The sequence below is a fragment of the Crinia signifera genome, chromosome 7, assembly GCF_055691185.1.
Source record: "Crinia signifera chromosome 7, ASM5569118v1, whole genome shotgun sequence".
Lineage (NCBI taxonomy): Eukaryota > Metazoa > Chordata > Amphibia > Anura > Myobatrachidae > Crinia > Crinia signifera.
The window spans coordinates 156,404,130-156,476,218 of record NC_139223.1 but is presented as its reverse complement, the minus strand read 5'-3'; the positions used below and the strand labels follow the sequence as shown (position 1 = coordinate 156,476,218).

The 72,089-nt window shown below is 44.3% G+C and overlaps 1 long non-coding RNA gene across 1 annotated transcript; it reads right to left on the bottom strand.

The window, feature by feature from the left end:
* Nucleotides 1–25,960: 25,960 nt before the first annotated feature.
* LOC146019573 (uncharacterized) lies at nucleotides 25,961–44,515 on the bottom strand. The gene is made up of 3 exons (XR_014450609.1): nucleotides 44,471–44,515; nucleotides 31,549–31,748; nucleotides 25,961–26,552 (listed from the first exon to the last, which is right to left on the bottom strand). It is a non-coding gene; the product is annotated as an uncharacterized LOC146019573 (long non-coding RNA).
* Between the last annotated feature and the right edge of the window lie 27,574 nt (nucleotides 44,516–72,089).

Here is a 72,089-nt window from a genome sequence, read left to right as displayed (position 1 = left end):
CAACAGTAACATCAATATCATAACCTGGGGAGACATCCTGCAATACCTGCAAATTAGCCTGTGCATCTTCCACAACACATGGGGCCCATCCTGCTGGCTTACAATTGCACCGTGGCAAAAACGCTATATCTGGATCCCATTGTCTCTGAGCAGGAATGGGGTTATCTGAGCATGTTGTCACCAGTAACTTATTGGCAGGTACATGCTCTGCCTGCAACCAACTCAGATCTGTCCCATTTGTGCAGTTAGCGACCCCTGGCACGATGTCACAACCAGACATCACTGGAAGAACAGGGTTAACGTCTGGCACAGCAACCTTAATGACATCACCATCAGCACTCCTACCACTGATGAGTGAGGGTGTCTCATTCCCAACCAGATTAGGGCATTCGTTTAACCCCACAAACTGGCAAGGATTACCCACTATACCTGTCTCTAACTCACCCTCCACCTCCACCGAAGGTACGGCACTATCACCGATCATCCCAGGGGCTTCACACAAAATAACAACATTGCAATGTTCAGCATGGTTACATACTACCTGAGATGCATCATATGGTTCAGAAGGGTTAGCGACATTGACAGATATGTGTGGAGTTAATAAAAGTCCCACATCAGTAGTCCCACACATACTTGTGTGCATACAGTCAGAAAGTCCCATTCCTATTTCCGACATAGGCCCTTATTCTGGTTGGTGCGGTCAGAGCCGCACACGGGGCTCCGACCGCACAAACCAAGGGCCGCCCACCAGACGGATCGCCACGGCCGTCCATACACGGACGGCTGGCGATCCGCTCAAAAATGGTGGAGGCTACGCCTCCACCATGGTGGGAGCTGCCCCCTGCCTTCGATGGTCGACGACCATCGAAGGCAGGCCCGCACGCCGCGGCAGCTCCCGCAAGCTAAGACCACACGGACAATCGTCCGTGTGGTAGCTTGTATGGGGGCTGAAAGCTGACATCCGGCGACGTCAGCTTTCCGCCCCCATGTCATGGTAATGAGGGCGTCATGCCCTCATTACCATGCATACGCCCCGCGTTTGCATGGGAACGCCCATGAAACGCGGGGCGTACACATAGGGAAATGAGGGCATGATGCCTCTCACGCCCCTATCCGCCCCCTTTGCGGCGGACGAAATCCGTCTGCGGCGAAGGGGGCTGCACATGCGCAGAATGACCTCTGCGCATGTGCAGACCACAAACATCGGCGGTACGGCCGCACGCGGGCCGTACCGTGCCGATAAGAATAAGGGCCATAGTCTCTTCCCTGCATACTTTCACTATGCAGTCAGAATACTCACTGGGCTCTTCTGGTGCTGTAGGGGATTTGTACTCTGCAGTCTCCCTGACTGCCACACATCCTACAGTCTCCCTGGTGCTAGCAGAGATGTCAGCTCTCTGAGCATCGGTGGTAGTGTCCAGGGCCAGCTCTTTACTCACAACCAAGCTGACACTCACTTGGCTTCCTCTGTCTGCTTCCAAGACAGGGAACTGTGCATGACGCGGTCCGGTGAAATTCGCGTCAGCGGTCATTTGGGACCTCTGTCCCTTGTTAGGCTCCCCATGATTGATAACAGAGTCCACATCATGATCCAACACATCATGATGTGCGATCAGGCCTCTGAGCCTCCCCAGCACCAACTGGTGTTCACGCTCAGCCTGACGCTCTGCAGCCTCTCGTACGGCTTTGCGCTCCTCAGCCTCTCATACGGCTTTGCGCTCCGCAGCCTCTCTGTCCACAGTGGCTTTGCGCTCCGCAGCCTCTCTGTCCACAGTGGCTTTGCGCTCCGCAGCCTCTCTGTCGACAATGCCTTGGCAGAACTGCACCAGCTGCAAAGCGAATACGGGGTTCACATTCTTAATTTGCCTGATAACAGCTAGAAGGTCGCTCGGCAGTGTAGACTTGCTGGGTCCAGCAGAAGTGTTTGACCCTGGCGCGGAATCGTTTGTACTGTCCAGTGCTGACTGAGCCCCTGGGGTAGGATTGTCCATGGACTGGTTTCCTCCAGCAGCTAGAGTCCGATCGGCATCCACTAGTGCCTGAATCATATGTTTTCTACTCTGGCCAGACCAAGGGATATTCCTCTGCACACACACGACCGCCAGGTCATCTCTCCTCATCTGCTGGTAATCAGCCATCCGGAGTCTCACACTTGTCAAATAAAATGATAGGAAAGAAAAACAAGAGAAGGAAGGGGAACAGAAATTGCACTCACTGTGTGACTTTTAAAACTATAGTAAAGCTCTGAGTTCTGATTCTGGTGATGTGGGTATTTTGCACAAAATTCTACCCACACTCACTTAAGTTCTTAAAGAGAAAAATTAATTCTCCACCCCACCGCTTGCCACCAAATGTCACGGACCCACCGGTCGCCTGCTCCGATACGTCAATCTGAGCAGCGCCGGCCGTGACTGGGGTTCACTCAGGACACTCGGGTCCTTTCCTTGAGGTACACTGCCACCAGCCAAAACCTGATTTTAGCGCCTGAAACTGCGCAAGGGGCGGCTTGGCTCGCCCCTGACCACACAATACAAGATAACAATGGTAACGTTTTCCAGCCTTTCTCTCCTGAGGCTAATGAGTCTTAGGAACACAGAACCAGAACTGGGAATATGTATTATTTATTCCTAGAAATACTACAGAGCTTTAAACAAAATGGTTACAAGACATTACAATGATTTTAAAAGTACACACAAGTTTTAAATGCAAATTTCAGAAATAAAATAAAAAGGGAAAAAAGACAGAACCGTATCTTACAATCCTGAAGTGGGGGGGTTCTCCACAAGAAATCTCTCGTCGCCTACAGCCTGCTTGCTAGACCCCCAGGTAGTGACATTGACTATAGGGAGAAGAGTCTTAGTTATACCTTGCAGACTCCCTCATCCCTCCCACCCTTGGGATTCCACTCTTTCCATGCTGAAGGAGTGTGGAAGGTCCCTGGCAATCTACAGTCTGCTGCTTTCAAAGTGATTGATCCTCTTTCCTTGCATAGCAGACCCACTGATAAGAGATGTTAAGGAAGGGGACAAACTCTAACCTCTTCTTCTGGACCATGGTTTATGAGGGGCTCAGATCTTATCTTACATCCTAACTCCGGAGGAGTCCACAGATGTCACACTGAGGGAATACAGGCCTCAAACTCAAACCAGGGTCACCTACAGTTTACATACAAGACATGTCCTGATTCCAATACTCACAGGAGACATAACTATTACACCAATATCAGACATACATTGACCGGACAGATAATCCTAACAGGTGGCATACGTTAATTTGATCGATCACCTGATCTGATCGTTACATATAGATATCTGGAAAGACCGCACTCTCACCCAACAAAGCAACAATTGGGGTGCCCGGCAAAGGTGCATGCAAACGCATGAACCGAACAAATAGTCCAGGATCCACACTCAGTGTGGAAGCAGAGCACTCTCCAAAATCACAAATCAGCCTTGTGATTTATATAAAAAGATGATTTAATCCAATAGGTGCAGTTAGGCAATATACTTAAGAGTATGTATGCTCCGACGTTTCGGTCCCAACATGGCCTATAGCATACAAAGGTTACAGTCAGTAAATGCATGTAAAAGCTGAAAAGAAAAAACATACATTTAAACTGGAAAAAATGACATAGTTACGTTTTGCATCAAACTAGCATTCAGTCAACGGCGTGGGTATCAGCCTGGTGCAGGATAGGGTCAGCAGGCTAATCCAACTGCCCTCCTGTCCGGCTATTTATACCTGAGTGTGGGGTTAAGTGCTGGAAAGCGCCACAGACACAGGTCTGTGTAGCGCTATACGACTTCCGGTGAAACCGGAAGTTCAGCGGCCGAGAGCCGGCTGCTGGAACGCACATTTGGAACGCACAGCTTCCGGGTTAGCCGGAGCTGTGCGCGATCACTGTAACTGGGGTTAATTGCGCATGGTATATGGTAATGCGGTATTTGGGGCTATTGTCGATATAGGATAAGCCCCGTGGAGTTACATGCTGTTGATGAGACTGTATTTATAAACCATGCAGCGCTATCAGTAGCGCGAGGTATAAAGCCGGACAGATGGGTTGTATTTACCAGGGGAACAAGGGTTAACGTGGTGAAGTGATAGGTGATGATTCAATAAGTGTGTGTGATTATGTGATTAAAGGGGATAAATGATGGTGACAGCGCGGTGGTAACGGTGCATGGACACAGATACATCCACACACACACTCATATACACAAACGGATGGATGCGCACATGAAGTGATGTGGATGCATATGCACACACGCAATCGTGGGGTCTGGGAGTTCAGTGATTTATGAGGGTCATACTATCCGGTGCAGGGGATATTTATATATAGGTGCAGTCGTGTCAGTGTTTGCTGGGTGCGTGGGGACAGATGCACACTAACACACATGCGCAAACACAAAGATGTGCACATGAAGTTAAGTATGCATCTGTGTGCCTGCGCTCGTGGGCCCGGTGGGTGCTATGTTTTATGAGGCTACTAGGTGATGGCGAGTGATATTAGGTGCTTCGGATGAATAGGGGTGCATCAAGTGCTTTATATTAGTGGGGTGATGCGTTCTTTATAGTGGCTATAATGATATTAACATTAAATATTAATTTTAGATAGATGGGCTGTAGGTCCTGATGCGTCACTAGATTGTACACAACAAGGGGGGATAATCCATGCAGAAACTGCAGTGAAATAAGATGTAAAAGGTACACAACCAAAGTTACAAAAACAATAGCAGAAAAGCAAAAAAAGTGAAAGAGAACTAAAAAGAAGAAGGGGGAGGCATGTACATAGGTTATTTGACAAAAAATCGCTCAAGTACAGGTGAGTTCAGGTATTGTTCATCTCAGGAAAATGGAAAGGGGATTGTTCTCGTTAAGTCCCTTGGGGGCCAAGGTGTCCAACCTGTGGATCCACCTACTTTCCAATTTTCTCAGGGTCAATCCTCGGTCTCCTCCACGTGGGGGTGGAGGTACCCAGTCAATGATGCGACAACGTAGACTTGAGTTTTGGTGTCCTGCAGACAAAAAGTGGCGTGGTATGGGTAGTTCTGCTTTTTTCAGTTCAAGTGCGGCCCTGATAGAATTGCGATGATTTGCCATCCTTTCCCGGAATTTCCTGGTTGTCATGCCTACGTAGGCTAGGCCGCAAGGACAGTTTAAAAGGTAGATTACGTGGTCCATATTGCAGTGTAGAAGGTATTTGATTTTTATTGGTCGACCGGTTTGGGGATGTGGGAAGGATGGGCCCGGTATGAGACTGTTGCAGGTTGTGCAGCCGGTGCATCTGAAGCAGCCCGGTCTTTTTGAGTATAACCAGGTGGTATTGGTGTCAGTCTGGGGGCTCATAGTGGGGCGCATGAGAAGCTCCTTCAAGTTTGGTCCTTTCTTGAAGGCCACCATGGGGGGCCCAAAGTTATGCATCTTAAGGGTGTGGTCTGAAGCTACAATCGGCCAGTGCTTTCTGAGGCTTTGTTGAATGGTAGCAGAGGCATGGTCATATTTGTTTACAAAGACCATCCTTTTGGGTTTGGGCGTCTGTGTAGTCATTCGGGGTTCACTCATGTTATTTCTGGCCTTGATCAGGCATCGGTCGAGTGTGGTTCTTGAGTATCCTCGTTGCTTGAATCTTTCAGTCATTTCGTTCAATTGAGGTTCCATGTTGGTGATGTCCGTATTGTTCCGCATGACTCGCATGTATTGCGAAATCGGGAGGTGTTCTTTTAAAGCTGGTGGGTGCTGGCTTGAGGTGTGAAGAAGCGTATTTCTGTCCATATCCTTGAGATACAGGCTTGTTTGTAATTTGCCATCGATTATTTGAACCTTGATATCGAGAAAGTTAATCGATTCGCTATCGATGAGGTGTGTAAATTTTATGGGGTGGTCTTTGGAGTTCAGGGATTTGACCATGTCGGAGAATTCATCTGTTGTGCCTGCCCATAGCAGGAAGACGTCATCTATAAATCTCCTGTAGAATCTGATCTGTTCACGATACTGGGGTAAGATGTGTTCATTCTCGTAGTCGAGCATATACAGGCCTGCATATGAGGGTGCCAGGTTCGACCCCATTGCGGTGCCGGACACCTGGATGTATATATATATATTTTTTTTTTTTTTTGTTAGGACTCCACGATCCAACCCTAACTCTGTTAATCCCTCCAGAGGTAATAGGCACCTGCAGAGCTAAGGCAGCCACGTTCAAAGGGGTAAATTACGTTCACCACAACCCCGGTGCCACCCGGAATTTGCAAGGAAACAAGGTGCCCACCACCTCCAGAGCAGACAAGAGGATTGCTAACTAAAGAACCTGAAAACATGGAACACAACTGAAATGTGGCACAACTGTCCTCCACGGGAGAGAGTCCTCCAGCAGTCCAACAAACACTAATTTACACAAATGATCCCTAGCTGGATCATTTAGGAAGTGGGGAGCAACGATACAGCTACTCACCACACTACCCCAACTGCAACAATACACGAAGGTGGTAATAATCCAACAGCTAGACCTATACATGCAGTTCTGCAGAAAGATGTTATAACACGGAGCTGGCTCCCACCATAACACTGATGATAGCTTGTGGGAATACCAGAAAGACACTGTATAACTTTATACATAGATTATACTGCACTGCAAATAACAGAGTATACAATTTCCTAGATGATACAAGGACAGGTCTGTGTCAGGACATCAGGAGCCGGTACCAGGGAACAGGAAGAAACTTGGACTCATCTGTGGTACAATCCCAGATGCACAGCAAGGACACAGACTTCAGGCTTGCACAGGCAAAACAGACTAGGACTGGCTGCACAAGGAAAATCACTGGCAGGGTCTGCATGCTGGGAGCCTAACTAAATAACCTAGAATGCAGCCACACCCAAGGAGCAGGGTATGCATGAAACCAAGGCAAGATGGATCCGCAAAACCCGGAGTACTGATCCAGGGGAAACATACAAACTACATACAGAATATATTACAGCAGATATACACTGACTTGCTGGAGGCGGATTGTAACAGTTATATTACTATGCAACGTTATAAAAATCTGTTGCACTACTGCTGAGCACAGTGGCCATAATATCACCTGAGCTATGATATTACATTTCATAGTAAATATTTAATTATGCGAGGGGTTATAATTAATAATTACCTGCTCATAAATGAGACCAAGTGAGTGACAGCACTTTCACACTGTCACTGTTACCAATGCACATCCTTGGTACCGCCTGTGCTGCTATCCAGTCCACACTGCCTGTTTCTGCTCCACTTAGGTGGATAGACCATTGCCATTGTGGGCACAGGGGAGGGCAGATGGGAGGGTGCAGCATTGTTAATCCTATGGTAATGAGCGAAACTCATTATCAATGTTAGCTGGACATGTAAACAGACCCAGGGGGGTTACCAGAGTGGGGTCTGAATTAGTTTCCTTCCAAACATCTGACAGGCAGGCAGCCGGCGCCTTTATAGACCATTGCTCGGCGCTGCACTGCCCCAACCATGCTTGCAGAATTGTGGGGACCCTTACAAGTTTGGGGCACGGTACGGGTGTCCCCTTAGACTGCACTTGGCAACACTGCTGGGTGTGACATATTAGGTTGACACCAAAAGGTCGACATTGACAAAAGGTTGAAACGGAAATGGTGACACATAAAAAAGGTTGACATGGGTTTTTCATGCTTTTGTGTGTCAATGTCAACACCTGAGCATGTGTAACCTAAGAGTTTCAGACAGTTGCTAGCATACAGTACTTACATATATTTAATGTTTCCTCTTCAGTAAGGAGATATACAGTAGGTAAGCGAGATGAGAATGGTCTGGATGAGATGTGTCATTAAACCCCGCCCCCTCACTGTTAAATGCTTAATTTCCCGTATATTTACATAGGAGTTGGGCTAAAATGATGTGAGTACCACATACTTGCCGACTTTTGCTGGCTGCCTTCCGGGAGAGGGCAGCCAGCTCTGTTATACAGGGGGGCGGGGCTATCGCCGGGAGCTTAAAAGAGGCATATTGGGGGCGGAGCCACAGACAGGCTTCCCTGTTGGGGGGCGTGCCTACAGGGATCGCGACATTTTAGCCACCCCCCCCCCAGTGCAATGCCGGTATTTCAGGCATTGCACGGCGGGGGGCGGGGTTAAAATTACGCGATTGCGTAATTTTACTCACGGACCTCCCCGCCGAGGGGCGGATCGCGGGGGATTGGGGTTAATGCGGGAGGGTTGCCCCCCTTTCCGGGGGGCCGGGAGGGGGACCCGATTTCCGGGACCCTCCCGGCCATTCCGGGAGGGTAGGCAACCCTGGATTACCATAAAGTTAAATAGACTTTAATGCCAGTACCACTGGACCTTAATGGCAGTACCACTGGACTTTAAAGGCAGTACCACTGAACTGGACTTCTGCAGCAGCACCAATGGACTTTAACCCCTTAAGTGGTAGGATTTTGCTGGGGCAGGACAAACCTACCAGGGCAGATTTGTCCTGCCTCAGCAATACTCACCGCTCAAGGGCAGCAGCCAGTCCCAACTCCCCCCTCCTGTCGCCACCCCCCTGTTCCTGCCCTCTGCCATTGTGCGATCTTACACCAGAGCTCCCCACCGCCATTCGCACTGCAGCAGTGACCAGGCGGCAGGCCACGCTTGGGGAGGTTCAGGGTGGCTCGGGGGTACTCGGGTGCCCCAAACTGCCCACCCCTTTAAAGGGTTTGAATCTCGTGAAATCCGACGGCGGGCTCTTGTGAGGTCCCGAGACCCGTGCTCCGAGTCTTTGAATTTCTCGAACAGGCTCGGAAAGCGGTTCGGATTGGGGGGTGTCCGTATTCGAATGGAGGGCTGTCTAGATTCACAGCTTTGTGGGTCACGTAAACGCTGCCTGCACAGCGAATTCCTATGGGCACTACCCGTCCAAACCACCCCACGCCCGCACTGCTCTGTGCGACCAGGCCTGCGAACAATCAATTTGCCACGCCCACTCGAAAATGGAGCCTGCACATGCAGATAACTGCGCATGCGCAGTCCCAAACCATCGCTCCCTGGGGGAGTGTATGGATCAGAATGAGGCCCTCGATGGGGCAGGTAAAAAGTCACATGGGTTAAAAAATCACGTACAACATATACACAAATACATATAGTGTGTTTAAAGAGAAGAAATGTGTGTGTTTAAAATTTACACAGGTGTCTGTGTGTTTAAAATTGTAAAAATTATAAATTTTAAACACACAAATTTCTTCTCTTTAAACACACTATGGGCCTTATTCTGGTTTGGTCGGTGAAACGGACGTACGGTCCGTTTCACCGTAAGTTTCCCGTACGCTCGCGGTGAGCAAAAGTCCGCCCACAGAACAGCTGCACACCAACGGTCACAAACACCGACAATGGAGAGTGGCGTACACTTGAGCGTACGCCACTGTGCAAGGACAGATCTCCCTCAGTCACCGATACATGGCGTACATCAGAGCGTACGCCACCATGTACGGACGGATGTTGTCCGTTTTTACACCGACACCTTCCGTATATATGAGCGTACGCCACAGTGCAAGTAGAAATTGAGTCCAAAAACATCCTTTTTGCTCTTAGATGTAGTTTATGTGTCTTTTTCCTAATAAAAAACTGTTATGTTTGTGTTACAGTGAAAAAGTTGACACATGTCGACTTCTGTGAATTGAGTGTAGATGGTTATAAAATAACTACCTTGACATATATAAGCAGGTCTTACCTGAATTAATGAATCTTACCTAAAATTAAACCAACCTTTACATGTTGAAGTGTAGAAAGATAAGCTTCCAATGTGTTTGAGGGCTGTGTGTGGCTTGCAGGTAGTGAAATCATGGTTTTCACTTAATAGCCTGCAGCATTGCTTATTACATTCAGGTGTATGTGTTTTAGTAATCAGCGTTAATTAGCAGACCTAGGCGTCCGCTCTCATGCGGTATCTCTAGGGGTGGTCATGAGCACTCTTTGGCATCCGCCTGTTTTTGGGCCAAAATGCATGGCACGTTTACTGATCGAGGCGGTTGTAGCACCGTACATTTTTGGTGCACACCCCCGTGTACGCCCAGTTTTCCTCATTATTCCGGCCGCTCCCCTAAAAACGCCCCCATGCCGCCCACAATGACCGTGTTCTTGCGGACAGGTTTTTTCACATGGAGAGACCCATCCGTGAGCGGTGTGCGGTCGCCGGACATGCGCATTGCAAAAGCTACGCATGCGCAGATGAAAAAATACCCCGATCCGCCCATATACGGTCCCACCGTACCAAGCAGAATAACCCCCTATATGTATTTGTGTATATGCTGTACATGATTTTAACCCTTATAAAAATTTTCTGCTGTTTACATGAATTCCCCATCTCTGATATAGGGAATATTAAAACAAATACTAATAAAAGTTAAATTTTAAATGATTAGTGCGTTTCCCCCCAAACAGTTCCTTTCTTCTTCTTTTTGTAAAATGTACATACCCATGCTGTAGGGAACAGCACCCCCAACACAAATCAAAAAAGTTCTTCTGGGGTCTCTCTATCCTGTAAAAATCAGTGATTAATCAACTTATAAGGTTGTGTGGATACACATCATACTCCTTACGGAAATTTTCACATGGGCCAGTTCCAATCATTATTTACTAATTACTTCTTATTTATAGTATTTTGATTACATATAACCCAGATTCTCCTGACCTGCTATTGTTCTTAATCACGTCTGCGTGTCATAAAAGCTGAACATTTCTGTTATCGTGGAATTGTCTCAGCATGTGAAGCACATAATTTTGAATGAGTACATCTCCTGGGGCCCATTAGTGCGGCAGAAAGATGACAGCCAGCACAGTATCTTAACCATTAGAAGCCCGTACGTCTAGAAATAATATCCAAACAAATTCTAACTGTTCATTATGATTATTCTTTGCTAGATTTCCATTAGATGCTCCAGTTTCGCCCCACTTACTGAAATCATACTGGTGGTCCAATAGTGGAAAGGTGGCCATACCCTACTGCGAGAAGTCATCCGATCCGCCTTGAGCTGCCCAGAACCTTACCGGGAGGCAGGATCACATGCGATATATAGCAAGCTGTCCTTTCGCATTAAATGTATCAAATGCGACCCCATTCCCCACCGATGGGATGCAGACAGGTCCAACTTCTGACTCCGATCTGATGCACACAGGACCATCAAGCACATGCGATTTTAACCGATTTTATCCGATCTGTCGGAATCAAGTGAAATCGCATATATTTGTGAGGGAGAAGAGTGTGGTATATGTTGTCAACATTCATCAGGTTAACATTTATAACATCGACATATTCGTGAAGTTGACAAGCTTCTGGTGGTCTAGTGGTGACTTACCTGGGACGATGGGGCTGGCGACTCCAACAGTGACTTCAGGGTCTGGTAGTGACATTAAAATGACTTCTATCAGATTCTTCATTGTTTCCGACATGAAGTATAAGTAACCCCAATCCCTAACCATCCTCCCCTTAGTGCCTTACAAACCCTCCCCTTCCACAGCCTAACCCTTTGGTATTGGACCGTGAAGATGGTGACATTTTGAAAATCAACATTTCAACAATGCTGACAACACAACTGTGAACATCATCGAGTCATCATTATGACTATATCCATGGTAAAGAATTTAGACTGACAGCTCCAAGGTTGCAAGGTTTACAATGTCGATAGCTAAAATGTTGATAGTTTCAGGATTCTGATGATCAGGGATAGGTTTCGGGCAGGAGGGGTAGACTGCGGGGGGGAAGGGGAGGATAGGGTTAGGCTACAGGGGGACAGGTTTAGAGTAAAGCACTAGAGGGAGGAATTAGGTTTCCTGCAACCTGCAACATTGAAGGTTTGCAATGGGTGCAGGGCCAATGGGACTGCTGCCACCAGGGGAAGGCTAGGACTTACCGGACAACCAAAAATGCTTTGTTGACAGTTAATTATGTCAATATTTTATTCCAGGTAGACATGATGGATGTCATCATGGTCAATGTTGACATGCTGAGAATGTTTTCAAATAAGATACAATAAAGTATAGTTTGCGCTCAAAGGAAGCTGCTTTTGTTAAATAGACGCAGTTTTAAAGTTAAAATAAAAGCACTTGTATAATGGACATGTTATGTTTAATACGTAAATAAAATATGGGCTTTGCCGCTCAAAAGTAAAGGTAAAAGTAAAAACAATGTTTACAGACCTTTTCTGGTGGGTGGGGTTGCGGGTCTGTGCTGTGGTAATGATAGGCACTAGTTGTGGAGACCTGGTAGCCCTGTATGTCCCTAAGCTTACCTAGGTCTTCTGGTCTTCCTCCACGCCATGTTCCGGACCTCCGCGAGTGTGCCGCGCTTGGCCAGAAGTTCGGGTTTGGTGACTTCCGGTATCGGCGGTGTGCGGACTTGCGTCTCCCCAGGCTACCAATGCGTTTCGAGAGTCAAGCTCTCTTTGTCCTTGACAGGGCTACCAGGTCTCCACAACTAGTGCCTATCATTACCACAGCACGGACCTGCAACCCCACCCACCAGAAAAGGGCTGTAAACATTGGTGTTTCTTTTACTTTTACTTTTGAGCGGCAAAGCACATATTTTATTTCCGTATTAAACATAACATGTCCATTATACAAGCGCTTTTATTTGATATTTTAATGCTGAGAATGTTGGATGTTGACAGTGGTACCAGGTCAGCAAATTATACCATACCCACTGCAGACAGTGTTAAGAAATCCAGAGATGCATTTTGAGATGTATACAACTTTGCATCAGGTCCAAGGTGATAAAATGCCTTTGCTAAGACTTTTGCACAGAACAGCAGACTCTCCTGATCTTTATTACCAGTGAATTACTAAAGCTTCTTTGCTGGTGCATAATACACGTATTACTTTTACATTTTATTTCGGATGCATTTGGCAGTTTTATAGTTGGAAGCAAATAGTAGCCTATTTTAATATACAATTAACATATCTGGAATATCAAATGTCTTTTACCCATATTGAAATAACACAGCATATGGTATCCAAACAGCGTGAGATATATTTGCCATATGTATTTTTTAACATGACAAGTAAAGCTAATCAATATTCCTAAATAAACATACTGTTTCATGGCTCAGTGCACGTGTGACCTTCAGGTCTATTCAATGGAGTGCCAATGTGTGACCTTGTCATAAATAAAGGCTTCCAAGTAGCATCACAAAGGACACAAAAACCTCTCACATCAGCATGCTCCGAAAATCCCATTTCTCAACCAATAAGCTCTGCTAATTAGATACCATGCATTGTTATTATTATAAATCAATCCTTCTTAAGACAAACACAGTTAATACAAGAAAATAAACCATGAATAATATATGGGTATAAATATTCTGCAACAGAACATGAATTACAGATGTGTCCTCATACACCAAGACAGTCAGCATGACAGTGGGGTAGATGTATGAAGCAGTGATAAGGGAGGAGAAGTTGCCAATTACAACCAATCAGCTGCTTTGTATAATTTTATATTATGCAAACTATAGACGTTACTTCAGTGCTCATAGACCTCTAGCATCTTGTCAGGGAAAGGCAGCGCTACCCGGAATGGTGGATTCTGGGAGCACTGGTGCATTCTGAGCATGTAATCCCCTGGCAACGAGCAAGAAACCTCCTGGCAATGAGTACGGAACCTCAGGCAACGAGCATATGTGACCACAGGCAATGAGCAAGTAACCCCTGGCAACGAGCATGTAACCCAAGGCAACAAGCATATGTAACACCAGGCAATGAGAAAGTAATCCCTGAGCTAATTTGAAACTTTGCAGGGTTGGTAAGAGTCTAATAAGAAAGTTAAGAAAAAGAATAATTATTGTAAGGGGGGTGAGCAGCCACTTCTGTATTAGCCTAGGGAGGCTGGAAAACCTTAATCAAACCCTGGTTGCCATTGTACTAGGTTATGCGGAAGAGCACGCTTTCATGGACAGGTGGGTTTTCAGTGCCTGTTTGAAGCTTTGTAAGATCGGGATGAGTCTAATAAAGTGAAGGAGCTTGTTCCAGGGAAGGGGGGCAGCACGGGTAGAATTTTGGATACGTGCATGGGACAGAGTGACGAGGATGGAGGAGAAAAGGTGGTCATTGGCAGACCAGAGGGGGATGCAGGGAGAGGAGTCTGGACTTGGAGATGTAGGGAGCATTGGGGTTCGAGAGGGTTTTGTATGTGGGGGTGAGGTGTTTGAAGAGGATTCTGAAGGGAAATGGGAGCCTCTGCAGATTATATTGAAGAGGGTTGGCAGAAGTCTAACTGCAGAGTTGAGAATAGACTATGGGAACTGAGTACTAGTGTCACTAGGGGACCCTAGCGCTGTCCCAGTGTCTACTGTGCATGAAGTGCCCTGCCATTTTCAGTGATTTTTGCAGGGCCGCTGCTGCTGACTATGGACTCTTGGGGGCAGGGACACGTAATCCCTTTCCCATTAGGCAGAACCAGGGCCAGTGGTAGGGTTTTAGGCAAACCCCCCTCTGAAAACTACTTACTGTACCATTGCTTTTCTGTCAGAATTGCTGTGCAGGACCAAGGTGGAGGTTGAACTAGTTCCACCTCACCACTACAGGAGGTGGAACTCAGTTCCAACCCTCCCACCCCACACACACATTTTAACCCCCATCGGAGGCTAAGTATTAAAAAAAATTATAAATATGCAGTGGTTACCATAGTAAATTACCTCATTATCATGAAGTACCATATACATTCAGTCACTTACAGGTACCATGTCGCTTGGTCATAACGGCAATATACGCTGGCGTTCATAAATCTAATTGTACTTACAATAGTAAAAATGTCAAAGGAAAAAAAATACTGTATTTCATATTTTAGTTGTGATTAAACAGTACATGAACCCCACAATGCATTAGATTCAGTCTATAAAGGGTGCAAACAACAAAGGTTATTGTGAGTGTTGGACGCTAGGCAACTACTGTACACCAAGCAAACAGCCCCACCTGCTGGCCAATAACAGTTTCTGCATTTACTTCAGCAAGGGAGGTTTTCATTTCTGAGAGGAACTTAATAAAATAATGAATAATTGCACCTGTCGACAACATTTTTTTTATCTTTATTTTAATGACTATTTTCTGATTCTCTATATTGAAAAATAACCAAAACTTTTGTTTATTTTTGTAACAAATGTGCTTTTGTCCCTTTAACAATGATTATTACATTTATTCATAAGTTACAGTTGTACCAGTTGGACCAATTTAAAGATAACATGGGTGCCTAATCGGAAGAGTAAAATGAACGTTTTCATGAAGATGTGATGGACTTGAACATCGTTATCAGGGAAAATACAATGAGTATGATGGGGGATGACATTTAGGAGCTAATATGAGAAAGTCCCTTCCAATCACAGAAGAATACGAAAAAGATTCATTTTTATACTTTTTTTTATGTATTCTGTTACAGTAGTTGTTTGTTTTAAATTAGTTTTTTATAAATAAATGTAATTCAAAAATTCATAACAAAAGTTTGTTTTATTTTACATACAATAAAGCTATGAAAATAGGGAAATTTCTTAAATTTAATTCTGATACTACAAAAAGCTAACTTTTTCATTAAAAAAAAACCCATCTTTTTTTTAAAATTAGTAATATTGAAGAAATAAAAATCAGACATGCAGAACCCAGATTTAAAATTTGTGGTGACCGGTGTTATATGTTTGATATTCCCGAGCTGTGAAAAATATCGATATTGGAATTTAGTGAGCATACCAATGTTTCCTTTTATGTAGGGTGCACATTATTTCTTACAATATATAAGTGGCTACGTGTGATGTCATGTAGCCATAATGATCCGCCCTACAACCGGTCTGGACACTCCTCCGCTGTCCGTACTTCACCCTTTGCCAAATGTCGCATTGCTGCCCCCCCCCCCCCCCTCCCGCTGTTGCATTTTTCCAGTTATTTTTGCTATTCAGCATATGATGCTGAATAACCCCCCTAGTGTTCACCTCACCCACTTGCTTGGGTTTGCCTAACGGAGCACTATAATTGCCGATGCGGTTTGGTATTTACAGGTCTGTAAATGGGAAATGTTGATTTAGAGTTTGGTTCATTAGGTTTACAGTAAAAAAGTTTCTAGGACGACCCCAAAAGGTCAACATGCACAAGTTTGACATTCAAAAAAGGCCAACACAAGCAAAAGGTCGATATGAAAATGATTGGCACATGAAATGTCCACATAAGGATTTTGAGGTGCTTTTTTTTATATCACATGGGTCACACAAAAGTGTACCGTGTCCCCTCACATGGCTCACTTAGCTCCACACTTCACCGTTTCTAATCTTAGTCCATAGTCCACAAGGATGGCAAAGTATAAAAAAGTTTAAAATAAAAAATCATGAAAATTTCATGCCAACCATGTTTTGTCGACCATTATCATGTTAAACTACTTACTATGTCAGCCAATAGTGATCGACCTATTGCTACTGTTGACGTGAAGTACGGATACTCTGATTTCTATAGAAATCATGGGTACTTGTTTCCTAGCACGGCCACAGCGATTTGGATCTCAGGCATCGCAGGTAAAAAAATCGCGTCGGTCGCATCGCATGCGGGCTAAAAAATCGCATGCGATGCGACCGACGCGATGCCCGCGATTTCCCATAGGGAACAATGTAAAATGCCTCAATTTACCCAAATCAACATAGGGAACAATGTTAAATGGGCCAGAGACCCCCCAAAAAAACCCTGAACAGTGAAATGGTCCCCCCAAAAATAGTTAATGCCACCCCACGATAAACGTGAACATGAAGCGTGGCGAGCGGCGGCGGTACGCATCCTCCGACCTTTTCATACCCCCACTATCTACGTCGGCGTGGAGCTGAGAATAGATAGTGTGGCGAGCGCAGCGAGCCACCGAGCCCGAAGCGTGGCGAGCGCAGCGAGCCCCGCGAGGGGACGCGGATACCTTCACAGGTAAACGCGTCCCTTCGCGGGCTTCACAGGTATCCGTCCGCTCGCCACGCTTCGGGCTCGGTGGCACGCTGCGCTCGCCACACTATCTATTCTCAACTCCACGCCGACGTGGATAGTGGGGGTATGAAAAGGTCGGAGGACGCGTACCGCCGCCCCTCGCGGGCTCGCTACGCTCGCCACGCTTCGGGTTCACGTTTATCGTGGGGTGGCGTTAACTATTTTGGGGGGGGCCATTTCACTGTTCAGGGTTTTTTTGGGGGGTCTCTGGCCCAATTAACATTGTTCCCTATGTTGATTTGGGTAAATTGAGGCATTTTACATTGTTCCCTATGGGAAATCGCGGGCATCGCGTCGGTACCATTGAATGTTTTTTTTTGGCCGCATGCGATGCGACCGACACGATTTTGACTTTTTCAATGCATTTCAATGGGAAATCGCGGGCATCGCGTCGGTCGCATCGCAGACCATTAAAAATTACCCGCGATTGTGGCCGTGCTAGGAAACAAGTACCAAATCATGTGCCTTTTATCATGCACCTACAGCGAAAGTCCATATTTTCTTAAAATGATTAATTTTCTGTGGGTTTTAGTCCCGTTAGCAGTGATGTCACTTACCCAACCCACTTCCAGTGCAGCAGCCACTAAAAAGTGAGCATGGCTTTTCGGTACATGGGCATGGCTGTGCTGGGGGCATGACTAAGTATGCCAACCCCTGTTTCTATTTCTCTGGGAGATACAAGCTGACCCTGGGGATTGCCTTGTCTGCAGTACGATCTTGTACATGATGACAGGAGCTGGCACTTCGTCCCGTGCCCCCATTGTGACGCCACTGGGATATGTTGCTCCATATAAAAATGAAAGAAGGTGGTAGATTTAGCAACATTCTAGTAGTATGAAAATAAATATGTCTTCTGTTGCATTGCTTAGGGAAGAAGACAGAAAAAACAATTACAGATATTATAGACAAATATTTAGTTAAAGCTTTAAAGATATCATTATATCTGTATTTGTACAGTCAAAATGGAAGCATACGGCACAACATAAAAGAGATCTAGACATCTCTCTGCCAGAAACGACACACTCTGAAAATGATAATTAGCAACGGTAGCTCAAACAAACATTAATCTGTAAAATATACCCAGGTCCTTTCTAAACAGTTCTTGCTTGATGCTAAACTAAAAAGGGAAATCCGATCTCGTTATCCTTTACCACAAATATTTACATTTCCAAAGATGCGTTCGAATCCCGTTTTAATGTTCCAGGCCATAAAACAAAGAAGTGAAAGCAAACTCATTTATTATGTATGTAATAAAAAGAGATAGAGCAAATAGTCACTTTCCAAATTACTCATCATAAACTGCATACTAATGTACTATCATTAACAGCAGATTAAGACATGAAAGCAGCCATCACAGTGAATGCTCAGACAAATATTACTGAGACTATAATATACTCTACAAACCCACGTGCTTTACTATAGGGAAAGCCACTTATTGTTCACCAATAAAACCAATAGCTAAATAAGAGAACTGTTGCATGGAAATACTGTTAAGGTGCCCACACATAGATAGATATCAGATCCAATCTGATGTCTATCCTATTTCCCTTGAAACTGAGGTCACCCCTGATCATGGCCACACACAGAACAATGATCAGAGGGTTTGCTCAATCGTTCTGTGTGGCCATGATGTGCCGGCGGAGAGAGAGGCCGGTGATTGGCAGGAGATTTAAAAACTCCTATTCATTGCAATAGGGCAGCCGCTGTATTTTATATTATTTGTAATATATGCATAGTGTCTTTAACCCCTTCCCGACATTTGACGCACATTTACGTCATGGCCGGGATGTACTTCCCGACACATGGCATAAATGTACGTCATGACTTTAAAGTGCCACCGCGTCTAGAGACGCGGTGACAGAGGGACGATGTCTGCTGTCCCTGACAGCAGACATCTTCCCTCATTGCCCAGGGGGGGCAGCGATGCCCCCCCGTTCGGCGATCGCTGTGATTGGCTGTTCAATGTGAACAGCCAATTACAGCGTTTTCTGTGTACCGGCGAATAACGTTCGCCGGTGACACAGGGATCGGTGGTGATTGGTGCTGTAAAGTACAGCACCAATCACCACCGGGTGTAAGGGTGACACTGGTGTCACCCCACCTGCCCCCAAAAGGCTGTGATTGGTCCGTCGGACCGACGGACCAATCACAGCCATTTCACCTCAGATGAAATAACGGAGACAGCCCTGCAGCCGCCATTCCGGTCAGGAACAGCGTGCAGAGCGGTCTCCGTGCCCATCTGTGCCCTATACTGACCTGATCAGCGTTGGTGGCATCCGTGCTGCCAGCTCCTGGTGTGACTTCCTTGTGTTGCTGCTGCAGCAGCGTCATTGTGTCAGACATTTAAATTGTGTGCTATAATTTTGTATCTGCTCCCCCCTGCTGCCCCCCTTTTGTGCTGATCACTATAAACTAAGTGATCAGCACCTTTTTTGGGGTGCAGGGTTTATATATACCCTGTCAGGTTGCACCCACAGTTGTGTGCCTGCTGCCCCTCACTGCTAATCAGTGTTGCATCACTGATTAGCAGTTTTTTTTTTTGGAGAGTGCTGTGGGGTTAAATTGTTTTTACACCCACGGTGCTTTTGTGGGTGTCCTGTGGCCGCTGAGCGCTGATCAGTGACGTACATCACTGAACAGCATTTTTGGCACAGGGTTGATATAATTTTTTTTCAGCAGTTTTTTTTTATTTTATTTTTTATGGAGAGTGCTGTGTTTTTTTTTTTTTATTGTTTTTACACCCACGGTGCTTTTGTGGGTGTCCTGTGCCCGCTGAGCGCTGATCAGTGACGGACGTTACTGACCAACATCTGTGCTCAATTTTTGGCGCAGGAGCTTTTTTTTTTTTCTTTTAAACTTACACGTGTTAAAGCACTACATACACACTACATACCCCCCGTGTTGAAATAAAGTTTGTACCCCCCCCTACACTATACACTACACTTAAAAATAATAAAAATGTCCCAATCATCGCAAAGACTGTTTTCAGCCGAGGAGGCATATGCCCTTCTTGCCTCTGACACTGACACAGACAGTGAAGTAAGCGATGAATTGGCATTTGTCTTAAGCTCCTCTTCCTCCTCTAGTGATGAGGGACCCCCTCAAAGACGCCCCCGTAGAGCAGCTGAGACCCCCCAATGATTGATCTCGTATGGACCCCACCACCAGACAATTTTGAGCCCCAGGTTCCTGAGTTTTTGGCCAACCCAGGAATCCAATTTGATAGTACAGGCCTCAAAGAAATTGACTTTTTCAAAGTCTTTTTCTCTGATGATTTTATAAATTTAATGGTGGACCAAAGTAATTTATATGCCCAGCAGTTTATTGCCCAAAACCCCACGTCATCATTTGCTAGGTGGACCCCTGTAGATGCAGTAGAGATGATGACGTTTTGGGGTCTGGCGTCACATATGGGCATAGTTAAAAAGCCAGAAATTAGGCAATATTGGAGTACAGATGTTCTGTACAGCACCCCACTTCATCGTATGGCCATGACCCGGACTCGTTTTGAGACAATCCTTAAATTTTTGCATTACAACGATAATGCACAGTGCCCACCCAGAGATGATCCCACCTTTGACCGGCTATTCAAAGTCAGGCCGGTCATTGATCATTTCAGCGTCAAATTTGCTGAGATGTACATCCCCCAAAAATTCATTTGTGTAGACGAGTCACTTATACATTTTAAAGGAAGGGTTAAATTCCGCCAGTACCTTCCCAATAAGAGGGCAAGGTATGGCATAAAAATGTATAAGCTGTGCGAAAGTACCTCAGGGTACACCCACAGGTTTAGGGTATATGAAGGGAAGGACACAAGAGTTGAACCGTCAGAATGCCCCCCCTCCCTCGTAGGTGTTAGTGGAAAGATTGTCTGGGATTTAGTGCACCCCTTCCTGGATAAGGGTTATCACCTCTATGTGGATAACTTTTACACCAGCATCCCCCTGTTTAAGGCCCTTGGTTCAAGAGGTACAGCAGCTTGCGGTACTGTACGCAAGAACCAAAGAGGCCTCCCAAAAACGCACGTTGCCCAATTACTGAGAAAGGGTGAAAGCAGGGGAATATGCACCGAAAATATGTTGTTGGTCAAATATAAGGACAAGAGGGATGTCCTTATATTGACAACAATTCACGGAGACAGTACCACCTCCGTCCCTGTACGAGGTACCAGTACCCACACCTCAAAACCTATTTGTATCCTTGATTACAATAAGTACATGGGCGGAGTGGATCTTTCAGATCAGGTACTGAAGCCGTACAGTGCCCTGCGTAAAACAAAAATCTGGTATAAGAAGCTGGCCGTGTATATCATCCAGATGGCACTGTATAACGCTTACGTACTATTCCGTTCTACCAGCCAGACGGGGACATTTATGCACTTTCAAGAGGAAGTCATAAAGGGCCTAATATTTGGGAACCAGCAGGCAGAGGGCCCCAGTACTTCTAGTACTGGCCCCAGTACTTCTAGTACTGGCCCCCGTATTGTATCAGGGCAGCATTTTCCAAACGAAATCCCCTCCACTGGAAAAAAGGGCAGGACACAAAAAAGGTGCAAAGTTTGCTATAAAAAGGTAATACGAAAGCAAACTATTTTCCACTGTGAAGCTTGCCCCGACAAACCCGGCCTATGTATGAAGGAGTGCTTTAAAATATACCACACATCTATGGATTATTAGGTTCATCATTTTACTGTGCTTCGGGGGTCTTGCTAATGCGACAGAGCACCCACCATTCATTCCACCAGAATCTGTGCTGCAAAATCCAAATATCACTCCTTCCCTTCTGAGTCCTGCCATGCACCCAAATGGTATTTTTTGGTCACATATGAGGCATTGCCGTACTCGGGAGAAATTGGGGCACAGATTTTGGGGTGCTTTGTCTCCTTCATTCCTTGTGAAAATGAAAAATTTTGAGCCAGAACTGCATTTTTGTGTAAAAAAATGTAATTTTTCATTTTCACAGCCCAGTTGTACCACAATTGGTGAAACCCCTGGGGGTTTGAAATGTACACTATACCCCTAGATGAATTCCCTGAGGGGTGTAGTTTGCAAAATGGGGTCACTTGTGGGGGGGTTCCACTGTATTGGTGCTTCGGGGGTCTTGCTAATGCAACATAGCACCCACCATTCATTTCACCAGAATGTGTGCTGCAAAATCCAAATATCACTCCTTCCCTTCTGAGTCCTGCCATTTTTGGTCACATATGAGGCATTGCCGTACTCGGGAGAAATTGGGGCACAGATTTTGGGGTGCTTTGTCTCCTTCATTCCTTGTGAAAATGAAAAATTTTGAGCCAGAACTGCATTTTTGTGTAAAAAAAAATGTAATTTTTCATTTTCACAGCCCAGTTGTACCACAATTGGTGAAACCCCTGGGAGTTTGAAATGTACACTATACCCCTAGATGAAATCCCTGAGGGGTGTAGTTTGCAAAATGGGGTCACTTGTGGGGGGGTTCCACTGTATTGGTGCTTCGGGGGTCTTGCTAATGCAACATAGCACCCACCATTCATTCCACCAGAATGTGTGCTGCAAAATCCAAAAATCACTCCTTCCCTTCTGAGTCCTGCCATGCACCCAAATGGTATTTTTTGGTCACATATGAGGCATTGCCGTACTCGGGAGAAATTGGGGCACAGATTTTGGGGTACTTTGTCTCCTTCATTCCTTGTGAAAATGAAAAATTTTGAGCCAGAACTGCATTTTTGTGTAAAAAAATGTAATTTTTCATTTTCACAGCCCAGTTGTACCACAATTGGTGAAACCCCCGGGGGTTTGAAATGTACACTATACCCCTAGATGAATTCCCTGAGGGGTGTAGTTTGCAAAATGGGGTCACTTGTGGGGGGTTCCACTGTATTGGTGCTTCGGGGGTCTTGCTAATGCAACATAGCACCCACCATTCATTCCACCAGAATGTGTGCTGCAAAATCCAAATATCACTCCTTCCCTTCTGAGTCCTGCCATGCACCCAAATGGTATTTTTTGGTCACATATGAGGCATTGCCGTACTCGGGAGAAATTGTGGCACAGATTTTGGGGTGCTTTGTCTCCTTCATTCCTTGTGAAAATGAAAAATTTTGAGCCAGAACTGCATTTTTGTGTAAAAAAATGTAATTTTTCATTTTCACAGCCCAGTTGTACCACAATTGGTGAAACCCCTGGGGGTTTGAAATGTACACTATACCCCTAGATGAATTCCCTGAGGGGTGTAGTTTGCAAAATGGGGTCACTTGTGGGGGGGTTCCACTGTATTGGTGCTTCGGGGGTCTTGCTAATGCGACATAGCACCCACCATTCATTCCACCAGAATCTGTGCTGCAAAATCCAAAAATCACTCCTTCCCTTCTGAGTCCTGCCATGCACCCAAATGGTATTTTTTGGTCACATATGAGGCATTGCCGTACTCGGGAGAAATTGGGGCACAGATTTTGGGGTGCTTTGTCTCCTTCATTCCTTGTGAAAATGAAAAATTTTGAGCCAGAACTGCATTTTTGTGTAAAAAATTTAATTTTTCATTTTCACAGCCCAGTTGTACCACAATTGGTGAAACCCCTGGGGGTTTGAAATGTACACTATACCCCTAGATGAATTCCCTGAGGGGTGTAGTTTGCAAAATGGGGTCACTTGTGGGGGGGTTCCACTGTATTGGTGCTTCGGGGGTCTTGCTAATGCGACATAGCACCCACCATTCATTCCACCAGAATCTGTGCTGCAAAATCCAAAAATCACTCCTTCCCTTCTGAGTCCTGCCATGCACCCAAATGGTATTTTTTGGTCACATGTGAGGCATTGCCGTACTCGGGAGAAATTGGGGCACAGATATTGGGGTGCTTTGTCTCCTTCATTTCTTGTGAAAATGAAAAATTTGGAGCCAGAACTGCATTTTTGTGTAAAAAAAATAATTTTTAATTTTCACTGCCCAGTTGTACCACAATTGGTGAAACCCCTGGGGGTTTGAAATGTACACTATACCCCTAGATGAATTCCCTGAGGGGTGCAGTTTGCAAAATGGGGTCACTTGTGGGGGGGTTCCTAACTTTTAGCATCTTATGGTGCCTAGAAACCTACATGGTGCCTAAAAAATAATCTCATAAAAAGGAGGCTCCAAAATCAAGTAGGTGCTCCTTCTATTATGAAGCCTGTGGTTTGGTCAACGTGCACACTAGGGCCACATATAGGATATTTATGAAAACAAAAGAATTGGGGGAATCAATTTTTAGTCACATTTCTCTAGTAAAATCTACTGTGTTCCTTAGAAAAATGTATTAAAATTGAAAATCTGCAAAAAAAATGAAATTTTGAAATTTCACCTACACTTTGTTTTAATTCCTGTGAAACACCTAAAGGGTTAACAAACTTCCAAAATGCTGTTTTGAATACTGTGAGGGGTGCAATTTTTTAAATGGCATCATTTATGGGGGTGTCTCACATACAAGTCCCTCAAAGTCACATCAGAACTGAACTGGTCCCTAAAAAAATCAGTGTTTGAAATTTTCTTGAAAATTTGAGAATTTGCTATTCATATTTTAAGCCTCCTAGTGTCCAAAAAAATTAAAAGGAGGTTGAAATAATGATGGCAACATAAAGTAGACATATGGTCTTTGTTGGTTATTAACTATTTTGAGTGGTATGATTATTTGTCTCACAAGCAGAAAATTTAACATTTTGAAAATTGCAAAATTTTCCATTTTTTTACGACATTTTGGTATTTTTCACAAAAAAACACAGACTGTATCGACCAAAATTTACCACTAACTTGAAGTACAATGTGTCACGAGAAAACAATCTCAAAATCACTGGGATAAGTAAAAGCAAAAAAAAGTTATCCCCACTTAAGTGATACATGTCAGATTTGAAAAAAAGGGCTCTGTTAGGAAGGCAAAAACATGCTGCGTCGGTAAGGGGTTAAGATTGATGTTTGTTGACTGTTTATTGCAAAATTAATTCAATGTATTTCGATAGATTGGGTATCAATGATCTAATTTCAAAGACAGTTGGCCATCCCCAATGAAAATATGTTGTATACCCCTTCCCTGCCTACAAAATGTACACATATGTCTAATTGTGGGAACATTGGCAGCCCTGGAAATTATAGTTTACCCACTAAAACCTATGGTGATTGTGATTATGTAGAATACCCACTGTAGTAACATACAGAACTATTGTCTGCCAGTTTGGTCAAATATAACCAAAATTTCATGCCAAAAGTTCAGCTTCTATACAGGCTCATTTGTGGGAAACCTACTTCTAACATTCAGAGATATTAGTTTAAAGGAACTTGACTTAGGCCCTTATTTACATCTGATTGCAATATAAATGTGTTCTCAAAATGGGCAAAACCACGTGCACTGCAGGTGGGGCAGATGTAACATGTGAAGAGAGAGTTACATTTAGGTGGGGTGTGTTGAACCTGAAATCTAAATTGCAGTGTAATATAATGCAGCCAGTATTTACCCTGCACAGAGACAAAATAAATCACACAAATCTAACTCTCTCTGCACATGTTACATCTGCCCCACCTGCAGTGCACATGGTTTTGCCCATTTTGAGAACAAATTTTACTGCGATCAGATCTGAATAAGGGCCTTAATGTAAGGTTTCAAGGAAGTGGAGAGATGCGCAGAGAGATGAGCTGTACGATGACCCGGGCTGTGCATGGTAGGTTAGAATATACAGATGGAGCGCCTCTCGCTTTTGCAGAGGATGGCGGAAGATTCGCCAGCCGCTCCCCCCGGGTCCCCGCCGCCTCGCCTTGGTTCGCCCGGAGTCCCTGCCGCCCCCCAACCCTGTCCGTCTCCGTGAAGCGGAGACGGACAGGGTTCCCGTCCCCCCGCCAACGGGAAACTGAGACGCGTGTGCGATGCGCGCACATCTCAGTAAGATGGGGGGCCTCTCCGCCAGATTCTGGCGCAGCGCCAGCAATAATGAGAGGCGCCCCATCTGTAGTGTGGTATGTTTTGTAGTAAAAAAAAAACTGACTTGGTGTAGGATAGGAGAAATAAAAATGAGCATTGAATTTATTTATTAACAGTTTCTTATATAGCGCACACATATTCCTCAGCGCTTTACAGAGAATATTTGAACATCAGTCCCTGCCCCAGTGAAGCTTACAATCTATATTCCCTACCACATGTACACGCACACACAGACATTCTAGGATTAATTTTGTTGGGGGCCAATTAAACTACCAGTATATTTATAGTATAATCGAACCCTTGACCTCAGTGCTGTGACGCAGTAATGCTAACCATTACACCATCCGTACACTTTTAAAACCAGCAATGAGGCTTTAATATAACAACACTGTAGACGTGGGTTTCTCTAGCCCAGTTCATTTTCAACTAAGCTAAAGGAATAAAAAGTCCTTGGAAATATTTAACGGTTTATTTGAACTACAGATGTCTTTTATCTGCGGACAATAAGAGCACAATCATCATAGTGCGGTTCCCTCGGAGAGCTGTTTATTGCTTCAAGGATAACAGAATGCTGAACAGTAACTGTCACTCATCAGGTTCAGAGGATAAAAGCACAACCTCAGGATTATAAAGCTGTCGCGTTTGAGATGCAGTAGTTCATCTTCATCTGTGAAAGGGAAACAAAGGAAACCTTGGACAGTTGTTTGTTTAATACATTCACCTTGTCAACAGAGGAAAATGTAAGCGGATGTCTAAAGGAAAATGTTACATAAAATATCAAAATATTGTTTTTAAAATACCATCTTGAGGAGCATTTGATCATATAGGGGTAAGAAAGTCTGATTCTCACTGCAGTTCAATTATTTTGTATTCAGCTTTATTCATTTTATAAATAGCATAAAACCACTATATAATCATTAATTATATGCTTATGTCCACATCCTGTAACACTGGTTCCTAAATGTTTTTGAATCACAGCATTTTTCAAGGCAACCCTAGGCCAAACATTTCTTATTGAAAAATACATAACCAAATCTTAAATTAATTAAATTGTGTTTATATGGCATCCTTATGGTCAGTTGTGTGGTAAGGATCAGGAATTGCTTCTATTTGTCCACATATGTTATGATTGATGCCTGTTACATTGTCCATAAATAATTTGAATTGGTCTTGGACCATCAACCAAAGGCACCCCTGCGAGTATTTTGGGGCACCCCAGGGTGCCGAGGCACACAGTTTGGGAACCACTGTCCTATGAGCTTCCTTGCAGCCCCAGCACCTTCCTAGTTAGTTTGCATTTTTTCAATCCCGGAATTCGAATGGCTTCCCTAATAATAAAAAAAAGTGCTTGGCCGCCCCACATAATTACCTGCATAGCCGGGCGGGTGCAACAGGGAGCCTGGTGGGGGTGCAGAATGGAGCCGGACTGGGTTGCAGCATGGAGCCTGGCGTGGGTGCAGGGCTTAGCCAGGCGGGCGGAATGCTGGGATCAGTGCCGGGACAGCTACATGGCAGGGGGTGGGCTGAGTGGCCTGCGCAGCAGGATTTGAGGTCAGAGCTTTGCCAGGCAGGAGGAACGCTGGGATCAGTGCCGGGACAGCTACACGGGCGGGGGTTAAGGGTGGGCTGAGCGGCTGTGCAGACTGCACAGCGTGACCTGTGACTAGGTCATGCTGCACATAGCCAAGGATGGAAGAAGCTAGGCAGTGTCTGAGCAAGTGCTTAGATGTTGCCCGACATTAGACTGCGCATCCCAGGATTTAACTCACGGCCATTTTGGGGACAAATCCCGATGGCCACCCTACTGGTAATGCTTGTTTAAAACGCCTGACAAAATGTTGCTGCACATACAGTAGGAGCAAGTTTCATCTTTGCTCCTTTGGCCATGGCTAGCCATGGCTATTCTATTGTTCTCTGCTGCAATACGTATTGTATTGCAGCTGAGAACAATAGAATAGCCATGGCTAGCCATGACCAAAGGAGCAAAGATGAAACTTGCTCGTACTGTAGGTTTCCCAAAATTAATCTCACTGTAGCAGTCAAGTTTAAGTATAAGTTTCTTGATGCACAAAAAGTATTATATTTACAAAGTGAATATTGCAATTCTTTAAAGTATTCACCAGAGCCTATGAAAAGTTATACGCAATCACACCACTTGGTGGAGCAGCTGGATGAATCAGAAGCAGGTTGTCTTCTACATGCTGGACTTGTGGGCAGGTGCATTGTCATGATGGAGAAGAGCAATATGAGTGAAAATAATTGAACAGCGCCTGGAAAAGGTTAGTATACCAGTCACCAGTGATAGTGCGCTTTAGCACAAGTGGTCTGGTGGCCACAAAAACTGCAAGAGTGTGCTTGGTCATCATGTTGCACTCACGTCAGAACATTGGTTGAGGTGGATCACCTACGGGCATGGAGTAGATAGCCTGGCCAGGCCCCAGAGACAGGGGGGTCTAGGGGGACAACTGTGACGGGCCTCACGATTCTGAGCTGCCCCAGAAGCAGACAGGGGTGTAGGGAGGGTGGCTCTGGTGGAGGCGCTGTAAACTTGAAAAGGAGCTTTACCCACTGCTAGGGTTGTCTGGACAGTAAAGCTCCATCTCTGCAGCCCCCACTTGCTCTCATCTCATTCCAGGCCAAAGAAATCACTTGGCATGTGCATGAAAACAGCACAGAATCAGCTCTAGGATCGTTAGGTCTGGCCTGTATGGCAAAGAGGCTGATACACAGCACTTTGCACCTCCCACAGCTCTCAGACTGATGAAGCCTGAATCAGCCCTGCTAGCAAACTGCAAGATCATCTGATCATCACATCTTAAAGCAGGTACACCTGCCTTTCTCTCTGATACCTGCCCCCTCTATCTGTTCCTCTATGTCCCCCTCTCTCTGAGACCTGCCCCATCCCCCCTCTCTCTGATCCTCCTTGTCCCCTTCTCTCTGAGCCCTGCCCCATCCCCTCCTCTCTCTGATCCTCCATGCCCCCTTCTCTCTGAGTTCTGCCCCATGTCCCCAGAGGTGAGGCTGTCTGCACTGGGGGCAGCCATTATATGGTCCTTCTTGCCACAAATACACCACTACACAGCAGCATGTGCTGGGTTGAGAAGAGATACTACAGTAGCTGCTGCTGCCAGGTAGTAGCTGCTGCTGCCTCCATCAGACTTGGGCCCTAGTAAATAGTTGCCCCTTTTCCCTCTCTTGGCACCACTGTCTACGGGGCTCCACTGAGCTGTCAGTTTATCACTACTTGTGCTCTTCCAGGCAGAGTTTAAGTGACCACCATCAACGTCCTGAGCATCCTTCTGTTCTCGAGTCAGCTGATGGGGCACCAGCATATAGAAAACTTGCTTAGGTCAAGCTCCCTAGGTCCATACTTGCAATATTGATTTATTTATTAATCTATGTCAGAGAGTTGGATCCATGTCAGTGAGTCGGGTTGTCAAACAGACATTCAACAATAGCAAATGCATGTTGTCACTATAATAGAGAGCTGTAAGATTTTGTTCCACTTTAACCAATTTCCCCGGATTCCTAACATATAGTATGTAACATGGAAAACAATGAATGAGTGGAATTAATTTAACTGTTATTCTAAATATCTTCATACTTCACAACCAAGTCATGGATAACTTGGTAATAATACCAGTAATGCTATATATATATATATATATATATATATATATATAAATCTGCAAGGGACAGCGCACACTAATGTCAGGCGATTGCAAATCATGCCCTTTAAGTGTGCTTGCTGAGCATATAGTTATGACAATGTGGAAACTGGAACTGTTATAAATAATGGATAGCTGTTATTTGTATACTCTCACTAATACCATAGTATTGTATTATTTCCGTACCTTTCCCTCCCATCCTTTTCTTTGTTTTTTACCCCCACCCCCACAAAAAAAGCCAGTAACAAATGTTTGATTTTTTTACTGTTTTTTTTATTATGTTTCATTTAATTAAAAAAAAGTAAAAAAATAATGTAAAAAAAAAAAATAAAAAAAAAAATATATATATATAGTATCACTTATAAAACCAGCATTTCATTAAACTCACCTGGCATAACACAGTGGAAATGCAATGCACAGCATTTGGGCAAACTTTTTCAATGATGAGTTCTTGCTAAAGTATATATTTAGCTTGTAACCTGGGTCAGGGACCTCTACAAGATGTACTTTGCTACATTAGATATTAAGGATGCGGCCCACTTCTGAATTCTCAGCATGTCATGCTGGTGTTCACATGGAGAATAGTCACAGAGGCATCCCCTGAATTCCAAAAGAGCAGAATGGAACCAGGGAGTACTCTGTAGCAGGCCAGGAAGGAAATCTTGGGAAACAGTACCAGAGCACCAGGCAGAGGATCGTCTATCAAGCGGAGTCGGAACGTTACAAATATTTGGACAGGTAGCAGGATACTACAGATGGTGGAGTACTGGAGTTGAGCCTGATACTCTGAATTTTGCACCAGCGAGACATCAGTACCCACATGTGTGCTGTTACAACTAGCCAGAACAGGCCTGTCCAACCATGGCTCGCCATTTGTAAAACTACAAAACCCAGAATGCCCTTCCACAGTTTGAGAATTCCCTAATAGCAAAACTGTGGCACAGCATGTTGGGATGTGTAGTTTCACAACCATTGGCCAGGCTTGAGCTAGAAGAACCGCAAGTCCACTCTATAGAGCAGGGTGACAGTGTGACCTTCCAGTGAGATATACGATAACCAGAAAGGAACCATACATGCGAACATTGCTTGTTATGAATGAATTCACCGTTTCTGCTAAGGGGCATGTTGTGTACTGTTGTGGGCGTGAACACGTTATGATCTCTAGGAGTTTAACTACCTCCTCTAACATGCCTATCCGTCTCCACCCACATCTATTAAATACACCCCTGTTGTTCAAAGGGGACATGGTTAACAACTGGGTGGTCAAGATGCCGGCATTCAATAAATTGAAGCCGGCATCCTGACTGCCCTCGGAACACCTGCGCTAGAACTCTGAATTGATCAGGATGTTGACGCAAGAATAGCGACAACCCAATAAGTATGCGGGGCAGGTAAGCACATGGATGGCGAGGGCTAGGTTTAGGTGCTACTGGGGTGTTAGTTAGGCTGTGCGGGGGGGGGGTGTTAGGGCTAGGCTATGGGGTTAGGATATGGCCCAAGAAGGGGGGGCAGGGTTAAGGGTATGCACTAGTTAGGTTAGTATACTTAACTGATCCCTGTTGGGGTTCCCTCCATCGGGATGCTGGCATCAGTATTTTGACAACCAGCATCCTGACTGCCAGCCTCCGTATGTATCCCATTAAAAGAGAAGAACATTTCTTCCAACACAAGTGCCCCAAAATGAGGACAATTGGGAGGTATGATGAGGGGATATACCCAAAAACTAATTGTCACAAATATATAACATTAATATAATATACTTTCTTATAGCTTATTTGTTGAAATGCTATTTCTCATGGAACTACAGTATAAGTATCTTTAATGTTATGAAAAGAGTTCAATTAAAATGTTTGGAGAAGTTATGAAGTGAATCAAAGAGACATCCTTATTGCTTAAATCCTTAATACCTAAAATAAATGATAGTTAGTCTTGCCATCAACAAAGCACTTTGGACCAGTCAATTCCCTGTCTTCCATATGACACAAACCACTTTACCTTTAGACGTCTGTAATTAACTGGTCTCATTATCTTCAGAAGATTCTTAATGATTTTTCCTGTACTGCATTAAATTCTCATTGTGGCGTACTTCTCCCAATTCTCGTTGCCTTGACGACAATGCCGGTATCATCATAAAGATTTCAGAAATTACAGACTTCAATGAAGTCGGTGCCGTTCAGCGTGATAGCTGCTCTTAACTGAAGGTCAAAAAGGATTTTTAGGGATCTAAGATTCAAATAGTTATTAATTTATTGTGATCATTAATTTTAGATCTATAACCTTACGGTTTAGCCAGTTCCCATGTGAGTGACAGAATGGAGTACTAATTGATCCTTGTTTAAAAGTAATAAAAACGGTTTTATTGACCAACATAAGAATCTCAAAACCAAAGAGACAGTTCTATGTTTCTTTTACAACTATACTTAATAATTAATGAATGTTGTATTTATAACTGTGCTTAATACACTTTGAAGACTTTCTTACATTTTCACATCACAAAGCCGGCAGTGCTTGCGTATCTCCACTCATCTGTCGTAATCAATACCAGTTAAGGATAGGATCAATCAAACATCAAATTCAAGTTGAAAGACTTAAGCTGGGGACACACAGTGCAATTTGCTCTATCGATTTTTATTATATAGTCAAAATTGCATAGCACATAGTGCAAATCGCACGTGCTATGCAGTACCCGATCCCGATGCGCAGCCAATCGAATGTAGAAACAGACTGTGGAGGACAATCTACTTATAATATCCTTCCTTGCCAGCCAATGCCGGCACCCCACCGGCCGCTGATATCAAATCGATATTGGAGGTCGCCAGATATTTTTATTATTGTATATGTATAGTAGTGTTCATTCAAGCACCCGCCATCTTTAAAAACCCATGCAGTTACTGTACCCTGCCTGGGGTGTCGCTGTCTGCTGTTGTGTTTCTAGCATATCACTGCTGATTTACAGACCACACTGTGCTAGAAGTACTACAGCAGACAGCGACACCCCAGGCTGGGAAGAGGAACTGCATGGGTTTTCAAAGATGTGCTAGAATGAACACTATATATGAAATATTTGTTGATTGGAAGGGAAATTCAACTGGCAATGCAGCAAGCAAGGAGACATTAGAATAAAGAGCATCATATTAGTTTTGCCTACAGTACACACCAACCCTTACTTTCTCTACTGTTTAGCAGCAATGTAACAAGTTCTCCTGGCAACCTGTGCTGGCCCTCCTTTAAGTGTGATGTCATGCACAGTGGGAGGGGTCTCCGGTACTCAGAAACTACTGCAGTCTCAGGAGCCACTGGCTGCAGGATGCCGTTCCATGCACCCTACAAGCCAGATGCATAGGCAATGGGGCAGGAGCCTCTGCACTTGGTGCGGTGCATCCTTTGCCCACACCTAGTTACAGCACTGCTGTTTAGGCCCACACCATCAGCCTTGTGAATTATGTTCATCTTCAAGTACCTGCTATTTACCATCCCACTGGCACTTACTTCAAATTCCTTGAAAATTTTGCTTCCTGGCTTCCTCCCTTTTTTTCTCTTATGACATTCCCTCCAGAACCTTAAGGAATTTTAACATCCCAATCGATATCCCTACAAAATCCCATACCTGCATAACCTATTTTCCCACAATGTAATCATTTATCACTGGTACTATGTCCTCTAGTCCCCATGTGTGTTGTCTTTGAGTAATCCACGACTCCTCCTTCTTCTTAAAACCGCACATTCAGTACTCACAAACCTGCCATTTTGACTATTAACCACTTCCATGTTATCTCCAGAATACTGGAATCTCATCCTAGCTGGCATCACTGACAACCACCTCTCTGCGCTTCAGTCTATCCTCTATGCTGCTACCTGGCTTATCTTCCTTCAATGGTTTCCTCCGCTTTCAGAATCCAATTCAAGGTACTTACCCTCACTTACAAAGCTTGCACTCACTCCTTTCCCATTTACATCTCTGACCTTATTTCCTTTTACACTCCCATTTGTACTAATCACTCCACTAATGCATGCTGCCTCACCTTGATAAAGCTCTAGAAACAGCGAAATGCATCAGCCCAAAATAGTGTAGTTACTGTGCATGATCACACTGAAAAGGAACCTTTCATAAATCAGTAACCAGACCAGTTACCCCCTTGTACATCGGAAACTATGCAGAATACACTCTGGTGCTATTCATTCAAGGGTTTCTCACTTTGTTTAGGTCAAATTGGACTTGGGAGGAATGCCACCTCTCTACAAGCCGGATTACACAAAGAGTCACCCCACCCATACAAGTGGAGCAGCCAATTCTTCTTTCCTCAAAAGGGACACTATCAGAACGGAAACTTCCATTTCTATAAACCTTGGACTAGGCCGATATATCGTGGGAGGGGGGCTAGAATCGCGGGAGGGGGGGCGCAAATCGCAGTAGTGGGGGTGTCGTGAATCGCGGAAGGAGGCGGGGGTTTGCAAATCGTGGGAGGGGGGGAGCAGCGAATCACGGGAGGGGGGTGCGGCGAATCACGGGAGTGGGCACGGGGGTGCCGTGAATCGCGGGAGGCCGCAAATCGCGGGAGGGGGCCGCGGGGGTGTGTGTGTGTGCAGTGTATAGTGGTGGGGTTCGCGAATCGCGGGCCTTGAATCGCGGGAAGTGGGGGTCCGCAAATTGCAGGAGGGGGTTTGTGGGGGTCAGTGAATTGCGGGAGGGGGGGTTGTGGGGGTCCGTGAATCGCGGGGCGCAGGGGGTGCCGTGAATAAAGGGAGGGGGGGCGCTGGGGGCCGCGAATCGCTGGGGGGGGGGTCGTTGCGGGAGGGGGGGTGGGAATCGCAGGAGGGGGGGTCGCAGGGGGCCCGCAAATCGCAGGAGTGGGGGTGCTGTGAATCGCGGGAGGGGGCGGGGTTTGCAAAATGTGGGAGGGGGAGCAGCGAATCACGGGAGGGGGGCGCGGCGAATCACGGGAGGGGCACGGGGGTGCCGTGAATCTCGGGAGGGGGGGTGCAGTGAATAGCGGGGGGGGGGGGCGCGAATCGCGTGAGGGGGCTTGGGTCCGCAAATAGCGGGAGGGGGGCACAGGAGGGACGGGAATCGCTGGAGGGGGGTCACGGGGGGTGCCTCGAATGGTGATAGTCGTGGGGGTCCTGCGAATTGGGGTCCCGCAGGAGAGGGGGGCACTGAATCGCGGGGGTGCTGTGAATCGTGGGGGGGGGGCGCAAATCGCGGGAGGGGGTCCGCGGGGGTTGCCGTGAATAGCGGGAGGTCCACGAATCGTGGGAGGGGGCTTGGGTCCGCAAATCGTGGGAGGGGGGCACGGGGGGGGCTAGAATCGCGCGAGGGGGGCGGGAATCGCGGGAGCGCAAATCGCAGGAGTGCCGTGAATTGCAGGAGGGGGCGGGGGTTTGCAAATCGTGGGAGGGGGAAGCAGTGAATCGCGGGAGGGGGGCGCGGTGAATCACGGGAGGGGGGCGCGGGGGTGACGTGAATCGCGGGAGGGGGGGTCTCGAGGGGCCGCAAATCGCTGGAGGGTGCCTCGAATCATGAGAGTCGTGCGGGGCCCGCGAATCGGGGTCCCGCGTGGGGGGGGAGAATCGCGGAGGTGCCGTGTATCGCGGGGGGGGGGCAAATCGTGGGAGGGGGTCCGTGGGGTGCCGTGAATAGCGGGAGGGGGGGTCCGCGAATTGCGGGAGGGGGCTTGGGCCCGCAAATCGCGGGAGGGGGGCACAGGGGGGCCGCAAATTGCTGGAGGGGGGGGTCGCGGCGAATCGCGGGAGGCCCGCGAATCGCTGGAGGGGGGGTCGCGGGGGTGCCACCCACGAATAGCCCGGGGGGGGGGGGGGGGGGGGTTTGGCGGTGTTGTGAGTGGCCCACAAATTGCGGGAGTAGCCGGTGTCCACCGAATCGTGGGAGGAGGGGGGCCGCGGGGGAACCGCGGGAGGGGGGTCGCGGGTGTCCGGGGGGGGGGGGGGGGGGGTTTGCTGGCAGAGGGGGGGGGGTGTGTGTGCGGGAGTAATGGTTGATGGTGGCTGTGGAGTAATGGTGGATGGTGGGTGTGTACTGTAGCCCTGGCTGGGTGGGGGAGGTGATGTCAAGGGGGTGGGGTGTGTAGAACGTTATACACATAGAACACTTTTCCCTGGGGGGGGCGGGTTTGTGTATCCTGCTGGGCGGGAACGTTATATACACAGGGGATGAGTGATAGATCTGGCTAAATATATAAGAGATCACTGCAATGTTTCAGAACCCGAAACATTGGCATAAATTACCCTTGTGGGTCTGTTTATTTTTGCTGAAATTGGCTGTATGCTGCGAGTGCCTGAACTTCAGTCTGCTTTAGATATATATAGATTTGTATAGAACCGGCACTCCAGTTGAGTATTCAACTGCCCGGTTGTCTTTGTAAGGTAAATGCAGTGGTCCAGGAGGGAGATGTCACCCTATGACAGGCCCAACACAGCATTCCAAGGACTAAACACAGATAGTGAGAAAACTATTTATTAACAACGTTTCCAGACCCTAAGTGAACCACACACTTGACAACGAGACTTAGGGTCTTGAAACGTTGTGTTAATAAATATTTTTCTAAGTCTCGTCGTCAGGTGTGTATACAGTCCTTGGAATGCCGTGTTGGGAGCTTTTTGCCTGTCATAAGGCCCCCATACACTAGGGCGCCCCCGACTTCCCCCTGAGCTTCCCCGGCAGCTCCCCGGGGGAGCTTGATAAGACTGGCACTTGATGTGCCATTTTTTACATGTGATAAATCGTCTCGATTTATCACATGTAAACCCGGGGAGCAGGGGGGGGGGGGGCTGCAGAACAGGGCTGCTGGTGGGGGGCGCTGCTAAGGCAGCGTGCAGGGGACGCTGCGGGGGACAGTGACAGAGCCGGGCAGGGGGAGGCGGGAGCTGTCAGTGCTGGAGAGCTCAGCCAATCAGCGGCCACCCGGTCTTTTGAATATGATTTCTTTCTATTCTCCCGCCGCGCCGACGGTCTCTGCTCTGCGACGCCTGCGGTACCCGCCTGCACTACCTCCGCCGGGAGCCGTCAATGCAGGGGGGGGGGGCGCTGCTAGTAAGACAGGGGGGCTGTATATAAAGATATATCGGATCTGAACATCGTGGGTGCTAAAAAGCACCCATGATGGCTCAGATTCCGATATATCTTATGTTCTGTAGGTCCGACGCCGTGATCCGATCCGATGCGCGTGGGACCGCGCATCAGATCAGATCAGATGTCAAACACATGCGATTTTGGGCCGATTTCACCCGATTTATCAGCCCAAAGGGCCGAAATCGGATGAAATCGGCCGAAAATCGCATAGTGTATGGGGGCCTATAGTGTGAATTGAAGATCCTGTCTTACATACAGCAGCTATCCTGACAGTAAGCACACTCAAGGGCACTCAAGGACAATGTTTCCAAGGGCACATTAGCTATCTCTTGCAGAAAGTGGCTGATAATTGCACTCAGCTGTATGGTGCAATTATCAAATGTCAATGTTTAGAGCAGTTAATGGTAAGATACAACAAAACACTACGGGAGCACTTGTTCAGTAACCAGTATGCTACGTTGCTGGGGTTTGTCCCATTCGAGGTCATATTCCCTGGAAATGAGAAAAACTAATAGTAGAAACATTGGCTACATCTCCCTTTTAGCATTGAACGGCATTCAGATGTTCTTGTACAACTATTTAACACACACACTTGGACTAAAGGTGCCTATACACTAGACACCATACACTAGACGACAAACATTTTGGCGGGGGGGGGGAGCAAGATTCAGAGTTACACCACTGCTGCATACAATATATTGCATGCAATCCTCATGCCTGGGAAGGTCACCGATAGTTCAGGGGGTGATTGAGTGCAACTTTTTGGAAGGGAGAGGTCACACAAGTCTATGGTCACCTGTACACCACACACACAAAAAAACAACCTACCTCAAAAAAATAAAAGTCATAGTTCAGATGTAGCACTGTCACAGGAATTTCTCATCAATTAAAAACAGCGAGTCACTGTCACAGACAGTATCTAACACCGACTCTTTGCAAAGTGTTATCGAATTATCCTCAATTATCAAATTCACGCATACTGTTTTTAAAACTTAAACAAAGCATGAATAACACATTATACATAGTTACCCGAATTGTGACGACATGGAAGAAGTACTGCACATTGGCCTATATTTCAAAACTACTCAAAACCCTTTCTCCTGCTTTTAAACAGCATGAAAATGCTCTATGTATGCCACACAGCCTACAGTGGGGTCCAGTCACTTCTACAATCTAAAGAATAAACAATAGGTTTGCAATGGACGGAGATTATTTCACTGATGGAAGCAGCAATGATAGCTCTGTATCGTAAGGCCTCTATTACAAGCAGCCACCTCCTGCTGCAATAGTGATATGATCTGCTTCCTGGGATGCAGCATTGAAGCTATTACACACAATCGGGCGGTTTGTGGCACAGAGCAAATGGAGGCCATCGTCATCACCACCCCTCCCCGCCCTCAATGGGCTAGCCTGCACATGTGCAAAGTACCGATAAACTATTACTTTGTTGCATGATCGGCCTTCTTTAAACCATGTTTAATGAGAGCAGTGGCGTAACTACTGTAAGGCTGCCCCAGCAGCCGCTTGGGGGAGCAAGCAGCAGCAGGGTCTGTGTGGGCGCCGGCACCTGCTTCACGCATTGACCTGCCGCTGCCCACTGGCTGAGCACTGGAGGAGAGTCAGCCGCAGTGCGGGTGGGGCCATGGCAGAGAGGTCAAATTCCCCCACTGATTCAATTGACTGTAGACAGAGCTGGCTATTGGCTACTGTGTACAGGATGGGCAGGCGGATGGGCATGCTAGGGCGGCCTGGGATGCGTCGGAGCCAAGGCATACAGCAGTGTATTCTGGTCTCTCTTCCTCTCTCCTGCTTCAGCTTCTTCGTTATGCGTGTGATGTCATCACGTCACACACTGGGGAAACATGCTGGAGAGGAGCCTGAAGGGGGGGCGCCACAAACTTTTTGGCAGGGGGGAGCAAAATTTATAGTTACGCCACTGAATGAGAGACAGGGGTTTTTCTGGGCTTTCCTAGGTTTTACAGGGTTCAGTTGAAATTTCTTCAATGTAGTCACAGACAAGTATTGGGGTTTTAGCTGTCATGCCTATCAGTACTATGGGTCATATGCACTAAGCAAGAAAAGTGATAAAATGAAGAGTGATAAACTATCAGCCAATCAGCTCCTACATGTCATGCTACAGCAGGGCTCGACAAACCCCGGTCGCCATGGCGACCAGAGTTTCCTCCCTGGCGACCAGATCCTGTGAGTGGTGTGGCCTGCCCCTTGCCGAGGAGACAGGACAGCGGCAGTGTGTCGCAGCTCCTGCCTATGCTTAGCTTAAGGAGGCCACATACATAGCTGCTGAATGCTTTTAATGTGAGTGACCCCCCGCCCCCTGGCAGCATATCTGTCATTCGGACACCTGACCACCCGCGTCACAGAGATCCTTCAGGTATGTTCGGCAGGTTGAACAGCGGGCGGCGGGGCATGCAGCTGGGCAGAGGGCAGGGTGGGGCGGGCACAGGTAAGCGTCGTGGAACTTGGCGGGTAGCAGTGGGTGCCGACAGAGGGGCAGATGTATTAAGCCTGGAGAAGAGATAAACTGGAGATAAAGTGGAGATAACTTTGAAGAGTTAACGCACCAGCCAATCAGCTGTGTTTGAAATATGACAGTTGGGATCTGATTGGCTGGTGCGTTATCTCCTTCCACTTTATCTCCAGTTTATCTCTTCACCAGGTTTAATACATCTGCCCCAGAATTTGAAAAGGCTCTTTCAAAAGACTGGCAGGCCGCTGATTGGCTGAGAGAACTCTCACTCAATCAGCGGCTGGCCAGTCTTTTGAAAGTGTTTTTTTTCAATTTCTGCTGCTGGACACCCCACTGGAGAAGAGGAACGGACAGCCCAAGGTGAGTATATTTGTTTGTATGCATGTTTGTAAACAAAGTTGTACTTTTCAGGGTGTCTGTGTTTTTTTTTTCCTACATTGGTTATGCTGTAGGACTACAAATCCCAGCAGGCACTTTGTTCCCCTACATGCTGGGACTTGTGGTTCTCCAGCATAATCCAATGTATTTTTACTCTATTTTTTTTAAATATACAATTGTTTTTTTTTTAATACAACTAAACATCTGATTTTTTTTCTGTTTCATATAGCCCTGTTCAGGCCACCCCCCAAACACCAAAGACAGCCATCCAATCATATAATCATGGTACCTACGATTTGCATCCGATAAATCAGGTGATTTATCGGATGCAAATCTATTGTAAAAAAAATGGCACATCAGGAGCAAAATTGGATGCTGGCGAGGGAAGATAAGCAGCGCTCCAGGCCACACTGCCGGCGCCGCTCCCCCTTCACCTCTGCCACAGAAGAGTGCAGCTGTCTGCTACCCTGCTCCGCCGCAACATCCTGCACAGCACAGTCCGGTCTGCCCACTCAAACTGCAGACACCATCTCCAAGTCCTTCTGCGAGGATGGATCATGTGCAGGCCCCACTGACTGCTCCTACTCCATTGCCTGGGGACACAAGCTGGGCTGGGGGGGAGGGGGGGGCAGTTGTAGTATGTCCTTACAACTTATGTGTTTGTCTGCCCTTAGAATTTATCTGTGTGTAGGTGTGCCCAAAAATTGTGTGTGTGTGTGTGTCAGTGTATACCTTGTACAAGTTTTCATTTTTTTTTTTTTGGGGGGGGGGGGGGGGGGGGATTTGTTTGTCTGGCTCCTACACTTTTGTCGTGGCTCCTAGATTTTAGAAAAAATTCTCAAGCCCTGTGCTACAGGCTGTGTTTGAAAAATGACAGGTAGGAGATGATTGGTTGATGGCATCTCACTCATTTTATCACTTTTCAGGGCTTAGCCCATCTCGCCCTCAGTCTAAAATAATGGACATTTGCAAAACGCACATACTTATTGCAGTGTGTATACTTTCAATTTACACATTTTAGAAAGTGTTGTAACAGTGTGAACATCATTTCATTTACATAATGGCCACACAAAAATATTGTAGTTTTATTACTACAATTAAATATCCCACAAAGAGTTGTTCATCTTGGTTTTTGGGGTTCAGGGTGGTGGGATATTTCTGTCAAATATTCATAAGTTATGATTGGCTTACAGTAACATTTCCATGGCAACTGCAGTCCTATGGCATCTGAACACATAGTCCCGCCCCCTGCTCCAACTGCCACCTGAGATGCTGAGAAGCTGCATGGTGCAGACGGTCGGGGACACTCTCCTGGGATATAACCAAATTCTAGGAAAACCTACTGGAGATGACAAACAGCTTCCGCTTCAGGCTAACAAGGTACAAAATGTTACATTTCCTATATCTGAGATTGTACATGTCACTCATTTCACAAACTCAGCCGCTATAACTCTGTGTCTCAGTGTACTGCGGTTAGGTCAATTTACTATCACGTTCTCATGAAAGGGATTAACAGAAACATACAAACACCTCAGCATAAATAGCTTGATTTTCAAAAAGCAGTAATTGAATGAAACCAATCAGCAATTACAGACTAATCCCCAGGAATGTTTGGGAGACTCACTCATGTTGGGGCTCTCTCTCAAAAATCAAACTTCTGGCAATTGTCTATAATGTAGTTGGTTTACAATATGATTACCATAGCACCTGCAGCTATAGGGCACTTGAACACATAGCCCCGCCCCCTGCCATAACTGCCCCATGAGATGCTGGGTGCTGGCCTGGTGCAGGCCAACGGTTACACTCTCCTGGGAGGAATTAGAAAATAAAAGGATTTTATATCAGAAAGGTATTTGTTACTGAGGATATTTCTGCCAATTATTTATAAGTTATGATTGGCTTACAACATGATTACCATGGCAACTGAAGTCCTATGATATCTGAACACATAGTCCCGCCCCCTGCTCCAACTGCCACCTGAGATGCTGAGAAGCTGCATGGGGCAGACGGTCGGTGATACTCTCCTGGGATATAACCAAATTCTAGGAAAACCTACTGGAGATGACAAACAGCTTCCGCTTCAGGCTAACAAGGTACAAAATGTTACATTTCCTATATCTGAGATTGTACATGTCACTCATTTCACAAACTCAGCCGCTATAACTCTGTGTCTCAGTGTACTGCGGTTAGGTCACTTTACTATCACGTTCTCATGAAAGGGATTAATAGAAACATACAAACACCTCAGCATAAATAGCTTTTGTTTATCAAAAAGCAGTAATTGAATGAAACCAATCAGCAATTACAGACTAATCTCCAGGAATGTTTGGGACTTACTCATGTTGGGGCTCTCTCTCAAAAATCAAACTTCTGGCAATTATCTATAATGTAATTGGTTTACAATATGATTACCATAGCACCTGCAGCTATAGGACACTTGAACACATAGCCCCGCCCCCTGCCATAACTGCCCCCTGAGATGCTGGGTGCTGGCCTGGTGCAGGCCAACGGTTACACTCTCCTGGGAGGAGGTAGAAAATAAAAGGATTTTATATCAGAAAGGTATTTGTTACTAAGGATATTTCTGCCAATTATTTATAAGTTATGATTGGCTTACAACATGATTACCATGGCAACTGCAGTCCTATGGTATCTGAACACATAGTCCCGCCCCCTGCTCCAACTGCCACCTGAGATTCTGAGAAGCTGCATGGGGCAGACGGTCGGTGACACTCTCCTGGGATATAACCAAATTCTAGGAAAACCTACTGGAGATGACAAACAGCTTCCGCTTCAGGCTAACAAGGTACAAAATGTTACATTTCCTATATCTGAGATTGTACATGTCACTCATTTCACAAACTCAGCTGCTATAACTCTGTGTCTCAGTGTGATGCGGTTAGGTAAATTTACTATTAGGTTCTCATGAAAGGAATTAATAGAAACATACAAACACCTCAGCATAAATAGCTCTTGTTTATCAAAAAGCAGTAATTGAATTTAATGAATCAGCAATTACAGACTAATCTCCAGGAATGTTGGGGAGACTCACTAATGTTGGGGAGCTCTCTTGAAAATGAACCTCAATTGGCAATGATCTATAAGTTAGTGTGATTACAATATGATTACCATAGCACCTGCAGCTATAGCGCATATGAACACATAGCCCCGCCCCCTGCCATAACTGCCACCTGAGATGCTGGGTGCTGGCCTGGTGCAGGCGGTCGGTTACACTCTCCTGGGAGGAAGCAGAAGCCAAAGAGGGTTTTTTTTTATCAGCAAGGTATATGTTACAGTGACCGCCATACAGCAGTTCCCCTACAGAGCAATATTGCATAGGAAAACTGAATGATAGGGAAACCTACCGTAGAGATGACAATCAGCTTTCCCATTCACGTTACAAAGGTATAACATTAATGTATCTGAGATTTTCCAAAACTCTGCTGCTATTACTCTGTGTCTCACACTCACTCTTATTATCAGTGTATTACAGTTAGGTAAATATACTATAACTGTGTCATTAAATGGATAAATATAAAACCTTAATGAGAGAAGAACAACACCTGGATACTTCCCCATAGGTAGATGTGGGTGGTCAGGGGAATTACTGATGCAAGATAGAGAGCACAGAATCATCATGGTCCCACCCCTGCTGCACAGTGCTGCAAATAAAGGCCCTGTAAATGCCAAGATTGATCTCCCAATATCATCCCAATATCAATCATTTACCCTGACCACTCATATATAATACGTTCTTTCCCAGAGGCGTATTCATTGGTGTTCTGGTCAGCACACGTTTATAAAAGTACAATCACACCACTTACACTCGGCCTGCCCTAGTACGCCCTCCGCCCACATATCACGGTAAAATTAGATCAAACTAAACAAACTGCATGCGCCCGCTTTTCTGGCCATACACAGTTAATACGCAGTTATTAACAAACTTATTGTTGGGGCATGAAGCCCACGGTCATCTTCGTCTGATGTTTCACCTCGGCGCAGACCACCTACAAATAATACGTTCTTTCCCTGGGGCGTATTAGTTTGTGTTCTGGTCAGCGCACGTTTTAATATGCACAATCACACCTCTGAAACTACTTGGCCTGCCCTAATACGCCATCCGTACCTCTCATCCGGGTAAAAGGAGGTAAAAAGAAAACCTGGATGCGCCCGCTTTTCTGGCCATACACAGGCAGAGTGACGTCCCGCAGCTTACACTATGTAAAGTAGTGTAGCAACTCACTCTGCACCTGCCCCAAATCACCTGCAGAGTACAACAAGCAGAAGAGAATTGGGAACTTCTTGCAAGAGCGGACACCATCTGCCAAACTAGACGCTACGCAGCAAAGTGAATATAAAGGCCAACGTTAAACTGGATTATTGAAAGAGCCAAGCCACTGTAAGTTAACCAGCACATCATTATTAAGTAAATCGGTAAGTTTTTTCTACCGTATTCACCCCAACCTATGATATTGAAAATAACTTGATTGCATCTATATTTCAGGGTAAAAATGTATCAGACAGGCTTGCAGAAGGGCCCAGATTCTACTGAGACCAAGGCCTAAATCTTGAACTCATGCAGGGGGTAAGTGTTCACCAGAAAGGCCGGAGATGGCGTCTCCCCCTTCTATAAAACTATTCTAGTCCTTTAAATGTAGAGAGAATGCAATCATCATGACAAAGATCTTCCAGGATCTTCATTGTTGAGATTGCATTTTTTTACTACTAACCAAATCTTTAATCCATCTCAGCGCTCTAAATCCTCAGGTGACACATCTGGGATTACGTGGAAGTCTGGCAAAGCCCGAAAAAAAAGGTGAGACTGTAGCTAACATGTAAAATTTTGCTAGCGAACACCGAATTTCTGTTAGGAAGCCCCAAAAGACGGTAAGTGCATTTTGGCAAATTTAATATTAAACGTATTCTTAGTTTTCTTCTATTTGAAATGCATTGCATTCACTTACGTATTTACTTTTTTTCATAACGAATAAGTAACCGGAGAGCTGCTGTACCCCCGATAGAAGAGAAATGTGCCTGGAAAGCCGCAATCTCCTTTCTGGCCTGGTAGAAAACGGTGACCTGCTGGTGAGAGGTACATTTGCCTTATTTTTTCATCAAAACACTGTTATAACCCATACAACAGAGTGCCCCTGGGGCCATGGGGGTTATATAGAGGGTAAATATTTGTTACTCTCTATAAATATATTTGTACTAAAAGTATAATAAAACCACAAAAACCTATCATATACGACAGTAACAACATATTTTCGTGCACACTCAAATAATTATAATTTTTTTGCATAAACACAAACATAAAAGCACACAATACGGCCGTTGATTAATACCTTATTATCGGCAAGACATTCGTCGCCAGTTAATAACAAACTTATTGTTGGGGCATGAAGCCCACGGTCATCTTCGTCTGATATTTCACCTCGGCGCAGACCACCTACAAATAATACGTTCTTTCCCTGTGGCGTATTAGTTTGTGTTCTGGTCAGCGCACGTTTTAATATGCACAATCACACCTCTGAAACTACTCGGCCTGCCCTAATACGCCATCCGTACCTCTGAAAGGAGGTTAAAAAAAAAATGGATGCGCCCGCTTTTCTGGCCATACACAGGCAGAGTGACGTCCCGCAGCTTACACTATGTAAAGTAGTGTAGCAACTCACTCTGCACCTGCCCCAAATCACCTGCAGAGTACAACAAGCAGAAGAGATTTGGGAACGTCTTGCAAGAGCGGAAACCATCTCCCAAACTAGACGCTACGCAGCAAAGTGAATATAAAGGCCAACGTTGAACTGGATTATTGAAAGAGCCAAGCCACTGTAAGTTAACCAGCACATCATTAAGTAAATCGGTAAGTTTTTTCTACCGTATTCACCACAACCTATGATATTGAAAATAACTTGATTGCATCTATATTTCAGGGTAAAAATGTATCAGACAGGCTTGCAGAAGGGCCCGGATTCTACTGAGACCAAGTCCTAAATCTTGAACTCATGCAGGGGGTAAGTGTTCATCAGAAAGGCCGGAGATGGTGTCTCTCCCTTCTATAAAACTATTCTAGTCCTTTAAATGTAGAGAGAATGCAATCATCATGACAAAGATCGTCCAGGATCTTCATTGTTGAGATTGCATTGTTTTCTACTAACCAAATCTTTAATCCATCTCAGCGCTCTAAATCCTCAGGTGACACATCTGGGATTACGTGAAAGTTTGGCACAGCCCGAAAAAAAAGGTAAGACTGTAGCTAACATGTAAAACTTTGCTAAAGAACACCGAATTTCTGTTAGGAGTCCCCAAAAGATGGTAAGTGCATTTTGGCAAATTCAATTTTAATCGTATTCTTTCTTTTCTTCTATTACAAATGTATTGCATTCACTTACGTATTTACTTTTCTTCATAACGAATAGGTAACCGGAGAGCTGTTGTACCCCCGATAGAAGAGAAATGTGCCTGGAAAGCCGCAATCTCCTTTCTGGCCTGGTAGAAAATGGTGACCTGCTGGTGAGAGGTACATTTGCCTTATTTTTTAATTAAAACACTGTTATAACCCATACAACAGAGTGCCCCCGGGGCCATGGGGGCTATATAGAGGGTAAATATTTGTTACTCTCTATAAATATATTTGTACTAAAACTATAATAAAACCACAAAAACCTATCCTATACGACAGTAACAACCTATTTTCGTGCACACTCAAATAATTATAATTTTTTTTGCATAAACACAAACATAAAAGCACACAATATGGCCATTGATTAATACCTCAATATCGGCGAGACATTCGTCGCCAGTTAATAACAAATTTATTGTTGGGGCATGAAGCCCACGGTCATCTTCGTCTGATATTTCACCTCGGCGCACACCACCTACAAATAATACGTTCTTTCCCTGGGGCGTATTAGTTTGTGTTCTGGTCAGCGCACGTTTTAATATGCACAATCACACCTCTGAAACTACTCGGCCTGCCCTAATACGCCATCCGTCCTCTCATCCCGGTAAAAGAAGGTAAAAAAAAAAAACTGGATGCGCCCGCTTTTCTGGCCATACACAGGCAGAGTGACGTCCCGCAGCTTACACTATGTAAATTAGTGTAGCAACTCACTCTGCACCTGCCCCAAATCACCTGCAGAGTACAACAAGCAGAAGAGAATTGGGAACTTCTTGCAAGAGCGGACACCATCTGCCAAACTAGACGCTACGCAGCAAAGTGAATATAAAGGCCAACGTTAAACTGGATTATTGAAAGAGCCAAGCCACTGTAAGTTAACCAGCACATCATTATTAAGTAAATCGGTAAGTTTTTTCTACCGTATTCACCCCAACCTATGATATTGAAAATAACTTGATTGCATCTATATTTCAGGGTAAAAATGTATCAGACAGGCTTGCAGAAGGGCCCAGATTCTACTGAGACCAAGGCCTAAATCTTGAACTCATGCAGGGGGTAAATGTTCACCAGAAAGGCCGGAGATGGCGTCTCCCCCTTCTATAAAACTATTCTAGTCCTTTAAATGTAGAGAGAATGCAATCATCATGACAAAGATCTTCCAGGATCTTCATTGTTGAGATTGCATTTTTTTACTACTAACCAAATCTTTAATCCATCTCAGCGCTCTAAATCCTCAGGTGACACATCTGGGATTACGTGGAAGTCTGGCAAAGCCCGAAAAAAAAGGTGAGACTGTAGCTAACATGTAAAATTTTGCTAGCGAACACCGAATTTCTGTTAGGAAGCCCCAAAAGACGGTAAGTGCATTTTGGCAAATTTAATATTAAACGTATTCTTAGTTTTCTTCTATTTGAAATGCATTGCATTCACTTACGTATTTACTTTTTTTCATAACGAATAAGTAACCGGAGAGCTGCTGTACCCCCGATAGAAGAGAAATGTGCCTGGAAAGCCGCAATCTCCTTTCTGGCCTGGTAGAAAACGGTGACCTGCTGGTGAGAGGTACATTTGCCTTATTTTTTCATCAAAACACTGTTATAACCCATACAACAGAGTGCCCCTGGGGCCATGGGGGTTATATAGAGGGTAAATATTTGTTACTCTCTATAAATATATTTGTACTAAAAGTATAATAAAACCACAAAAACCTATCATATACGACAGTAACAACATATTTTCGTGCACACTCAAATAATTATAATTTTTTTGCATAAACACAAACATAAAAGCACACAATACGGCCGTTGATTAATACCTTATTATCGGCAAGACATTCGTCGCCAGTTAATAACAAACTTATTGTTGGGGCATGAAGCCCACGGTCATCTTCGTCTGATATTTCACCTCGGCGCAGACCACCTACAAATAATACGTTCTTTCCCTGGGGCATATTAGTTTGTGTTCTGGTCAGCGCACGTTTTAATATGCACAATCACACCTCTGAAACTACTCGGCCTGCCCTAATACGCCATCCGTACCTCTGAAAGGAGGTTAAAAAAAAAATGGATGCGCCCGCTTTTCTGGCCATACACAGGCAGAGTGACGTCCCGCAGCTTACACTATGTAAAGTAGTGTAGCAACTCACTCTGCACCTGCCCCAAATCACCTGCAGAGTACAACAAGCAGAAGAGATTTGGGAACGTCTTGCAAGAGCGGAAACCATCTCCCAAACTAGACGCTACGCAGCAAAGTGAATATAAAGGCCAACGTTGAACTGGATTATTGAAAGAGCCAAGCCACTGTAAGTTAACCAGCACATCATTAAGTAAATCGGTAAGTTTTTTCTACCGTATTCACCACAACCTATGATATTGAAAATAACTTGATTGCATCTATATTTCAGGGTAAAAATGTATCAGACAGGCTTGCAGAAGGGCCCGGATTCTACTGAGACCAAGTCCTAAATCTTGAACTCATGCAGGGGGTAAGTGTTCATCAGAAAGGCCGGAGATGGTGTCTCCCCCTTCTATAAAACTATTCTAGTCCTTTAAATGTAGAGAGAATGCAATCATCATGACAAAGATCGTCCAGGATCTTCATTGTTGAGATTGCATTGTTTTCTACTAACCAAATCTTTAATCCATCTCAGCGCTCTAAATCCTCAGGTGACACATCTGGGATTACGTGAAAGTTTGGCACAGCCCGAAAAAAAAGGTAAGACTGTAGCTAACATGTAAAACTTTGCTAAAGAACACCGAATTTCTGTTAGGAGTCCCCAAAAGATGGTAAGTGCATTTTGGCAAATTCAATTTTAATCGTATTCTTTCTTTTCTTCTATTACAAATGTATTGCATTCACTTACGTATTTACTTTTCTTCATAACGAATAGGTAACCGGAGAGCTGTTGTACCCCCGATAGAAGAGAAATGTGCCTGGAAAGCCGCAATCTCCTTTCTGGCCTGGTAGAAAATGGTGACCTGCTGGTGAGAGGTACATTTGCCTTATTTTTTAATTAAAACACTGTTATAACCCATACAACAGAGTGCCCCCGGGGCCATGGGGGCTATATAGAGGGTAAATATTTGTTACTCTCTATAAATATATTTGTACTAAAACTATAATAAAACCACAAAAACCTATCCTATACGACAGTAACAACCTATTTTCGTGCACACTCAAATAATTATAATTTTTTTTGCATAAACACAAACATAAAAGCACACAATATGGCCATTGATTAATACCTCAATATCGGCGAGACATTCGTCGCCAGTTAATAACAAATTTATTGTTGGGGCATGAAGCCCACGGTCATCTTCGTCTGATATTTCACCTCGGCGCACACCACCTACAAATAATACGTTCTTTCCCTGGGGCGTATTAGTTTGTGTTCTGGTCAGCGCACGTTTTAATATGCACAATCACACCTCTGAAACTACTCGGCCTGCCCTAATACGCCATCCGTCCTCTCATCCCGGTAAAAGAAGGTAAAAAAAAAAAACTGGATGCGCCCGCTTTTCTGGCCATACACAGGCAGAGTGACGTCCCGCAGCTTACACTATGTAAATTAGTGTAGCAACTCACTCTGCACCTGCCCCAAATCACCTGCAGAGTACAACAAGCAGAAGAGATTTGGGAACGTCTTGCAAGAGCGGACACCATCTCCCAAACTAGACGCTACGCAGCAAAGTGAATATAAAGGCCAACGTTGAACTGGATTATTGAAAGAGCCAAGCCACTGTAAGTTAACCAGCACATCATTATTAAGTAAATCGGTAAGTTTTTTCTACCGTATTCACCACAACCTATGATATTGAAAATAACTTGATTGCATCTATATTTCAGGGTAAAAATGTATCAGACAGGCTTGCAGAAGGGCCCGGATTCTACTGAGACCAAGGCCTAAATCTTGAACTCATGCAGGGGGTAAGTGTTCACAAGACAGGCCGGAGATGGCGTCTCCCCCTTCTATAAAACTATTCTAGTCCTTTAAATGTAGAGAGAATGCAATCATCATGACAAAGATCTTCCAGGATCTTCATTGTTGAGATTGCATTTTTTTACTACTAACCAAATCTTTAATCCATCTCAGCGCTCTAAATCCTCAGGTGACACATCTGGGATCACGTGGAAGTTTGGTAAAGCCCCAAAAAAAAGGTGAGACTGTAGCTAACATGTAAAATTTTGCTAGAGTACACCGAATATCTGTTAGGAAGCCCCAAAAGACGGTAAGTGCATTTTGGCAAATTCAATATTAAAAGTATTCTTAGTTTTCTTCTATTTGAAATGCATTGCATTCACTTACGTATTTACTTTTCTTCATAACGAATAGGTAACCGGAGAGCTGCTGTACCCCCGATAGAAGAGAAATGTGCCTGGAAAGCTGCAATCTCCTTTCTGGCCTGGTAGAAAACGGTGACCTGCTGGTGAGAGGTACATTTGCCTTATTTTTTAATCCATACACTGTTATAACCCATACAAAGGAGTGGCCCTGGGGCAATGGGGGATATATTGAGGGTAACTATTTGTTACTCTCTACAAATGTATTTGTACTAAAAGTATAATAAAACCACAAAAACCTATCCTATACGACAGTAACAACATATTTTCGTGCACACTCAAATAATTATAATTTTTTTTGCATAAACACAAACATAAAAGCACACAATACGGCCATTGATTAATACCTCAATATCGGCGGGACATTCGCCGCCAGTTAATAAAAAAATTATTGTTGGGGCATGAAGCCCGCGGTCATCTTCGTCTGATATTTCACCTTGGCGCAGACCACCTACAAATAATACGTTCTTTCCCTGGGGCGTATTAGTTTGTGTTCCGGTCAGCGCACGTTTTAATATGCACAATCACACCTCTGAAAATACTCGGCCTGCCCTAATACGCCATCCGTCCTCTCATCCGGGTAAAAGGAGGTAAAAAAAAAAAAAATGGATGCGCCCACTTTTCTGGCCATTCACAGGCAGAGTGATGTCCCGCAGCTTACACTATGTAAAGTAGTGTAGCAACTCACTCTGCACCTGCCCCAAATCACCTGCAGAGTACAACAAGCAGAAGAGATTTGGGAACGTCTTGCAAGAGCGGACACCATCTCCCAAACTAGACGCTACGCAGCAAAGTGTATATAAAGGCCAACGTTGAACTGGATTATTGAAAGAGCCAAGCCACTGTAAGTTAACCAGCACATCATTATTAAGTAAATCAGTAAGTTTTTTCTACCGTATTCACCACAACCTATGATATTGAAAATAACTTGATTGCATCTATATTTCAGGGTAAAAATGTATCAGACAGGCTTGCAGAAGGGCCCGGATTCTACTGAGACCAAGGCCTAAATCTTGAACTCATGCAGGGGGTAAGTGTTCACCAGAAAGGCCGGAGATGGCGTCTCCCCCTTCTATAAAACTATTCTAGTCCTTTAAATGTAGAGAGAATGCAATCACCATAACAAAGATCTTCCAGGATCTTCATTGTTGAGATTGCATTTTTTTACTACTAACCAAATCTTTAATCCATCTCAGCGCTCTAAATCCTCAGGTGACACATCTGGGATTACGTGGAAGTTTGGCACAGCCCGAAAAAAAAGGTGAGACTGTAGCTAACATGTAAAATTTTGCTAAAGAACACCAAATTTCTGTTAGGAAGCCCCAAAAGACGGTAAGTGCATTTTGGCAAATTCAATTTTAATCGTATTCTTTCTTTTCTTCTATTACAACTGTATTGCATTCACTTACGTATTTACTTTTCTTCATAACGAATAGGTAACCGGAGAGCTGCTGTACCCCCGATAGAAGAGAAATGTGCCTGGAAAGCCGCAATCTCCTTTCTGGCCTGGTAGAAAACGGTGACCTTCTGGTGAGAGGTACATTTGCCTTATTTTTTCATCAAAACACTGTTATAACCCATACAACAGAGTGCCCCTGGGGCCATGGAAGTTATATAGAGGGTAACTATTTGTTACTCTCTATAAATATATTTGTACTAAAAGTATAATAAAACCACAAAAACCTATCCTATATGACAGTAACAACCCATTTTCGTGCACACTCAAATAATTATTAATTTTTTGCATAAACACAAACATAAAAGCACACAATACGGCCATTGATTAATACCTCAATATTGGCGAGACATTCGTCGCCAGTTAGTAACAAATTTATTGTTGGGGCATGAAGCCCACGGTCATCTTCGTCTGATATTTCACCTCGGCGCAGACCACCTACAAATAATACGTTCTTTCCCTGGGGCGTATTAGTTTGTGTTCTGGTCAGCGCACGTTTTAATATGCACAATCACACCTCTGAAACTACTCGTCCTGCCCTAATACGCCATCCGTCCTCTCATCCGGGTAAAAGGAGGTAAAAAAAAAAACCTGGATGCGCCCGCTTTTCTGGCCATACAAAGGCAGAGTGACGTCCCGCAGCTTACACTATGTAAAGTAGTGTAGCAACTCACTCTGCACCTGCCCCAAATCACCTGCAGAGTACAACAACCAGAAGAGATTTGGGAACGTCTTGCAAGAGCGGACACCATCTCCCAAACTAGACGCTACGCAGCAAAGTGAATATAAAGGCCAACGTTGAACTGGATTATTGAATGAGCCAAGCCACTGTAAGTTAACCAGCACATCATTATTAAGTAAATCGGTAAGTTTTTTCTACCGTATTCACCACAATCTATGATATTGAAAATAACTTGATTGCATCTATATTTCAGGGTAAAAATGTATCAGACAGGCTTGCAGAAGGGCCCGGATTCTACTGAGACCAAGGCCTAAATCTTGAACTCATGCAGGGGGTAAGTGTTCACCAGAAAGGCCGGAGATGGCGTCTCCCCCTTCTATAAAACTATTCTAGTCCTTTAAATGTAGAGAGAATGCAATCACCATTACAAAGATCTTCCAGGATCTTCATTGTTGAGATTGCATTTTTTTACTACTAACCAAATCTTTAATCCATCTCAGCGCTCTAAATCCTCAGGTGACACATCTGGGATCACGTGGAAGTTTGGCAAAGCCCGGAAAAAAAGGTGAGACTGTAGCTAACATGTAAATTTTTGCTAAAGAACACCGAATTTCTGTTAGGAAGCCCCAAAAGACGGTAAGTGCATTTTGGCAAATTCAATATTAAACGTATTCTTCCTTTTCTTCTATTACAAATGTATTGCATTCACTTACGTATTTACTTTTCTTCATAACGAATAGGTAACCGGAGAGCTGCTTTACCCCCGATAGAAGAGAAATGTGCCTGGAAAGCCGCAATCTCCTTTCTGGCCTGGTAGAAAACGGTGACCTGCTGGTGAGAGGTACATTTGCCTTATTAGTTCATCAAAACACTGTTATAACCCATACAACAGAGTGCTCCTGGGGCCATGGGGGTTATATAGAGGGTAACTATTTGTTACTCTCTATAAATATATTTGTACTAAAACTATAATAAAACCACAAAAACCTATCCTATACGACGTTAACAACATATTTTCGTGCACACTTAAATAATTATTAATTTTTTGCATAAACACAAACATAAAAGCACACAATACGGCCATTGATTAATACCTCAATATCGGCAAGACATTCGTCGCCAGTTAATAACAAATTTATTGTTGGGGCATGAAGCCCACGGTCATCTTCGTCTGATATTTCACCTCGGCGCAGACCACCTACAAATAATACGTTCTTTCCCTGGTGCGTATTAGTTTGTGTTCTGGTCAGCGCACGTTTTAATATGCACAATCACACCTCTGACACTACTCGGCCTGCCCTAATACGCCATCCGTCCTCTCATCCGGTTAAAAGGAGGTAAAAAAAAAAACCTGGATGCGCCCGCTTTTCTGGCCATACACAGGCAGAGTGACGTCCCGCTGCTTACACTATGTAAAGTAGTGTAGCAACTCACTCTGCACCTGCCCCAAATCACCTGCAGAGTACAACAAGCAGAAGAGATTTGGAAACTTCTTGCAAGAGCGGACACCATCTCCCAAACTAGACGCTACGAAGCAAAGTGAATATAAAGGCCAACGTTGAACTGGATTATTGAAAGAGCCAAGCCACTGTAAGTTAACCAGCACATCATTATTAAGTAAATCGGTAAGTTTTTTCTACCGTATTCACCCCAACCTATAATATTTAAAATAACTTGATTGCATCTATATTTCAGGGTAAAAATGTATCAGACAGGCTTGCAGAAGGGCCCGGATTCTACTGAGACCAAGGCCTAAATCTTGAACTCATGCAGCGGGTAAGTGTTCACCAGAAAGGCCGGAGATGGCGTCTCCCCATTCTATAAAACTATTCTAGTCCTTTAAATGTAGAGAGAATGCAATCATCATGACAAAGATCTTCCAGGATCTTCATTGTTGAGATTGCATTTTTTTACTACTAACCAAATCTTTAATCCATCTCAGCGCTCTAAATCCTCAGGTGACACATCTGGGATTACGTGGAAGTTTGGCAAAGCCCCCAAAAAAAGGTGAGACTGTAGCTAACATGTAAAATTTTGCTAGAGAACACCGAATTTCTGTTAGGAAGCCCCAAAAGACGGTAAGTGCATTTTGGCAAATTCATTATTAAACGTATTCTTAGTTTTCTTCTATTTGAAATGCATTGCATTCACTTACGTATTTACTTTTCTTCATAACGAATAGGTAACCGGAGAGCTGCTGTACCCCCGATAGAAGAGAAATGTGCCTGGAAAGCCGCAATCTCCTTTCTGGCCTGGTAGAAACGGTAACCTGCTGGTGAGAGGTACATTTGCCTTATTTTTTCCTCAAAACACTGTAATAACCCATACAACAGAATGCCCCTGGGGCCATGGGGGTTATATAGAGGGTAACTATTTGTTACTCTCTATAAATATATTTGTACTAAAACTATAATAAAATCACAAAAACCTATACTATACGACAGTAACAACCTATTTTCGTGCACACTCAAATAATTATAAATTTTTTGCATAAACACAAACATAAAAGCACACAATACGGCCATTGATTAATACCTCAATATCGGCGAGACATTCGTCGCCAGTTAATGACAAATTTATTGTTGGGGCATGAAGCCCACGGTCATCTTCGTCTGATATTTCACCTCGGCGCAGACCACCTACAAATAATACGTTCTTTCCCTGGGGCGTATTAGTTTGTGTTCTGTTCATCGCACGTTTTAATATGCACAATCACACCTCTGAAACTACTCGGCCTGCCCTAATACGCCATCCGTCCTCTCATCCGGGTAAAAGGAGGTAAAAAAAAACCTGGATGCGCCCGCTTTTCTGGCCATACACAGGCAGAGTGACGTCCCGCAGCTTACACTATGTAAAGTAGTGTAGCAACTCACTCTGCACCTGCCCCAAATCACCTGCAGAGTACAACAAGCAGAAGAGATTTGGGAACGTCTTGCAAGAGCGGACACCATCTCCCAAACTACACAATACGCAGCAAAGTGAATATAAAGGCCAACTGGATTATTGAAAGAGCCAAGCCACTGTAAGTTTAACCAGCACATCATTATTAAGTTAATCGGTAAGTTTTTTCTACCGTATTCACCACAACCTATGATATTGAAAATAACTTGATTGCATCTATATTTCAGGGTAAAAATGTATCAGACAGGCTTGCAGAAGGGCCCGGATTCTACTGAGACCAAGGCCTAAATCTTGAACTCATGCAGGGGGTAAGTGTTCACCAGAAAGGCCGGAGATGGCATCTCCCCCTTCTATAAAACTATTCTAGTCCTTTAAATGTAGAGAGAATGCAATCATCATGACAAAGATCTTCCAGGATCTTCATTGTTGAGATTGCAATTTTTTTCTACTAACCAAATGTTTAATCCATCTCAGCGCTCTAAATCCTCAGGTGACACATCTGGGATCACGTGGAAGTTTGGCACAGCCCGAAAAAAAAGGTGAGACTGTAGCTAACATGTAAAACTTTGCTAAAGAATACCGAATTTCTGTTAGGAAGCCCCAAAAGACGGTAAGTGCATTTTGGCAAATTCAATATTAAACGTATTCTTCCTTTTCTTCTATTTGAAATGCATTGCATTCACTTACGTATTTACTTTTCTTCATAACGAATAGGTAACCGGAGAGCTGCTGTACCCCCGATAGAAGAGAAATGAGCCTGGAAAGCCGCAATCTCCTTTCTGGCCTGGTAGAAAACGGTGACCTGCTGGTGAGAGGTACATTTGCCTTATTTTTTAATCAAAACACTGTTATAACCCATACAACAGAGTGCCCCTGGGGCCATGGGGGTTATATAGAGGGTAACTATTTGTTACTCTCTATAAATATATTTGTACTAAAAGTATAATAAAACCACAAAAACCTATCCTAAACGACAGTAACAACCTATTTTCGTTCACACTCAAATAATTATTAATTTTTTGCATAAACACAAACATAAAAGCACACAATACGGCCGTTGATTAATACCTTATTATCGGCGAGACATTCGTCGCCAGTTAATAACAAACTTATTGTTGGGGCATGAAGCCCACGCTCATCTTCGTCTGATATTTCACCTCGGCGCAGACCACCTACAAATAATACGTTCTTTCCCTGGGGCGTATTAGTATGTGTTCTGGTCAGCGCACGTTTTAATATGCACAATCACACCTCTGAAACTACTCGGCCTGCCCTAATACGCCATCCGTACCTCTGAAAGGAGGTTAAAAAAAAATGGATGCGCCCGCTTTTCTGGCCATACACAGGCAGAGTGATGTCCCGCAGCTTACACTATGTAAAGTAGTGTAGCAACTCACTCTGCACCTGCCCCAAATCACCTGCAGAGTACAACAAGCAGAAGAGATTTGGGAACGTCTTGCAAGAGCGGACACCATCTCCCAAACTAGACGCTACGCAACAAAGTGAATATAAAGGCCAACGTTGAACTGGATTATTGAAAGAGCCAAGCCACTGTAAGTTAACCAGCACATCATTATTAAGTAAATCGGTAAGTTTTTTCTACCGTATTCACCACAACCTATGATATTGAAAATAACTTGATTGCATCTATATTTCAGGGTAAAAATGTATCAGACAGGGTTGCAGAAGGGCCCGGATTCTACTGAGACCAAGGCCTAAATCTTGAACTCATGCAGGGGGTAAGTGTTCACCAGAAAGGCCGGAGATGAAGTCTCCCCCTTCTATAAAACTATTCTAGTCCTTTAAATGTAGAGAGAATGCAATCATCATGACAAAGATCTTCCAGGATCTTCATTGTTGAGATTGCATTTATTACTACTAACCAAATCTTTAATCCATCTCAGCGCTTTAAATCCTTAGGTGACGCATCTGGGATTACGTGGAAGTTTGGCACAGCCCGAAAAAAAAGGTAAGACTGTAACTAACATGTGAAACTTTGCTAAAGAACACCGAATTTCTGTTAGGAAGCCCCAAAAGACGGTAAGTACATTTTGGCAAATTTAATATTAAACGTATTCTTCCTTTTCTTCTATTTGAAATGTATTGCATTCACTTACGTATTTACTTTTCTTCATAACGAATAGGTAACCGGAGAGCTGCTGTACCCCCGATAGAAGAGAAATGTGCCTGGAAAGCCGCAATCTCCTTTCTGGCCTGGTAGAAAACGGTGACCTGCTGGTGAGAGGTACATTTGCCTTATTTTTTCATCAAAACACTGTTATAACCCATACAACAGAGTGCCCCTGGGGCCATGGAAGTTATATAGAGGGTAACTATTTGTTACTCTCTATAAATATATTTGTACTAAAAGTATAATAAAACCACAAAAACCTATCCTATACGACAGTAACAACCCATTTTCGTGCACACTCAAATAATTATAAATTTTTTGCATAAACACAAACATAAAAGCACACAATACGGCCATTGATTAATACCTCAATATTGGCGAGACATTCGTCGCCAGTTAGTAACAAATTTATTGTTGGGGCATGAAGCCCACGGTCATCTTCGTCTGATAATTTCACCTCGGCGCAGACCACCTACAAATAATACGTTCTTTCCCTGGGGCGTATTAGTTTGTGTTCTGGTCAGCGCACGTTTTAATATGCACAATCACACCTCTGAAACTACTCGGCCTGCCCTAATACGCCATCCGTCCTCTCATCCGGGTAAAAGGAGGTAAAAAAAAAAACCTGGATGCGCCCGCTTTTCTGGCCATACAAAGGCAGAGTTACGTCCCGCAGCTTACACTATGTAAAGTAGTGTAGCAACTCACTCTGCACCTGCCCCAAATCACCTGCAGAGTACAACAACCAGAAGAGATTTGGGAACGTCTTGCAAGAGCGGACACCATCTCCCAAACTAGACGCTACGCAGCAAAGTGAATATAAAGGCCAACGTTGAACTGGATTATTGAAAGAGCCAAGCCACTGTAAGTTAACCAGCACATCATTATTAAGTAAATCGGTAAGTTTTTTCTACCGTATTCACCACAACCTATGATATTGAAAATAACTTGATTGCATCTATATTTCAGGGTAAAAATGTATCAGACAGGCTTGCAGAAGGGCCCAGATTCTACTGAGACCAAGGCCTAAATCTTGAACTCATGCAGGGGGTAAGTGTTCACCAGAAAGGCCGGAGATGGCGTCTCCCCCTTCTATAAAACTATTCTAGTCCTTTAAATGTAGAGAGAATGCAATCACCATTACAAAGATCTTCCAGGATCTTCATTGTTGAGATTGCATTTTTTTACTACTAACCAAATCTTTAATCCATCTCAGCGCTCTAAATCCTCAGGCGACACATCTGGGATTACGTGGAAGTTTGGCACAGCCTGAAAAAAAAGGTAAGACTGTAGCTAACATGTAAACTTTTGCTAAAGAACACCGAATTTCTGTTAGGAAGCCCCAAAAGACGGTAAGTGCATTTTGGCAAATTCAATTTTAATCGTATTCTTTCTTTTCTTCTATTACAACTGTATTGCATTCACTTACGTATTTACTTTTCTTCATAACGAATAGGTAACCGGAGAGCTGCTGTACCCCCGATAGAAGAGAAATGTGCCTGGAAAGCCGCAATCTCCTTTCTGGCCTGGTAGAAAACAATGACCTGATGGTGAGAGGTACATTTGCCTTATTTTTTTATCAAAACACTGTTATAACCCATACAACAGAGTGCCCCCGGGGCCATGGGGGCTATATAGAGGGTAAATATTTGTTACTCTCTATAAATATATTTGTACTAAAACTATAATAAAACCACAAAAACCTATCCTATACGACAGTAACAACCTATTTTCGTGCACACTCAAATAATTATAAATTTTTTGCATAAACACAAACATAAAAGCACACAATATGGCCATTGATTAATACCTCAATATCGGCGAGACATTCGTCGCCAGTTAATAACAAATTTATTGTTGGGGCATGAAGCCCACGGTCATCTTCGTCTTATATTTCACCTCGGCGCACACCGCCTACAAATAATACGTTCTTTCCCTGGGGCGTATTAGTTTGTGTTCTGGTCAGCGCACGTGTTAATATGCACAATCACACCTCTTAAACTACTCGGCCTGCCCTAATACGCCATCCGTCCTCTCATCAGGGTAAAAGGAGGTGAAAAAAGAACTGGATGCGCCCGCTTTTCTGGCCATACATAGGCAGAATGACGTCCCGCAGCTTACACAATGTAAAGTAGTGTAGCAACTCACTCTGCACCTGCCCCAAATCACCTGCAGAGTACAACAAGCCGAAGAGATTATGGGTGACATTTAATGGAGTCCAATTTTGTTTTTTGCGATAATTAGTAAACAAAATGGCGTTATCGCATTTTTTCTCAAATCGTCCATTTAATAGGGTGCGCAAAGGGCCGTATAATCACATTTTTTGTGCAAAAAATCGCACTTTCTAAATGTGCGTTAAAAAATCGCACTTTTGAGGTGTCTATAAATCGCATTTTTTTCAGACCAGGTTCTGATGGGCGAATTGGCCCAGAACTAACTTTGGTCAAGTGCACAAATGGTTAATTTGCTCACAGGTGTCCTCATTTTTACTCATAAACTCCCCTACATATACCCCAACATCATTAAGGACACCTGTGAGGGTTTTAGACATGGAGATTTTGCAGAGTGGTTTGGAGTTGGCTGTATGAGATTATGCCCATTTGGAGGAGCTGCGCAGGAGGAGGGAGGAAGCTGCGCGCCAGATCCAGGTACCCCGACTACTGCGTGCTTCACATAGGTATCGTGCTAGGCTGTACCTGGACTCCCTCTCTGATCAACAGGTTGTGGGGATGTTTAGGATGAACCGCATTAACCTGTTTGACTTATATGAGCGGGTGAGAGATGATTTGGACCCTTACGGGGGTGCCAACTATGCAGTGTCTGGGCTGCAGAAATTAATGTGTGCCCTCTACTTCTTGGCCACAGGCTCCACTCAGTCTGTGACCTCATGGTCGTTGGGGGTCTCACAAGCCACTTTCTCTAAGCATTTCACTCAAGTGTTACTTGCTTTCAAGAAGTTGTGGCGCACATACATCAGATTCCCACGTTGTTAGTCCGAGTGGCAGGACCATAAGGTGGCTTTCTATAGGCTGTCAGCATTTCCTAATGTGCTGGGAGCTATAGATTGCACACACATTGGGCTTCGGCCACCGCACGTGAGGGGACACGTCTATGTCAATAGGCGTGGGCAGCACTCTCTGACCGTGCAGGTGGTATGTGATGCTACCCTGAAAATCCTAAGTGTGGTTGCAGGCTACCCAGGGAACTGCCATGACGCTTATATTCCGAGGCACTTAGCCCTCTGGGACCGATTCCAGGACCATCAGGCGCTACTTCTCAGATAATGACATGTGCACTTTATACTAACATGTACCTTTGCTGTAAGTGTACTCACATACAATATACCAATTACCATATATTTTGTACAATATTTAGGGGAGTAGTCAGAGGTCTACAGGCGAAGCTAGTGAAGCTGAGTTACCCCTTGCTGAGTTCAAGTTCTGAGTAAGTACATTATTCACATCTTGTATACCAGTGGTGTAAAAATCATGGGTCTCCAGGTGTTGTGGAAATACACATCCCAGCATGCTCTGACACACTTTAAGCAATACATTCTATCAAATTAGTGCCAGAGCATGGTGGAATGTGTACTACCTGTACCACAACAACTGGAGGGCCATGAGTTTGACACCGCTATTGTTGACCTATTCCATTTACAAGTAAACCTCAAAAGAGCAATGTACACCCATACCTACACATTAACATATACCATTAAATCATGTAAGTATTATTAATAAACACTTGCATACAATAAAATACAGAGACCTTGGGTTTGTTTTAATACATATTTACTCATGTATGTGAAAAATAGGCTCCTTTTAGTGGCCCACACATTTAGCATGTCTTTCAAACAAAAAATGTCAAGTGCTTAGTAACATCGATAGAAATGTGTTTAAAAATGGGTCATTTTTTTGATGCGTCAGCACACGCACATCCTCCCTTGACACCTGACCCCAGCCCGCCCCTGGTCCTAGCACTCCGACGCGGGGGGTGAAGTGGGTGAGCCACTCACTGGTGTACTGGAGACACTACTTACAGTACATGTAGCTGCCCCTAATAAATTAAGCTCCATATGATTTATTTGACCCTGCATTAAGGCATTGGTCTGTGCAGTACTGGCTTGATTATGCCCAATAAGAGTTTCAGTAAAGGTGGCAATATGACTATTGTGTTCCCGTAGGGCATTACTAATGTCTGCCAAAGGGGTGTCCAGGGTAGTAGCCATCCGGACTTGTGTGCCCACAGCAACACGTACACTGGTGGTCAATTTTTTTACTTGCTGAAACAAGTTTCGGATGTACCCTTGTATGTTTCCAATTTAATGTCTTTGCATGCCCATAAACTCTATCTGCTTACTATTAAAATGATGCAAAGAGTTAGCTAATTCGGCTGCGGTAGTTGGTGTGTGGGGTGATTGTGTGGGTTGGGGTAGGTTGGGTGTCACCACAGTTGCTGCCTTAGTAGTCTGTGATGTTGTCATGATTTCTTCTTCAGGTGAAAAGGACTCCACTGGCTGAAGAATGATTTCCATTTCGTCCGGCATCATTTCTGAAGATTCTGTGGGTTGCAGCCCTAGTTGTGATGTTCCTGTGGATACAGAACAATTGGTAAGTAATGAAGCATACTAGTGCAGTATATGTGCAGTTATATGTTACTAAGGTGTTTTTTGGGTTATGTCACATAGCAATAAGTATTATGTACTTACACATGTACCCTGTGACTTAATGTAAAATTGACATAGCTACCAAGTGTGATACATTCATTTCCGTTGGTATGTAGCAGCAGGAGATGAATGTAATGTAGGATATTGTGTATGTGACATGGGTGTATGTACTGTATGTGTAATGGTGTCGTTTTTTATTTCATTACCTGCAGCCTCTGGATCGCCGCCAATTGGTCTGTTGCGCTGTGGTGCGGTAGCATTTCGGGATGGATAATCAGCAAAAGAAATGATGGGCAGCCGTTATACACCTTTGCATTTACTACCAGCATGTTGATTTTTGATATAAATAACTACAAATACTCCCATGGGTGATGGGCAACACTATTTTTTCCCCTTTGATTACAATCCATTTTTTACAATATAAGTGACTGATATAATAAATATTTATTTAGCCTGTAAACTGGCTGCAAATCTGATGTATGTAGGCGTTTAAGCTATATCAACATGACACCTATGTTTGGGCGCACAGGCATGTTAACCTGTAACAAACACTGCTAAACTTTTGTCCAAAACCAGCAGTTGTGGAACTACATGGCCCAGCATCATCACCAAATTCTAACTCTGAGCATGCAATTAATGTAGAATGACCTTGCTGGGATATGTAGTTCCACAGCAGCACTATTGTTATGCTAACATTACAAGAGAGCATTACAGTTATAAAACATTGCAATGTATGTTGTAGATGAAATGTGGGCGGAATTCCCTGATCTGGGTGGCGTTGCTGGCCTATTCGTATCGGCTAAATGGAGGCCCGGAAGCACCTCTGGTGGGATGATCCTCTTTAACTTTCTCTCATAGGAGGTGTATGAGACACGTTTGGGGCTTCCTCCTCCAGTCCGGGTAGCCTGCTTCAGCTCAGTGGTCATTTGGTCTTCAGCTGCCTTTTAATATCGTTAAAACGTTTCTTGACATTTCTGACGATACGTTTATAGTTGCTGACTGCGTTGACCGCCTGTGTTATGGCATTCCACATGGCCCTCTTGCGCTGTGCAGTGGTTCGGTTACTATGTTTTCCCAGCAGCCGGTCATATACAGGGATAATTGCCCTGACTAGTGTGGCATTTTCTTCATAGGAAAAACGCACCTTCCGGCCACTTTGGGTGCGGCCGCTTTCTACTTCCTCCTCCAGCTCCTCTATTGCCATGTCCCCCTCCTCCTCCAGGGCAGTCTCAGCCTCCTCCTCACCTCCACCTTCATCCACCTCAGGCCAGTCGAGTTGTGGCCCTCCTGCAGCTCCTCCTGGGACTGTGTAGTGAAGAGGTCCTGTGTTAGGGTATGGGATGGGGATGCAAGAGGATCCTCCACCTCCTACTGCTGGGCCTGCTCCTCCAGGGTCCGGGCTGGGCCTGGCCTTGCTGTGGCCATGCTGCCTGCCACACTGCTGCCTCTCCCTCTGAATGTGCTGTGTGTCAGCATTCCTCTGCTGCCTCTGCCCCGGCTCCTCTTGCGCTGCTGCTGCCTGTCTGTGGGCCACTGCTCTCTCTGCCACCACCACTTGCTGCCACTCTTACTCTGCCAAGCATAACTCCTCTCCATCTCCTTACTCCCTATCAAAGATTAAAATGGCGCCAGTGCCCCTTTATATAGGGGGTGTGATGCATAATGGAGGGGACTTAGGTGGGCCAATAGGTTAGGGAGTTATTTGTCATGCGGAGGCAGTTTTGTAATTCGCACTCCGGTTGGCCCTTAACTCACACATGACCGGCGGGACAAATCACACTTTTGTGTGTCATAATATCACACCCACATCACATCTCTTCGCACTTTATCGCACTTTTTAGCCGAATATTCGCATCCCATTAAATATGTGAATTACACTGGAAAAATGTGACTTTAAAAAGTACAACGATGTGGTGCGATTTCAAAGAGTGCTATAAAATCGCATTCTATTAAATGTCACCGTAGGTCTCCATTTGGAAAAACAGAGGCCATCTTCATCACCGCCCCCTCCCCGCCCTCAATGGGCTGTCCTGCACTTGTGCAAAGTATCGATAAGCAAGTACTTTGTTGCATGATCAGCCTTCTTTAAACCATTTTTAATGATAGACACGGGTTTTTCTGGGCTTTCCTAGGTTTTACAGGGTTCAGTTGAAATTTCTTTAATGTAGTCACAGACAGGGTAGCACAAGTATTGTGGCTTTAGCTGTCATGCCTATCAGTACTATGGGCCATATGTACTGAGCAATAAAAGTGATAAAATGAAGACTGATAAACTATCAGCCAATCAGCTCCTACATGTCATGCTACAGGCTGTGTTTGAAAAATGACAGGAAGGAGATGATTGGTTGATGGCATATCACTCACTATCCATTTTATCACTTTTCAGGGCTTATTCCATCTCGCCCTCAGTCTAAAATAATGGACATTTGCAAAACGCACATACTTATTGCAGTGTGTATACTTTCAATTTACACATTTTAGAAAGTGGTGTAACAGTGTGAACATAATTTCATTTACATAATGGCCACACAAAAATATTGTAGTTTTATTACTACAATTAAATATCCCACAAAGAGTTGTTCATCTTGGCTTTTGGGGTTCAGGGTGGTGGGATATTTCTGTCAAATATTCATAAGTTATGATTGGCTTACAGTAACATTTCCATGGCAACTGCAGTCCTATGGTATCTGAACACATAGTCCCGCCCCCTGCTCCAACTGCCACCTGAGATGCTGAGAAGCTGCATGGGGCAGGCGGTCGGTGACACTCTCCTAGGATATAACCAAATTCTAGGAAAACCTACTGGAGATGACAAACAGCTTCCGCTTCAGGCTAACAAGGTACAAAATGTTACATATCCTATATCTGAGATTGTACATGTCACTCATTTCACAAACTCAGCCGCTATAACTCTGTGTCTCAGTGTACTGCGGTTAGGTCAATTTACTATCACGTTCTCATGAAAGGGATTAATAGAAACATACAAACACCTCAGCATAAATAGCTCTTGTTTATCAAAAAGCAGTAATTGAATGACACCAATCTGCAATTACAGACTAATCTCCAGGAAGGTTTGGGAGACTCACTCATGTTGGGGCTCTCTCTCAAAAATCAAACTTCTGGCAATTATGTATAATGTAGTTGGTTTACAATATGATTACCATAGCACCTGCAGCTATAGGACACTTGAACACATAGCCCCGCCCCCTGCCATAACTGCCCCCTGAGATGCTGGGTGCTGGCCTGGTGCAGGCCAACGGTTACACTCTCCTGGGAGGGAGTAGAAAAAAAAGGATTTTATATCAGAAAGGTATTTGTTACTGAGGATATTTCTGCCAATTATTTATAAGTTATGATTGGCTTACAGTAACATTTCCATGGCAACTGCAGTCCTATGGTATCTGAACACATAGTCCCGCCCCCTGCTCCAACTGCCACCTGAGATGCTGAGAAGCTGCATGGTGCAGACGGTCGGTGACACTCTCCTGGGATATAACCAAATTCTAGGAAAACCTACTGGTGATGACAAACAGCTTCAGCTTCAGGCTAACAAGGTACAAAATGTTACATTTCCTATATCTGAGATTGTACATGTCACTCATTTCACAAACTCAGCCGCTATAACTCTGTGTCTCAGTGTACTGCGGTTAGGTAAATTTACTATCACGGTCTCATGAAAGGGATTAATAGAAACATACAAACACCTCAGCATAAATAGCTCTTGTTTATCAAAAAGCAGTAATTGAATGACACCAATCAGCAATTACAGACTAATCTCCAGGAAGGTTTGGGAGACTCACTCATGTTGGGGAGCTCTCTTGAAAATGAACCTCAATTGGCAATGATCTATAAGTTAGTGTGATTACAATATGATTACCATAGCACCTGCAGCTATAGCGCATATGAACACATAGCCCCGCCCCCTGCCATAACTGCCCCCTGAGATGCTGGGTGCTGGCCTGGTGCAGGCGGTCGGTTACACTCTCCTGGGAGGAAGTAGAAGCCAAAGAGGTTTTTTTTTTTATCAGCAAGGTATATGTTACAGTGACCGCCATACAGCAGTTCCCCTACAGAGCAATATTGCATAGGAAAACTGAATGATAGGGAAACCTACCGTAGAGATGACAATCAGCTTTCCCATTCACGTTACAAAGGTATAACATTAATGTATCTGAGATTTTCCAAAACTCTGCTGCTATTACTCTGTGTCTCACACTCACTCTTATTATCAGTGTATTACAGTTAGGTAAATATACTATAACTGTGTCATTAAATGGATAAATATAAAACCTTAATGAGAGAAGAACAACACCTGGATACTTCCCCATAGGTAGATGTGGGTGGTCAGGGGAATAACTGATGCAAGATAGAGAGCACAGAATCATCATGGTCCCACCCCTGCTGCACAGTGCTGCAAATAAAGGCCCTGTAAATGCCAAGATTGATCTCCCAATATCATCCCAATATCAATCATTTACCCTGACCACTCATATATAATACGTTCTTTCCCAGAGGCGTATTCATTGGTGTTCTGGTCAGCACACGTTTATAAAAGTACAATCACACCACTTACAATCGGCCTGCCCTAGTACGCCCTCCGCCCACATATCACGGTAAAATTAGATCAAACTAAACAAACTGCATGCGCCCGCTTTTCTGGCCATACACAGTTATTAAGCAGTTATTAACAAACTTATTGTTGGGGCATGAAGCCCACGGTCATCTTCGTCTGATATTTCACCTCGGCGCACACCACCTACAAATAATACGTTCTTTCCCTGGGGCGTATTAGTTTGTGTTCTGGTCAGCGCACGTTTTAATATGCACAATCACACCTCTTAAATTTCTCGGCCTGCCCTAATACGCCATCCGTCCTCTCATCCGGGTAAAAGGAGGTTAAAAAAAAAAAATGGATGCGCCCGCTTTTCTGGCCATACACAGGCAGAGTGACGTCCCGCAGCTTACACTATGTAAAGTAGTGTAGCAACTCACTCTGCACCTGCCCCAAATCACCTGCAGAGTACAACAAGCAGAAGAGATTTGGGAACGTCTTGCAAGAGCGGAAACCATCTCCCAAACTAGACGCTACGCAGCAAAGTGAATATAAAGGCCAACGTTGAACTGGATTATTGAAAGAGCCAAGCCACTGTAAGTTAACCAGTACAACATTATTAAGTAAATCGGTAAGTTTTTTCTACCGTATTCACCACAACCTATGATATTGAAAATAACTTGATTGCATCTATATCTCAGGGTAAAAATGTATCAGACAGGCTTGCAGAAGGGCCCGGATTCTACTGAGACCAAGGCCTAAATCTTGAACTCATGCAGGGGGTAAGTGTTCACCAGAAAGGCCGGAGATGATGTCTCCCCCTTCTATAAAACTATTCTAGTCCTTTAAATGTAGAGAGAATGCAATCATCATGACAAAGATCTTCCAGGATCTTCATTGTTGAGATTGCATTTTTTTACTACTAACCAAATCTTTAATCCATCTCAGCGCTCTAAATCCTCAGGTGACACATCTGGGATTACGTGGAAGTCTGGCAAAGCCCGAAAAAAAAGGTGAGACTGTAGCTAACATGTAAAATTTTGCTAGCGAACACCGAATTTCTGTTAGGAAGCCCCAAAAGACGGTAAGTGCATTTTGGCAAATTCAATTTTAATCGTATTCTTTCTTTTCTTCTATTACAAATGTATTGCATTCACTTACGTATTTACTTTTCTTCATAACGAATAGGTAACCGGAGAGCTGTTGTACCCCCGATAGAAGAGAAATGTGCCTGGAAAGCCGCAATCTCCTTTCTGGCCTGGTAGAAAACGGTGACCTGCTGGTGAGAGGTACATTTGCCTTATTTTTTCATCAAAACACTGTTATAACCCATACAACAGAGTGCCCCTGGGGCCATGGGGGTTATATAGAGGCTAAATATTTGTTACTCTCTATAAATATATTTGTACTAAAAGTATAATAAAACCACAAAAACCTATCATATACGACAGTAACAACATATTTTCGTGCACACTGAAATAATTATAATTTTTTTGCATAAACACAAACATAAAAGCACACAATACGGCCGTTGATTAATACCTTATTATCGGCGAGACATTCGTCGCCAGTTAATAACAAACTTATTGTTGGGGCATGAAGCCCACGGTCATCTTCGTCTGATATTTCACCTCGGCGCAGACCACCTACAAATAATACGTTCTTTCCCTGGGGCGTATTAGTTTGTGTTCTGGTCAGCGCACGTTTTAATATGCACAATCACACCTCTGAAACTACTCGGCCTGCCCTAATACGCCATCTGTCCTCTCATCCGGGTAAAAGAAGGTAAAAAAAAAAAACTGGATGCGCCCGCTTTTCTGGCCATACACAGGCAGAGTGACGTCCCGCAGCTTACACTATGTAAAGTAGTGTAGCAACTCACTCTGCACCTGCCCCAAATCACCTGCAGAGTACAACAAGCAGAAGAGATTTGGGAACGTCTTGCAAGAGCGGACACCATCTCCCAAACTAGACGCTACGCAGCAAAGTGAATATAAAGGCCAACGTTGAACTGGATTATTGAAAGAGCCAAGCCACTGTAAGTTAACCAGCACATCATTATTAAGTAAATCGGTAAGTTTTTTCTACCGTATTCACCACAACCTATGATATTGAAAATAACTTGATTGCATCTATATTTCAGGGTAAAAATGTATCAGACAGGCTTGCAGAAGGGCCCGGATTCTACTGAGACCAAGGCCTAAATCTTGAACTCGTGCAGGAGGTAAGTGTTAACCAGAAAGGCCGGAGATGGCGTCTCCCCCTTCTATAAAACTATTCTAGTCCTTTAAATGTAGAGAGAATGCAATCATCATGACAAAGATCTTCCAGGATCTTCTTTGTTGAGATTGCATTTATTACTACTAACCAAATCTTTAATCCATCTCAGCGCTCTAAATCCTCAGGCGACACGTCTGGGATCACGTGGAAGTTTGGCACAGCCTGCAAAAAAAGGTAAGACTGTAGCTAACATGTAAAACTTTGCTAAAGAATACCGAATTTCTGTTAGGAAGCCCCAAAAGACGGTAAGTGCATTTTGGCAAATTCAATATTAAACGTATTCTTCCTTTTCTTCTATTTGAAATGCATTGCATTCACTTACGTATTTACTTTTCTTCATAACGAATAGGTAACCGGAGAGCTGCTGTACCCCCGATAGAAGAGAAATGAGCCTAAAAAGCCGCAATCTCCTTTCTGGCCTGGTAGAAAACGGTGACCTGCTGGTGAGAGGTACATTTGCCTTATTTTTTCATCAAAACACTGTTATAACCCATACAATAGAGGGTACTTATGTAGTATCTGGGCTGCCGATTTTTTGATTGTATGCCTTAAGTTAAGGCATACAATCAGATGCGATGCGATGCGATATCGCATCGCATCGCATCGCATGCGACCATCGGATGCGATGACCCGATTTTTCCATAGGAATCAATGTTAAAATGGACTGAGTCCATTTTAACATGGAATTCAATGGGAAAAAGGGGTCCTTTTCATACCCCTACTATCCAAGTGGGCATGGAGTTGGATATAAACCTGTGGCGAGCGCAGCGAGCCACCGAGCCCGAAGCGTGGCGAGCGAAGCGAGCCCCGCGAGGGGACGGTATTCTGTGTCCCCTCGCGGGGCTCGCTATGCTCGCCACGCTTCGGGCTCGGTGGCTCGCTACGCTCGCCACAGGTTTATATCCAACTCCATGCCCACTTGGATAGTAGGGGTATGAAAAGGACCCCTTTTTCCCATTGAATTCCATGTTAAAATGGACTCAGTCCATTTTAACATTGATTCCTATGGAAAAATCGGGTCATCGCATCGCATCGCATCGCATCCGATGGTCGCATGCGATGCGATGTGATGTACCCGATTTAGAAATCGGCAGCCCAGATACTACATAAGTACCCAATAGAGTGCTCCTGGGGCCATGGGGGTTATATAGAGGGTAACTATTTGTTACTCTCTATAAATATATTTGTACTAAAAGTATAATAAAACCACAAAAAACAATCCTATACGACAGTAACAACATATTTTCGTGCACACTCAAATAATTATAATTTTTTTGCATAAACACAAACGTAAAAGCACACAATACGGCCATTGATTAATACCTCAATATCGTCGAGACATTCGTCGCCAGTTAATAACAAATTTATTGTTGGGGCATGAAGCCCACGGTCATCTTCGTCTGATATTTCACCTCGGCGCAGACCACCTACAAATAATATGTTCTTTCCCTGGGGCGTATTAGTTTGTGTTCTGGTCAGCGCACGTTTTAATATGCACAATCACACCTCTGAAACTACTCGGCCTGCCCTAATACGCCATCCGTACCTCTAAAAGGAGATAAAACAAAAAAACTGGATGCGCCCGTTTTTCTGGCCATACACAGGCAGAGTGACGTCCCGCAGCTTACACTATGTAAAGTAGTGTAGCAACTCACTCTGCACCTGCCCCAAATCACCTGCAGAGTACAACAAGCAGAAGAGATTTGGGAACGTCTTGCAAGAGCGGATACCATCTCCCAAACTAGACGCTACGCAGCAAAGTGAATATAAAGGCCAACGTTGAACTGGATTATTGAAAGAGCCAAGCCACTGTAAGTTAACCAGCACATCATTATTAAGTAAATCGGTAAGTTTTTTCTACCGTATTCACCACAACCTATGATATTGAAAATAACTTGATTGCATCTATATCTCAGGGTAAAAATGTATCAGACAGGCTTGCAGAAGGGCCCGGATTCTACTGAGACCAAGGCCTAAATCTTGAACTCGTGCAGGAGGTAAGTGTTAACCAGAAAGGCCGGAGATGGCGTCTCCCCCTTCTATAAAACTATTCTAGTCCTTTAAATGTAGAGAGAATGCAATCATCATGACAAAGATCTTCCAGGATCTTCTTTGTTGAGATTGCATTTATTACTACTAACCAAATCTTTAATCCATCTCAGCGCTCTAAATCCTCAGGTGACACATCTGGGATCACGTGAAAGTTTGGCACAGCCTGCAAAAAAAGGTAAGACTATAGCTAACATGTAAAACTTTGCTAAAGAATACCGAATTTCTGTTAGGAAGCCCCAAAAGACGGTAAGTGCATTTTGGCAAATTCAATATTAAACGTATTCTTCCTTTTCTTCTATTTGAAATGCATTGCATTCACTTACGTATTTACTTTTCTTCATAACGAATAGATAACCGGAGAGCTGCTGTACCCCCGATAGAAGAGAAATGAGCCTAAAAAGCCGCAATCTCCTTTCTGGCCTGGTAGAAAACGGTGACCTGCTGGTGAGAGGTACATTTGCCTTATTAGTTCATCAACACACTGTTATAACCCATACAACAGAATGCCCCTGGGGCCATGGGGGTTATATAGAGGGTAACTATTTGTTACTCTCTATAAATATATTTGTACTAAAAGTATAATAAAACCACAAAAACCAATCCTATACGACAGTAACAACATATTTTCGTGCACACTCAAATAATTATAATTTTTTTGCATAAACACAAACGTAAAAGCACACAATACGGCCATTGATTAATACCTCAATATCATCGAGACATTCGTCGCCAGTTAATAACAAATTTATTGTTGGGGCATGAAGCCCACGGTCATCTTCGTCTGATATTTCACCTCGGCGCAGACCACCTACAAATAATATGTTCTTTCCCTGGGGCGTATTAGTTTGTGTTCTGGTCAGCGCACGTTTTAATATGCACAATCACACCTCTGAAACTACTCGGCCTGCCCTAATACGCCATCCGTACCTCTAAAAGGAGATAAAACAAAAAAACTGGATGCGCCCGTTTTTCTGGCCATACACAGGCAGAGTGACGTCCCGCAGCTTACACTATGTAAAGTAGTGTAGCAACTCACTCTGCACCTGCCCCAAATCACCTGCAGAGTACAACAAGCAGAAGAGATTTGGGAACGTCTTGCAAGAGCGGATACCATCTCCCAAACTA